Source organism: Onychostoma macrolepis, chromosome 21, assembly GCF_012432095.1.
Source record: "Onychostoma macrolepis isolate SWU-2019 chromosome 21, ASM1243209v1, whole genome shotgun sequence".
NCBI classification, from domain to species: domain Eukaryota; kingdom Metazoa; phylum Chordata; class Actinopteri; order Cypriniformes; family Cyprinidae; genus Onychostoma; species Onychostoma macrolepis.
Window position 1 is genome coordinate 29356735 of NC_081175.1, and position 72089 is coordinate 29428823.

A 72089-nucleotide genomic window follows, 5' to 3' on the forward strand; every position below is an offset into this window, starting at 1 on the left:
TCTGATCATATTTTCTTTCCAGGCACATTTTATAAATTCCAAACCACATCAATCATAGTAACTACTATTACTTTTGTAGCTCCTAAAACTTTCTGCCAGATTCTGGAAGATAATTTCTTCAAACAGTGGCACAAGAGGATGTGATGCTGGTCCTTCAAGAGTCACTCTCAGCTTATCTGTCTATAAAGCCTATAAAATATTAGTCATTGTGTATTTTACTGCTCTTCAGCATGTTGTTCTTATTAAGAGAAGATAATTTTTATTTCAAATTTCTTTATTAGATTTTATGCATGGAATACCAACTCAACATATTACAAAATTAATTTTATACAATTATCCTTCCATGGTATTACTGATACTACCCCACTAAACATTCCCCTCCCTCAACAACCTAGAACTTCCCAGAGGGAGAAAAAACAAAACACAACAACAACAACAAAAAAACATGAATAAAAATCGTATGTTTATATATTAATGCTCAGCTTAGGTATCAAGACAGTTAGCCAGCAGATAATCTAAAAACGGGCGCCACACTTTGTCAAAGGTCTTTAAAGAACCAGTGAGTGACAGTCTTATTTTTTTCCAATTTAATACAAGTAAACACTTCTTTTAGCCATGTATCAAAGGAAGGGGGTGAGACGTGCTTCCACTTTAAAAGAATGAGACGTCTTGCTAGTAAAGTAGTAAAGGCTAAAGCTTTTTGGACCGTTACTGAAAGGTTAACATCTACTGCCAACCCAAAAATGAAGAGAAGATAATTTTTTAGGATTCTTTACCCAAGCAAAGTCTCTGAGAACCTGACACCTTGCTCTTCTGGAGACTCCAGGAAGGTTGCAGTTCTGGAAAATGGTGACGCTGGAGACTAAATGTTTCCTGATGGTTTCACACCTAATTCTTCACATTAATTCTTAATTATTTTGCAGTTAACATGCGTCTCTTCTTTTTTTTTCTGACCATGCTGACCCAATGAGCATTTTGCTGTCCATGGTCATGTCTTAACTTTGCAATTTCTGAATTACTTTACTTTTTAATATTTCTCATGGGGATTTTTATTTTTTTTTTACTTTTCAGTCTGAGTTAAATCTCTCTCTCTCTCTCTTTTTTTTTTTTTTTGTTGTTGGCTCATTTCATTTGTAAAAGAAAATCTGCCTAATAATTCTGCACACCTGAATATGAGTTTTTCACTTCTAGCCTTCATGGACAATTATATCTCAATTTTAAATGATTACATACAAAATTAATAGTATAAGATTGATGTGGTTTGGAATTGGTAAAATGTGCTTGGGAAAAAAAAAATATGATCAGAATATCAACGTGCCCAATAATTATGCATGCACTGTATTATAGTGAAACTGAAATGTAAAGCTTGTATTGCGCACTAATTATTTAAAAATTTTGACAAATTAAAAAAAAAAAAATTGTGTAGAAACCATTGTCACTCAGAAATTGCTAGTAAACTTCACTTAGAATGAAACACTAAGAAACACACTGAATTGGACTGAAATAGTACTTCCTTGTAAATTATTTTATACTGTTCACTTAATTCTAAATTGAATTTCTATATTTTTTAAACAGATAATAAAAAAGCAGAATTTACAAGAAAGTAATGAATGGGAGAACACAAACTACAGATTAATTAAACATATGCAGAAGAGCAAAAGAAAAAAATGGCGAATAGAATGTTATGTTCTAAAGAGCTAAAGATGCTGAGTCCAGGCTTTCCTGTAGCTCAAATAGTAGAGCATGGCGCTAGCAACGCCAAGATCATGGGTTCGATTCCCAGGGAAAGCAAGAGCTGATAAAATGTAAAAACTGTAACTTGAATGCAATGTAAGTCGCTTTGGATAAAAGCGTCTGCTAAATGCATAAATGTAAATGTAAATGTAAATGTAGTTAGACACAACAGCATTAACAGCAGCAAACCAAACTGTGAGTATTTATGATGTTTAAGATGAAACACGGTTATATTTCATCATCAACAGTGTTTCATCTTCTCTGCTGTAAAATTGATTCTACAATGCAACTTTTCTTTCATTGTATATGATTTACAATTACAGTTGTACACATACATTTTCTTACTTTTTATTTTGTCTTGAACTACATCTGTAATGAGAAATGTGATCTGAAATATCTATTATGATCCCCTTATTTTATTAAAATATCTCACATGCTTTCATGATGTTTACATTCAAAGTAACACTGATTCGTGAATCAGTTCATTAATTCACAGAGAATCAAACTCATGCCATGATCTGTTTGAGCTGCACATTAATGCTAAAGTCAGATGTTTGTGTTTTTCTTTCCCAGTCTCTGAAGAGTATCAGAAGAATCACATACAAGGTGAGAGATTTACACAATGTACAGAAACCAAACACAGTTACAGTGTGTAGAACGTATGCACAAATCTGATGTTATGTTCATCTTTATGTGTGTTATACTATTTCTGAGAATGTGTTTCTCTATTTTAGGAAGCAGCGGTACCGTTTCTCTAACCAACAGAATATTCTCCATCACGTTAGGCCGTTGATTAAATAATGTTATATTTTATTTTTTAGCCTTAGTATTTATTATAATAATTTAAGGTCATGTAATATCAACAAATGTGAATGCCATGGTTAAGTCAGACACTGTTGCAGTATTACAATACTATATAAATGTAAAATCCATTTATACACATTCATCTTATACTTTCAGTTTATAAGATGAATGAGAATAAATAGATACTACATTTATAAAGTACATGATTTCATCACTACAGTTCTGAATGAATCTGATCTAAATGTGACTTTTACAGTAATCATTGATGTAATCAGTGTTTTGCTGTATGTTACTGTATATTTATAATAATATTTGTAGAATATTAATTTAACTGTATTTTAAATACATTTTACTGTAACAAATCTGAAAACTCCAAGAGAAAATAAACCTGATCCAAACTTCTTGTAAATAATAATAAATATGAATACTAATAAACTGCTTGTTGTGTTAATTTTCTGGATGGATTTTATCCTTATTAATAAAGATGAATGTGTTGTTGCAGGAATCTGTCATGACTCATGACATGAACCTCCCAAAAGCAACACAACTGCAGTTCTGTAAATATGTTCTATAGTAGGTTTCTAAATTCATGTATTGCATGACAACATTGACAAATCAACACCACAAATCAAAACACAAAACACATTTTAGAGAATATATATAGAGAGATTTTTCCCAATCCTGCTCCATAAGCCAGCATCCTGCAGAGTTAAACTCAAACAACCCTAATTTTTTCAAGTCTTTAGAATTATCAGAAATCATGCATGTGATGTGCAGAAGAGGTGCAGAAATGCATGACGTCAATCCATTATCAGCAGAATTGTATACCACTGAACTACAGCACAGCCTTTTCATGTCTTACATTCTTGAATTCACAAAGTTTTAACAAAGAAATTATGAAATTCAAAAGGTCATTGGACACATCTAAAGCTAGTGCTTAAAATTAGAAAATTTCTTCAAACACAAATAAATGAACATGATATTTATTTTGTTTGCTTGCACTGGAACAATTCCTTTCGATTCATAACTTATCACACCATACTGCTTTAACATGTTTTCACGTAACACAATTAACTGGAAGCTGTTCTGAAAGGTCAAAATATTTAATCAGAATTTCACAGAAATGTGCACCCTATTCACATGAACTAAGTCCAGAAGTCGTTCCTATAAAAAAATATTCATAACCTGTTTTGAAAACTGTACTGGTAATTTACCATAAACATTTACAAGGAACAATTTTAAATTTTAAAATACTTGACTGTTCATCTTTTCACTGTATTTGATGAACTGTGAGGCATTCATGGTAAAAACTCTTAAACATCTGCTAGCACAGTAAAGTCCTCTAAGATACTGTATGTGTTTAAAAAAAAAAATCTCCTCTTTGACCAGCATTCATCCCAGTCACCGCCTGTTCTTCATCAGTGGCCTAAAAAGAGAAAACATTTGAAAAAAGAAAACATTTAATTCAAATCTCTCCATTTTCAGATAGAGGTGCATCCACATCATGTAATATTGTTTAAATATATTGCATTCAGAAAGCTACTTCTTTACTGAAACATTAAAACAGACATGACATTCACATACCTCACAAATTTCCATATATGTGGAGGGCTGCTCTTTAAAGGGTAAGTTCACCAAAAAAATGAAAATGGTCATAATTTATTCTCCCCCATGTTGTTCCAAACCCATACAAACTCTGCTCATTTTTGGAACACAAATAAATATTTAATATTCTCTTAATTTTTGTCTTCCATTGCAAGTCTGTATAAATACTGGCTTGGATTACTTCTACAATAACTCTGTATTTTTGAAGCTTGAAAATACTGATTATCTAGACTCTCAATGGATTAACAAAAAAATTATGAGAGAAAATTAAAAATAGCTTCATTTGTGTTCTAAAGATAGACAAAAGTCTTATAGGTTTGGAATGACATGAGGGCAAGTAAATTATTTTTTGTGTGAACTATTCCTTTAAGAAAGGAAGACCAAGAATGATGACTCTGCAAATCAGACAACTCCAATGTTAGTTTGAGTTCTGCAATGAAAAACACAGACATCAATGGTTTACATAAAATATGAACACGTAATCATACTGTTGTTGAATCAAAATGTGAAGTAAACAGGCAGGAGACAACAGAAAAAAAATATATCTAACATATCTAAAAATAACTCACATCTATCTCAAAAGAATGATGCTCTTCTGTGCAGTGTTGGGAAGTAACTAGTTACATGTAACAGACTTATGTAATCAGTTACAGTTACTGAGAAAAAAAAATGTAATTAAATTACAGTTACCTACGAAAATGTTAAAGATTACAAAGGGGGTTACATCTGATTTTTTTCACACAGATTTAATTGATTTATTTCATAAATTGGGAGTGACTGATCTAAAATATCAAACACTAATGTTTCAGGAGTTTATAACATGGTTATCTGACAACTCTTATTTTCCTATATGGGTTTATGCATATGCATTTTTTAAGATGAACTTTTTTTTTTTTTTTTTCCAAGGCACAGTGCTTTGGGTGTACAGCAATATATAAAGCACTACATAGATGCCTCGTTCATTCATTCATTCACTGTTAGATGCCAGTGTTTCCTATCATAGCTATAAAACTATTTCATGTTATGATTTTAAATCTGTATTTAACCTTGAATGATATTAAAGTAAGTCTGATTGTGTGGTGGCTGTGCTTCAAAGGGGACATCGGATGACCATTTTCCACAAGTTGGTGTGATTCTTTAGGGTCTTCTTGAAATGATCTCAGTGGTCATGAAAAACACCCTTTTTACCTTGTCAAAAACAGCTCTGTTCACAGTGTCTCGTTTTGGTGCATAACTCTTTATATGCTAATGAGCTCTACTCACCCCAGCCCTCTCTTCTGAAGAGCAAAGGCGATTCGCAAATAATCATAAAAAATATAAAGTGTGAAACTTACTTCTGGAGGTGCAGCTGTATCACGAAAAATGGGTACTGATCCATCCTTGAGTTTTAACTTAACAAAACCTGCCTTGAATTTGTCCCTCGTTCAGAAAGCAGTCAGGAGTAAATTGATTTGTGCAGACATAAATTAATTTATGTGTATTCGGTGGTGCATTACCATTAAAATCAAAAACTAATCCATTGTGTCCCCAGTGGCTCTGATGTCGGGAGAAAATTAGGAGTCTTATTCTTTCTACATCCAACTACAAAACACCTGCATTGCTTACAAGATGTTATCGCTACAGCTGCTCGAGTACTGAGAAAGTGATGGACTTCGTACAACTGGCTGAGTGTGGAAATATGCTAATAGTCAAGTCAAGTCACCTTTATTTATATAGCGCTTTTACAATACAGATTGTGTCAAAGCACTTAACAGTATCAAATTGGAGGATAGAGTGTCAGTAATGTATAATGATAAGATTAAACACTCAATTTTCAATTTTCAGTTAAAGGCATTTCATTACTGAATTCAGAGATGTCATTGTCTAGCTCAGTTTAGTTTAAATAGTATCTGTGCAATCAAATCGGCGATAATCGCTAGAAATTAATACAGGACAGTATGTCAGCAGTCGTGGGAGGGCCAAATCAAAATGGCTTGATGATTGAGATTAAGTTTTTGGGGATAAAAAAAAAAAAAAAAAAAAAAAAGGAGTGAATGGATTTTTATCATTTTAGGGTGGTTGTGTCCACACACTGCTAAGACACATGTATATGCAAATGAATATTTTGCATCCAATGTCTCCTTTAAAATTAAAATATTATAATCTTAATTCAAGTGATGAAGAATTTCAAAAGTCTAACATTAATCAGTGTTGAGTGCTACTGTAGGTTATTTACATGTTTGAAAATGATTAACAGTTAAAAACATTAGAAATTTAGAGAAGTAATCAAATGTAATCAGTTACATTACTTTAATAAAGTAATTGAAAAGTTACAGTACTTATTACATTTTAAGTAGGGTAACTTGTAATCTGTAACCTATTAGATTTCCAAAGTAACCTTCCCAACACTGCTCCTATGTCTCTAGCTTTCAACATCTACAAAAACAAACATTCTTTTACTCTTAGTCCAAAAAAAAAAAAAATTGGTCAGATGGAATTATGATGTTTGCTTACCTTAAACCGTCTTTCCCTCTCTTCTGAAACTGCAGAGAAATCGCCTCGTCACACAAGCAGGCTGCTGTGGTTAACTCCCGCGCAGGCATGAAGACACAAGCTCAACAAGTCTGAAATATTACATGCAAAAAATTTATTTTAAAAATTATCACTTCATTAGCCTCAAAATAATTAGGCTAGTCTTTATACCATAACACCGTTTCCTTTAGGAAACTACATTAAGTTTATCCGTAAAAAAAGAAAAGATAAAGAATTAATATATAAATGTTAATAACCCTCTATTAACACCTAAAAATGTAAATATTGTAAATGTATGACGTATGTTTACTTTTGTAAACATGACATAAGACACTCACGGGCGTTATATTAAAAGTATCTCTTCCGTTCAGTAAAAGAGTAAAACAGTTAAGACTGTTTGTGAGGCGAAACCCTCGTCTGCGTATTTTTCAATATAAGCCCTTTTCGGACTATTTCCACCTTCCATGAAATCTCAAAATATTCCCGGACACAAACAATGAATGATGACTTTACATTTTGATTCTTTACTTACCATAAACATCTTTCACTCGCTTCCATCTGAAGACGCTGAGAAAATGTCGGCTTCTCGCACTGATGTCGTCCGATGTTAATGTGACGTGCACGCTCTCTTTCACATCCGCATTCCCAACCCAGCACCACTGGGTTCAAGACCAATTTTCAACCCAACGCCCTTACCCAGGCTCAACCCAGCATTTGGGTTGAAAAAACAACCAAGCGTTATTTAGAGTGTATCTCTGCTCTGATTCCCTCCCTCTGTCTTCTTTCTCACTCTCTCGATCTCCTCTTGTCTTTGTTTCTCCTCTTGTTGTTCTCTATGGTCTCTTCTAACTGATCTCCATGACCTGACATTGAGAAAAGGTTGGATAAACTCTTCTCACTATCGCTCATTAAATCCTCATGTAATCAGATGTAATCATAAAAAGACACATTGCTGACTTTCTTTCTGTTGTGATTTTCTCTTCTCTTCATCTCTATATCTCTCTGCTTTAATTTTTTCCTTTCTCACTCTCTCAATCTCCTCTTGTCTCTGTTTCTCCTCTTGTTGTTTTCTCTCCTCTTCCTCTTCTAGTCTAAATCTGTGAGCATCTTCATACATCTGATTACTGTAGTGTCCTCCTCCATTCTGCTCTATCATTGTGTCAATCTTCTGCAGGAGATCATTCACCTGCTGTCTGTTATTCATTTCTTTATTATTGAAGACATGAAATCTGCCTCCACACTGATCAACTAGATGTCTTAAATCATTATTCTCTGTAATTACTGCTTCTATGGGTTCTTCTTCTAGGTCATCTCCATGAGTGAAGAGGATGATGGAGTATTTTAACACCTCCTCACCAAACAACATCTCAATCATCTGAGGAATCTGCTGCTCAACTTCAGTGAATCGGTCATCTAATCTGAGAACAATGAGAAAAGCGTGAGGTCCAGGACTGGATAAATACACACTTCTCGCTATCTCCACCAATAACTCTTCATGTTTCATCTCTGTGTCAAAGAATCCAGGAGTATCGACTACAGACACAGATCTGCCTGAAACAGTGGCGTGTGCTTCTGAACATTCACGGGTTACTGATCTCATTCTCCTCACAGATCTGAACATCTTCTGTCCCAGTATTGTGTTTCCAGCTGCACTTTTCCCAACACCACTTTTACCCAGAAGAACAATCCATCTGGATGAGAGACTGGAGACAGGAGTGTGTTCTGGCTTCTGGCTCTTCACCACAGTCTGCTTACGTTTCGTTGCTCCATTTGCTGTAAAAAGATAAGCAAGTGATAATTTATCACAAATGCAATACAAATAATTTCTCATGAATCCTTATGTAAAATTTGTTATAATAAATGCTTACCCATTTTATTTAAATATGTCTTGAGAATGTTTGTAATCAGCGTTTTAACTTGTTTAGTAGGTCCTCTCTTCTTGTTGTTGAACACATGGTATCTCTGATCATATTTCTGAACGAGTTTTTCAGTGCTTCAGTATCATTGATGAATTCTTCTATGGTCTTGTTTTCATCCTCCAGTTTATCTCCTCTGGTGAAGAGAAGCCAGGTTTTTTCCAAGCGGTTTTGTCCCAAAAGCTTCTCAATCTTCTCCACAGTTTCTCTCTCTTCTTCAGTGAATCTGTCTGCTTTAATGACGAGGATAAAAGCATAAAGCTCTGAATTGCATTTCTGTAAAATACTCTGATATTTCAGCTGTATCTCGTGCTCCTCCAGCTCAGTGTCACAGAATCCTGGTGTGTCATAAACAGTGACTGGAAACCCAAAGACAGTCCCAGACTGAACATCAACATCTTGTGTGACGGATTTAGGACTTTTCTCTGATTTGAAAGCTGCTCGTCCCAGTATTGTGTTTCCTGCAGCACTTTTTCCTGCTCCTGTTTTCCCCAGCAGCACCAAATTCAAACCTTCAATATTTTCTGCCATCTTCAAGATGTGCTGTAAAACAAAATTAATACATGTGTAACTAACATCTCACAGATTTGATAATATATATATATATATATATATATATATATATATATTTTTTAAACCTGACACTCCAATTGGTGGACAGAGTACTAAATGGATTTTTACATTAGTTCTGTTTTTCAAATTTTGTCTTCATATTTTATTTTTTTGTTTGTTTGTTTGAGTTTACTTGTACTGTGCTTTACACAGCTGAAATTCAAGTGTATGTTGTCCATCATGGCTGTCAGAGTGAAGAAAAAGTCAACACCAAAGGAACAAAGATGAAAACATAAAATGTTTTAGCATAAATCCAGCATAACTCCACTGGATTTGTTGGAATGATTAAGTTCACTTAAGTTAACACTTTAACAACCTAACAATAACTTTAACAAATATAGCTGCAAGCAGTGATTATTGGGGTTCAAGCATTTTAAGGCCTGCTTTTAGGGTCTAGGATGTATAGCTGACAGTGTAACACATCAAAAATGGACAATAGGCTCACAGACACACACACACACACACACACAAATAGAAATGAAATGGTTAAACTATCATATTAATAATCATTAAGCCTGCTTACACACACACAGAAAAAATCATACACAGACATATATGCACACACATTTTGTTGCAGATATAAATATTTGAAATAAATGATAGGTGAAAATACTTTTCGCAAATCTTCTCTTTTTAAGAGTTTAGCTGTCATTTTCAGGTTTCTCTGTGATCATAATATGGCAAAATTGTAAAAACTGACATATCTGTATGAACAAAATGGTAAAGTTTAATTAAATGTGATTTTAAATGTTATGACAGTGATTTTATAATATCTCCATAAGAAAACCTTTGAACAGTACCGTTTTAGTGTTTAATAAGCCCATTAGTGGTCTTCCGCTGCCATCTAGTGGTTATAAATAGCAATTTCTCATACAACACAGTGTTTTTAATCTTTATAACTATTATAGTGTTATTGTTTGCCCAATCTCTCTTAAATTTTGCATGCTTGTTTAAAATGAAATTATGCATAATTTTACACAGTTTTGAGATAAGTTGTGGGCTTTTTTGTAGGAATAATAGGCTAATAGGCTTTGGGTACACTATGTAAAGAACATATTATAAAATGACCGGTTTACAGTTGTTTAAATGCAAATGCTCAACATTTTTTTTTTGATAATTATTGACCTAGAGAGTCTAGAGAATAGTACTGCACTGATTTTATTTATTTTGAGTTAAAAACTGAGGACTAGTTCACAAAAGTATATATTTTTTAAATAATCTCAATTACTTAAAGAACAGTTTGATTGACAGCAGTGATCCTAGAGACAAAGTTGTCCAGAATGAGATGATCTATCGTATGATATGAAGATATAGTGTACATTTTATTGCAATTTAAGGTAATTTACTATAGAAATTCTGTGTTTTTGAGGCCTTTTTAAATGTTATAGCGCCACCTATGGTTCAATCTCCATGAATCTCTGCATGCTTGTTAAGAGTCAATCAATCACATGTTTTCACCAAGTTTTGAGTAGTGCTGGGCGGTATGACCAAAAATTTATATCACGGTATTTTTCAAAATTATACCGGTTTCACGGTATATGACGGTATTTATTTTTTCATACATGACCGGGTGTTAACCACATTTTCTACTGATTGAGGGAGGAAAAACTGCAGTAGATTGACTTAGAATGCCCTATTTTACTGTCATGATGAGCGAATATTATAGAAAAATTCCACACTAAATAGTGACTAAACTCGACTCATTAATACATGTTAACCAGGAGTCACTCATTTATAATCGCGGCATCGTCTGATAAAATCAACATGCATCTAACGTTAAACTAAACAGTTAGAACAGACGCCGAGAGAGGTGACACTGCGCCGGGAGAGTCAGACCTCGCGCTCGCGGGGCAGCACTGGCGACATCTTCCAACTGAACCATAGCTAAGGTTTATCCAAAAAAGTCGCTAGGTTTGTCAGTTTGTATATTCTATGGAAAAAAGCTGCTAAAAGAGTCTGAAAGTTGTTAAATATAGTGGTAAAGTCGCGCTCGTGTGTGTGAGACGCGGGAGCTGGTGGCAGCGGGTGGTGGATATTGTGGATGAGTTCTTCTGTCATCACGTTCTACAGCTTCAGAACTTTCACGCTTAGTAACACATACAGCTGTGTCCTCGCCGCAATGCAACAGTGAAAAGAAACCCCTCTCAAACAGTGTTGTGTTCCGAACGTTATTTAAATAACACCGGTATTGCAGTATTTTAAAAATTCATATCATAAAAAAATAAACACCGGTATTCGGTATGAACCGGTATACCGCCCAGCACTAGTTTTGAGTTTTCGTTTAGGTTTTATAGGCTTTTGGGTATATGTAGCCTCGCCCCTTTTCTAAATGACCCCGTTACAGATAATCAAAGGACAAAAAAATAAAAATATTGATCTAGAGAGTCCACAGAATATTACTGCAGTGGTTTGATCGGGATTGAGCGAAAAAACCTAGGACTAGTTCGTAAAAGTAGGTTTTTAACATATTTGTGAACGATTTGATGCACAGCATAGTACTCCCAGAGGCAAAGTTGCTCAGAATGAGGAGATCTATCATATGATATGAAGATCATGTGTTTGTGTGAATATATGAACGTTCTACAATTTGAGGTAATTTTATACAGAAATATTGTGTTTTGGAGGCCTTTGGCCACATTGGCCACCTAAGGTCCGATCTCCATGAAACTTTGTATGCTTGTTAAGAGTCGTCTGACATGTTTTCACCAAGTTTCATGAAGTTTTTGTTTAGGGTTTATAGGCTTTTGGGTATATTTGGCCACGCCCCTTTACTAAATGACCTTGTTATAGCTAACCAAAGGACAAAATTCTAAATTTTTTTGATAATTATTGATCTAGAGCAGGGGTCCCCAACCCTGTTCCTGGAGATCTACCTTCCTGCAGAGTTCAGTTCCAACACTGATCAAACACGCCTGTCTGTAATTATCAAGTGCTCCTTCAGATCCTAATTAGTTGGTTCAGTTGTTGTGCTTGATCAGGGTTGATTTTTGCGTAAAATTGGTCCACGACTTTCGAAAGTTTTGGCGTCCCATTGTGACAGTGACTCGAAATTTAACCTTTTTTAAATATTTATTAATATTCACTGGCCAGAGAATATTTCTGCAGTGGTTTGGTTCCGATCGGGCAGAAAACCTAGGACTAGTTCGCAAAAGTAGGTTTTGGACATCATTCAAATTTGCGGAAAAACTGGACCATTTATTAATTTGTCTTTATGCAAGGATTCCAAAAATGTAGAAGTTTGAAGTTTATGACAAGCAGTTTAGGAGTTATGAGCATTTTCGTGTTTTTGATCACTGTAGCGCCCCCTATTGGCCGATTGGGCTGAGACTTTGATAGGTTCTCCCCAAATTGAACTCTCTTTTCACCAAGTTTCAAGTCTCTAGGCCTTACGGTTTGGTCTGTACGACCAGTTTTACAGCAGAATAATAATAATAATAATAATAATAATAATAATAATAAAAAAAAGAAAATCCTAACAATTACAATAGGGTTTCAGCACTGCGTGCTTGAACCCCTAATAACCTGAAACTCAGATAACAATAGGACCATGGGACAGATCTAGCACATAAGTTACAACGTCTGCTCTGAAAGAAATACGTGTGTCTGTGTATATATGTACTGTATATTAGTTAGAAGGAGAACCCACGGAAGAAGTAACTAAGGAGAATGATGATTTGAAACATCTAGTTGATCGGCATGGAAGCAGATTTCACGTCTTAAAAAAAGAAAAAAAAGAAAAACAGAAATATATTTTTTCTTTTTTAAATATACACACACAGAGGAGTAGATGAGGAAACTAGGAACACCTGAGAACAATCACGGGCTGATTAGCTGATTAACAGAAATGCTACTATCTGTTTATGAGGCAAATGTGTATTTTGTGTGTTTTATCAATTTACTGTCTGTCTTGTTTGTGGTTTACAATAAGCAGATGATCTCTACAGTGTATATATATATATATTCTGTATGAAGATCTAAGAATATTTTTGGAAAATTTCAGTCTCACTTTTGATGATCCTTACTGGGAAATATTTTTCTAATAACAGTGAAGCTATTGAATGTTTAAAATAAATCATAAAAAATCATCCAAAAGCAATTATTTTCATAATTAGTGTTGTAGTATAACCAGCAGGAGATCTGTGATGCGTGAACTGAATTTGGTGAAAGTACAGTGTGTTACAGTAAAGTTATTGACTATTATGTACAATAAATATGAAGTTATCGAAAAAAATCTTTAAAAAGATCCAAAAGCAATCATTTTAAAAATAAGTTACAGTAAAGTTATTGACTATTATGTACAATAAATATGAAGTTATCGAAAAAAATCTTTAAAAAGATCCAAAAGCAATCATTTTAAAAATAAGTGTTGTAGTATAACCAGCAGGAGAGCAGTGAAGTGTGAACTGGATTTGGTGAAAGTACAGTGTGTTACTGTGCAAAAGGACATGCTTAATTTAAATGTATTTCATTATAATAGTTTTATCGCAATCGGTTTATTCTAGTTACTGCGTCAGCTGAGTAGGCGTTGTTAGAGAGAGTTTCGCGAGTTCAGAGCAGTGTTGCCAACTTAGCAATTTTGTTGCTAAATTTAGCAACTTTTCAGACTACCCTAGCAACTTCTTCTTCCAAAAGCACCTAGCAACAAATTTAACCATTTTTTAATATTTATTTGGCAACTTTTAGCAACTTTTGGTAAGTGACTCAAACAATAAAAAGGCATGCATTTTCCATCTAAATTACATAAAGAGAGGAAATTAAAGATGCTTAGCAGTACACACGTCTTTTAACATCAAGTTAGCTGCTGTTTGCAATTGTTAAATTTAATAATCACAATAATAATTGAATAATTGTTCATATATGATACACCTTGTTACTAGCTTGTACCTACGATTGCTGATCAGTTAGTACACTGTAAGAAAAATGAAAAAAAGGTATTATATAGTAATTTTCCAGGATATTATCTGTTATCCGTTATCCATTGTAACCCTGTAACTCGAAAACACAAAATACAATGCTTAATTTAAAATGCAGGAAAAAAAAACAATAAGGAAAATTCCTATATATTAACATAGATTGTGCCCTATTTTACAGACTTTACTTAGAGTGGAGCACACTAAATAACTACTAATACACTGTTTAAAACTATAATTGTTCAGAATGTATAGTTTTAGTTTACTAGCTAATAAGAATATAAAACTTAAATTGTAATCGTTTTGTAAGTTTAATCATCATAACTGTAAGTTTATTAATTCATTGCATTATTGAACAATAATTCAATTTTGTATTTAAAAAGAATTATATTTTAATATTATATTAGCATTTATATTATTTTACGAACCAGTCTAAATTAACATATATAAAATATATTTTTTTGACTGAGATTTGATGTAGTGACATTTTTGCATAGTGGTTATGTAATGTTGAATGTTATATTTCAAGCTTTGGCAATATTGTATTTTTTACAGTCATGCCAATAAAGCAATATTGAATTGAATTGATTATGTAATGATGTCATCACGCAATGATATCACAACGTCATTTAGCAACAAATCGACCTTCCTTTAGCAACTTTCCCTGAAAATTAGTTGGCAACACTGGTTCAGAGATTAATGAGAGATCAAACGCAGCAACAGTAGAGAGAAGACGATAACTTGCAGTGGTTGTCATAAATTATCAAAATGAGGTTGATTGAAGCCTTCGAGCAGGGGATGGGACATAAGTATACAGACTGTAAACTGACTGAAGTTTTCCACGTAGATGGTCGGCTAATGCTGTGATTGCTTCGGAGTTCGTTGGGTTTTTTCCGTGTCCAACGAGTAACCAAACACATATCACGAATTATAGAAGAATTGCCAGCACATCACACATCCAGTGCATCACTACACAGACGAGGACTTATCTACGGACATCCGCTTGTTCAAGTCTCCGTGTGAAGATTACACCTACATGACAGCTTACATCCATTTAACGTAACGTTACACGTTAATCTGTCTTTCAGTTTCATATTTCTGACAATACAAAATAACATGTTCCACTGATTCTTCTTGCCCACAAAATTCACACCTTCCTGTATCATGTTTACCCATTTTATAAAGTGTACCATTTAATCTTGTGTGTCCAAATCTCATCCTTGATATTACTATTTCCTCTCTCCTGTTTTTCCCTGCACTTCTCATCTCTCCCACTTTCCTTTGAATTCTGTAAAACCATCGACCTTTTTTCTCTATATCCCATTGTTTTTGCCACCTTTCCTTCAGTCTTTTTTTAATAATACTCTTGATTTCACTCTTACTTAGATTAACAATTAAATCAATGTTGTTGTTTTTTACTGCCTCTTTTGCTTCTTTATCTGCAGTTTCATTTCCTTGGATACCAATATGTGCAGGCACCCATAAAAATACCACTGTAATACCCATCATTTGAATTCTGTATAACGTTTGTATTATTTCCATTAAAATGTCTGGTCTACTTTCCGAATGACTGTATAATAAACTAACCAATGATGCACATGAATCTGAACAAATAACTGATTTCAAGGGGCTTATCTCTTCTATCCACTGTGTTGCTAATAACAGTGCAATCATTTCTCCTGAATAAACAGATAACTCATCACTAGTCCTTTTCTTTACCGATAAGTGAAACTCAGGAACGGTAAACGCTACTCCTGTCTTATTGTCTAAACTCTTTGATGCATCTGTAGATCTGAACATAGCTGCAGTACTCATTAATATATTTCTGCACATTATATAAATTACACTCCTTACCCTTATTTTTCTGTTCTAACAATGTAAAATCTACTGTAGCATCTGAAAGTAACCACGGTTTTATTACTGGCAGCGGTACAGTTATACTAACCTGAAACTGATTAACTTTAAGTTCTGTTGCTTTCTGTATCACTGTCCATCCAAAACTTTTAATTGTCCTCCTCTCTTTTTCCCAACAGGGCTTTAAAGTAACTAGCGTTGGATGCTCTTGACTATGGCCTTGTAAATTAACCCAATAATTCACTGACAATTGTTCTCTTCTCATTTCTAATGACATTTCCCCATTTCAACCTGTAGTGCTGTAATTGGTGTAGTTTTTATAGCTCCTGTACATAATCTCAACACCTGATGCTGTATATTATCTAACTTCCTAAGAGATGTTTCTGCTGCTGATCCATACACCACGCAACCATAATTCAACACTGATCTAACCAATCCACTATACATGGCCTTTAATGCCATCCTATCTGCTCCCCATTCACTACCAACTAAGCACCTCATTGTATTAATTATTTTCTTACATTTGTTCACTATATTCTGGATATGCACCGCCCATGTAACCCTTTCATCAAACCATACCCCTAAAAGCTTAAAATGTTTCACTCTTTCCAGTTCTTGATTATATAATTTTAGTTTTAATAGTCATGCAGCCTATCTCTGCTAACATTCATATTAATAAACCTAACACAACTCTGCATTTCCTCTTATACCATCCATACCTGTCCACATACATACATCTTGCACACTCATGCCTTTATATTTCCTATATAATTCCTTATTTCCTATTCCATATTATGTTCTATGTATTAAACCTGTACTTTCTAAGTATTGAATCAATGCAGAGACAATATTATGACCTATATCCGAATTTACTATATTTTCTAATCTTTTCCCTCTACTTCTCGTAACAACTTTCTCTCTTCATCATTTTTCTACAGTTAATAATCACATTAATAAGCTAGCAGAATAGCCATAATTTCACCTGTATACACTGACATCTGATCAGTTATTATAGCCAAATAACTTTGGGATATTTACTGAAGCATCTGTGAATATAAGAATAGCCTACTATTTCCATACTTAATCTTTATATATTCTTTTGCTCTTACTACCTCCATTACCTTATCTCCGTCTTTTTCTCTCATCTCCAATAAAGTTAGATCTACACTTGGACATGGAATAATCCACAAAGGAATATGTGGATATATGACTCTTGATGTACATTTATACTCATTCATCTCACTTATCATTCCTGCAACTACCGAACCAAAACTCTTATATTTATTCAACCCTTGTTCCCAAAACATCTCTAATATCTTTTTTGTTGGGTGCACTGCGTCCTGACTCTTGAGGTTTGACCATACACGACCATCAGCTGTTGTCTTCTAATATCAAAAGGCATTTCATTTACTTCTACTTTCAGCATTGCAATTGGCGTTGATACATGCTCCACAGATTCTCAATGCTTGAATTCTATCTAGTTTTACTAAATGAGATTTTGCAGCTAACCCATATGCCATGCTTCCATAACCTAATACCGATCTTATCACATGTATATTGTTTTTAATGCCCCTCTGTCTGCTCCCCATTCCTGCCCTGCCATACACTTCATTACATTTAAAATACTTTTACATTTACTCACTGTAATGATCTTGTCTATATGTTCTTTCCATGATAATCTGGTGTCCAACCACATTCCTAGAAATTTAATTCAGTGTAATGACGTATTTACACAGGAGAGGAGACTGTCTTATAGACATTGCATGCCACTTCAGGAAATTGTTGTGAAGATGTGATTTGTTTTGCGTTCTTTTATATAGTTACACCGACGTTAGCTGAACACAGTCTTTCAGAGCTGCTTACAGCAGAATCTGAACTGTCTCCATAGTTTGAGTTTGCATGATTGATTCTGTTATTTTCCTGTTTATAACTGTGTGAAGCAGCTTTGACAAACGTAGGCTATTGCGATATACAAATAAAGATGAATATATTCATATTTATAAATGTGCATTGTCCCAAACCTAAAGATCAAAATCCATAAAATAGGCTACACCAAAACAGTGGAGCATTTACTGCAGGGCACAGGGTGACATAATAAGGATTAATCAAATTGCATGTAGCCTATAGGCCTATATATTATAATATTTCGTAGCTAAATATTAATTTATGACCCACCTGCAAACTTAAAGCACTGTTTATTTTATTTGTGTCTTTATTCTATTGTATTTATTTGTGCTATTGCTTATTTGTTCTTATTTTGTAAGAACATATCTTACCCGCGCAATAAGAATACAATCCTTATCGCAGAGCCTACTCTATCACATAATACATAATATTAACATGGATGTGATGTGGGAAATCAAAATGGTTCAGTTGTTTTTTTCACTTCGAGGGTGTAAATGTTAAGGTAAATGTTATTGTAGAATAGTAAAATCTTAAAAGTTAGTAATTCTCTTGGTTATGGATGGATAAAATATGGATAACTACCAACCTGGTCTCATAGAAATACGTACCTCTGCACACTTTTTGTGCGACACTGTTTTACGTACCTTGCTGCACGTTTCGCTGCAGTTTGAAATAGAAATGTCCACTGAGTGGCGCTAAAACACAGGTTCAATATGTGAACCCTGGCACGCTTTTATTACATAGATATTGGTACGTATTGCTGTTTTTTTATTATGTTGCTTCAGATACGTATTGTGGTGGTTCAGAATTCAAATATCTAATTGTGCGAAAATTACGCTTTATTAATCGCAACTCTGTAAATTTGTGTGAAAGTGTTCATTTATTTTGGAAACTGCAGTGATATGTACTTATTGGTACGTATTTCATGTCACGCTAAAAAGTGCACCCAGGTACGTAAATGCCATGAGACCAGGTTGATAACTACGGAGCCCTTTAAAGGACATTGTGGTGGGAAAAATTCGGGGTGAGTGGAAAAAAAATCAGGGTGGGAGGAAAAAATAATTTTCTAAACTTTTGCGTTCTCTCGCAAAGATATTTGAGTTCGGACAAACTCTTCCTGTTTACTTTACAGCTTGCAGTGGTTACAGCTCGTATGTTCACAATGGAGCGGTTCATAGAGTTTTATTTTGAACTTGGATTCAAATACAGTCAGAGCTTATTTCAAGGCATGGTTTTGGGACATAATAAAACGCTTTAATGTGGCTTAATGTTTTAAAACAGTGACATTAGGACCAAATTCGATAATAATAAATATTAATAAAGTTGTTAGGCTTATATTAATAACCTTATTAATAATATTACTATTAATAAAGGAGAATAGCCCAGAATATGAATGTAATGGCTTTGGTATTTTTAAATCACCGTTTTCATTATAGCCTACCTTAAGCGTTTTATGAGGGAGAAAAAGCTTAGGCTACCTGCAGGGCGTTGTGTTCATATTCTGGGCTATTCTGTTTAGTAATATTATTAATAAGGTTATTAATATTAGCCTAATAATTTTATAAGCTTTTATTATTATCGAATTTGGTCCTCACTGTTTTAAAACATTAAGCCACATTAAGCGTTTTATTATGTCCCAAAACCGTGCCTTGAACTAAGCACTGACTTATTAATTTATTTGAGTCCAAGTTCAAAATAAAACTCTACGAACCGCTCCATTGTGAACATACGAGCTGTAACCACTGCAAGCTGTGAAGTAAACAGGAAGAATTTGTCCGAACTCAAATGGTTTTGCGAGGGAACGCAAAACATTTGAAAAATATTTTTTCCTCCCACCCGGAATTTTTCACACCACAATGTCCTTTAAAGGGCTCCGTAGATAACTGAACATCTTCAGACAAATAATACAATATCGTAGTTTTGATGCATTTATTATAAGACATTAAGCAGTTATTGTCATATAGGCCTATTTTAGATTTCTGACTGTTATCTTATTCACTTTACTTAACAACAGGCAATAGCCAGGGCTATTTGAAGGCAAAATATAAAATCTTGCAACTTGCAAAAAAAAAAAAAACATCAACCCACAGTTTGAAAAATCTTTAGGCTAGATTCAACCTTGAGCCAGAATTCATGAACGTGCAGTGAACTAATTTTAAAAACATTCAAGACCATTTTGCCTAATGTTTTCTATTTTACTAAACAACAAACACTTACGATCGTAAGTTGTTTTTTTTTAAAACCAGCCAGCACAAACCTTAGAACTACCTTAATAAAACAACCTGCAGAGGTTAACTCATTACATCTCTAGAAACAAGCAGTCCTTGCATGTCAAGACACCACCATCATCATCTATAACCCCATCTGCAGTAACAGCATTCTAATATTGCATAACAACACTAAAACCCTGTAAATAACTATTTTCCCCCACAAACCCTGCCCCACCACAAATTTTTGATTGACTGAAGTACTGTCCCACATTAGGCTAATCAATACTGTCCAACTTTCCGAAACCATGTTACCTAAAGTGGGACACTAGGAAATTTGATTAAAATATAAAATATATAGTTTATACATACAAAGTTATACTATTTTTTTTTGTTATCAACATTTTAATTATTTTTTTTCCATACATAACATCCAAAAAGAAAAGAAAAGAAAAGGAAAAAAAAAAAAACACAACAGACACATACTCAATATCTCAAAGTCCAGTCAGAGGAAGGGAGAGAGGGAAGGACAAGAAACACATAAAAGTCACTCCTTTATACAGTCACGTATATCAAAGAGAAAGCACTGCCAAGTGTCGATGGTAGAAGGCTTGGTCCCATTGATTCGTGCTGTTGTACGTTCATAAGTCACTATTTGCATGAGGCTACGGATCCAATATATTTTCCTACACATGTGCGGTGTAAACCAGTTCTGTATTATAGCCTTCTTCGCAGCTGTAAAACCAGCAAACAACATTCTTTTTTTGCATTGAACTTATACAGAGACCAGAATCATCATTGAGAAGACACAAACTTGGGTTAACAGACCAATCCATTTGCAGTAAGGATGATAGAACCAGGTTTACATGTGTCCAAAAAGTTATACTATTTTTTGATGGACAAACATTTCATAAGCACATTAGCCCCAAAAGTATCAGGATTGTTTTTTTTTTTTTAATTAATTTATACTCATATCAAGTTTGTCAAAACTCTATCACTGACCCTTGGGTGGTCTTTATACAAGATACTTCATGCTTGATGACCGCTCCACTCTCATATATGAATGGACATTTGAGAGGTTATGTGATTTTGATCACATAACACCACAGCTTTGCTAAACCTTAGTTTCACTGGCATTAATGTTTTTATGGGGGAGTTACAAACACTAGACCTTCGGTGTCCCACATTAGGCAGTGTCCCACTTTAGAGCAATTCACCCTACATGAAACTATATTATTGACTGTTTATGTTGCTAAGTGGTTGCTAAGGGTGTTGATCAGTGATACAAAGAACCGTTGGGTGAAGCGGTCATAGCCTGCTGTATGTGAATAAAACACAGCTGCTGACCAATCAGAATCTAGGAATGGAACTAACCTTTTTATAATGAGATTTACAGTACAAATGTTTGTATATACAATATTGCTGTATTGTACAATACAGCAATTTCTGTAATAATATTGCATCATTCTATGCAATGCATATCAATCTATGATTACATCTGGAGTTTTTGTAGCTTGGTTAAGATCTCCATCATTTTTCTGTCATTTATATGAGTCAGTTCTGCCTCCTGTCTGACCTCTCTGAGTTTGGTTTCATAATATCGTTTGAACTCCATCATTTTACACACGTTCCTCAGATTTATTCTTTTTAGCTCTTGTATCTTTTCTTCTTTCTCCTGCTCTGATGCTGTTAGTGCCTCAATTGTCTGCTGTAATGTCCTCTTTTCTTCAGTAAATCTCTCTAGTTCTCTCTCTTTCTCTTGTAGTTTCTTCTCGTAGTGTCGCTTCAGCTCCTCTTCTTTAGTTTTCAGCATGAGCTCCACACCCTGGTAAGACTCACTAGTGTAAAATCCACCTCCAGTAGCAGCGATCATGTCATCTACTTTCTCCAGGAGCTCCAGAACTTGAACACGATCCTCCATGTCTTTATTATTGAACACATGATATCGTCCCCCGCAGCGCCTCAGGATTTCTTTCAGGTTCTCACCAGCTTTACTCATGTATTCTTCAATAGTGCTGGTCAGTTCATCGCCGTGCGTGAAGAGGATGATTGTGTGTTTATCTGCTGTTTCTCCAAATATGGCTCTCAATTTTTCCACGGACATCATCTCCTCTTTTGTGAATGGACCGAGCTGAATGACCAGGATGATGGCGTGAGGTCCAGGTGCCGTCATATTCACACATTTACTGATCTCCTGTTTCAGATACTCCTCAGAAACGTCTGTGTTAAACAGACCTGGAGTATCTACCAGGGTAATTTCTCTTCCAGCCACCTCTGCAGTCTCTTTCCAGCATTCTTTGGTCACAGATGAACCACTAGCGGCTCTGAAGACTCTCCTGCCCAGGATTGTGTTTCCAGAGGAGCTTTTACCTGCTCCAGTCTTTCCTACCAGCACCATCCTTCTAGTAGACACTGAAAAGTGTGAGAGAATTAAAAGCTCATTTTTAAGATAAAACAGATTAACAGATTGCTTAGTAAATTAAGTAAAAAACAAAGCAATCTGCATTTATTGTGACCATTTGTATACTGTATATACTCACTATTTGGATGCTCAAAATCAAAGCTTCCCCTTCTACCTACAGAGAGAGAGAGAGAGAGAGACAGAGATGACATCCATTTCATTTATTTTTTATGTTGCTAATTAAAATATTCAAAATATTTAGTTAAGTTTAAATATTTTGTTTAAGTTATTTAGGAAACATTTTCCTATATATGACAATATATGACACTACAATAGTCTGGTCACAGTAGTGTTTTTTTTAAAAACTACTTTTCTATTGGCCTTTACATATTACTTAACATTTCTTTCATGAGAGAAAAGCCCAGATTTTAGGTTTGTTTCAAAGCATTCACAGCACGTATTGTTGCCATTTCAAACATACTTGATACATAATATTTGCAATCGCATTGCAGCGTTCCTCTAAAATAAATTATTTATTTATTTTTAATGAAATGACAATACGACAAGGAATCAACAACGAAGAAAATGAATAATTTTGAATAAATGTAAGCTATTTTCAGATATTAACGTAAACAGCATTTCACATTCCACGTGCAAATCGAAAGTAAAACTAAAGTACAAAACCGCTAGAGGTAGGCTAATAAAAGCTACACAATTAATTCATTCAAATGTAATCTCGAATCATTCCTAATGGCAGAAAGTTACCTTTTGTCACTACTGCGGTGCTTGAGGAGGCCATGATTGAGATTTACAGCAGATCACAGCACGCGCAGGTTACGGCGAATCTCTCCTCCGCGAACACATCCGGTGTATCATAAAATCTGAGTGAGCCTGAAAACAGCGCCGATACGCAAGCTGCATAGGACCCCCGAAACACCAGGGGGCCCCCTTGCTTTCAAAGATGATTTAATTTTTGTTTCGCTTTTGAATTTGGCAAGCGGTTATGAAAACACGATCATTTTATTTTATGCGGTGCGCTGTCACGCTCTCTACGTAAAAATCAGTCAAATCATGTAACGTGAATGTCGTACAGTCTCTTGCTCGAGACTAAAGAACGAGTTGAAAGCGTATCGAGATATTGTTTCTCGAGCGCGAGAAACAATGATGTATTGCTGTTGTACATTGTTGTATACTTACTGTGTATCTGTCCTTTTATGCAATGTGGCCTAGAGTGAGGTGTCTACATTTATATATAGCTAATCATTTAGCAGACACTTTAATCCAAAGTGATTTACAAATGACAAATCCCAAACCAGACTGTCATATAAGCATAGATTACTGTGTTTAGAGTGCCATACTTTATTTTACTTATTTAACTAATATAATGAAGAGAAATAAACTGATTTGAGGGAAATATGTAGGCCAACAAACTTGTCTGAGGATGCAGTTTTGATGATGCAGGGACAACAAGACTTTACCTTAAATAAGACTGAACAAGTGATAACACAATATACAGTAAAAATATGTTATCTGCAAACATAGAGATGATTCTCTATCAAATAAAGGGAAAGCCCACAAAATAAAAATAAAAGAGGATGTAAAAAGTGTGATGAATCTGGATGTGATTAATAGTGGAGTGATGAGGTCCTCTGCTGGTGAACGAGTGGAACTGCGGAGGTGAAAGGTGCATTATTTATTTAAAGAAAAATTACATATTGCATAACCATTTTTTCTCTGCTGTCAGTGTTGCGAACTTAGCATAGGCCTACTTGTTGCTAGATTTTGCATCTTTTCGGACCACCCTAGCATCTTAAAAAAGCACCTAGCTAGCAACACATTTAGCTATGTTTACAATTTATTTGGCAACTTTTAGCAACTTTTGAAAAGTGACTCAAACTATTAAAAATACACGGATTATCCCAATAAATTACAAAAAAAAAAAAAAAAAAGAGGAAACCACTGAACAGCTGCAAGCCTAGCAGCACATGAGCCTGGAGAGAGTTGGAAAGAGGAACTAACAGTACACACAACATACGGGAATTAAGTTGCTAGTTGTAGTTGTTCAATAATAATTGTTCCTTGCACTTTGTTATTAGCTATACATATAATTGTCCATCAGGCACTGTATAAAGAAAATAGCAAAACAGAAAGGGTACTGATAATCTTCTGCCAGGATATTATCCGTTAAGTTTACAGACATTTCCTGTAACCCTGAAACATAACAAAATGCAATACAAAATTAAAAAATTAGGGTAAAACACCTGTGAATCAATACAGAAAATTCCTTCATGTTAACACAGTATACTTTGTGCACAATTTTCACATATTCTTTTTAAAAAGTGTATCATAATAACTAGACTGCTAAAACTAAAACTTGTTCTCAATGTGTAGTTTTACTAGCTAATAAGAAAATACATAAAATGTAATGAACAACAAAATCTCAGTGTGTATTCTATGCAATGACAATTTTGCATTGTTATGTAATGACGTTTTTACATAAACCTTTAGCAACTTCCTCTGAAAATTAGTTGGCAATACTGCCTGGTATCCAGACAGAAGCTGCCCTGAGATCAGATCGCTGAAATGTACACACACACACACACAAAAAAAAAAAAAAAAAAAATTGATAAAAAAGTTGTAAGTATGAACTGAATGCCTTTGATTTAGTTCAGATTTAACTTAGTTTACCTAACCTGAGAATGATAAATAATAAGGTTAAAGGTGTTAAAACTAAAGGACACACCATAAAACGATGTTTCTTAAATGGACCTTAATAATAAATAACAAACTTCCATCTTGTTTTTGCTTGAGACGCATGTGTCTGCTTTCCTTCTGCACACTTGATTTTGACCGGAAAAAGAGGAACATTGAATTTAGAAATAATCAAGTAGGATTTACTAAAGCATATGAGCAGCATTAAAATGTTCTTTGTGCTTCAAAATAGTAAATACATTAGATCTTTTATCAGAAATGTGCATGATGACAGTGATCATAATCAGGAGTAAGTGACAATAAATAATCAGCAGAGAAGAAAAGACGATAGACTTCTAAAAAAAATGGAAATGATGAAAGTGTCACAGCTCAGTCAGGCCCTTCACTCCACCAATCACAGCGATCCACCTCACCAGAGTTCTGATCACACACACCTGCACCCAATCACGTCCTCATCATCCCTCACTACAAAAGCTCCTCTCACACTCACTTCACTGTCCGATCTCGTTCATCACTACACGGACTCCGACATTGCTATCGCTCAAGGCCAAGAAAATATATCCTTCCAAGAAAAGCATTACCTTACCTGTCTGCCTTACCTTCTGTGTTCCTTCCTCCTAGTGTCTCCTCTCCTCGTAGATTGTCCGTCAGTGAAGTGAGTGGTTGTCATTGTGGATCCCCCCGTCTCACTTTCGTGTCACGCTGTGGAAAAGAACTGCATCCATTATTCCATCATCCATACCTCGATCCAGCGAAAAGATCTAATCTCATACTCACCTCTTCACCATTAGTGTGCCTCACCTGCAAATTAATAAACACATCTTTGCTGTTTCACCATCCACCTTTGTGTCCGAGTCCTTCCGTAACAGAAAGCATGGAAGTTTTCTTGATATTACGAAAGAAAAGTAGTATAAGTGTAAAAAACAGTGCATAATGCTACCGGAAACACTGATAAACACTATGTTTAGATGTACTGAAGTGTTAAATAGTATTGATTGAACCAAGTTAAAAACACTTGACACTGAATGATGTTTGAACAATGACTTAATGCCACAAATGTCAAAATCTTCAGTCACAGTTTAAAATAAATTCAGTCTGCATTCATATTTAATATTCTACCTGATACCTGCAGCTGCTGATCCAATGTCAGTATATCTGGATGCAGATGATCATTTCCAGTTTCTGAGTTCTCCAGTTGGTACACAGTGGTGAGGATGATGATGATGATTAACATGAACTGTATTGGAATGTAACAAAATATTCAACACAACTGCACATCAAACAACATCAATATAGAGTGGCGCAATATCAGTGTATGTTTCAGTTTTCTGGTTTATGTTCTTCAATTCTGTCTCAAAGATGGCAAAAAAAAAAATCCTTTCCATTTAATGGGACTCAGTTTCACTTTATAAAACAAAACATTTATAAAGTACTCAAATCAAACTTCTCTGTATCTGCTCAACAGAACACTAATGTTCACTTGCTGCTCCTCCAGGTTTCTCTTCTTGTAGATTCTCATTTTTTTTCTTTCTTGATCCCTTCTTCTTTTTAAACTCTTCTTTTTCTCAGCTCATTTAGCATCTTGTGTTTTTCTCTCTTATTGTTTGAGATAAGAACCCATTTTAAGATTGTGAACTCCTGTTCTTAAATATTGTTTAAATGTGAAACTCACTGTTCAGAGCTCCTTCATGCTTTGTCCTTTTGTTAAACATTCCTGATCATCTCAACTACAGAATGTTATGGCTAGTAGAATAGAAGGAAAGCTGAATGGACCAACATACAGCGATATTAATAAAAAGTTGGTCAGCAGAACAAACCAAATGGACTACGAGAAGATCAAGAGTAGATAATAATCATAAACAACAGAAGGACAGTAGTTTGTAATATTCATAATTTCAGCTGGTGTCAAACAGTACTTCACAATAAATCACTGTAAGATCAATGCTTATATAGTCTTTACCTGATGAGCAGGAGAATTGATTCTAGTTGTGATTATAATGAAGTGATGAGGTCCTCTGCTGGTGGACTGGTGTAATTACACGTGATAATATAATTATTTTACTTCAAAATTACACAAAACATGAAAATTAGACCATTCCCTTGCATGCTTCTTTCATAACAAAGAAAACTGTATAAGGATGCTAATGCGATGGTAGTTTTTAATTCCGCTGGTTTTCTGACAGACATCTATCAGCAACTTTACAGAGACAACAATAACAGAAAAAAAACAATCTCTCTCAGTGATATCCATGAGATTTACCACAGAATAAACGAAAGCACTTGATTAACAGTAAGATTACTATTATTTTACATACTCTGCTGTTTATATATAGTGTAGAGTCAGACAGTCATCACACACACACTGTAAAAAATGGAACGAGCTATCTACTTTAAAAAAAAAAATTATGGTAACAATATTAACGATAATATTTTTGAGTAGTTTTTAAGGCTTGATTTTTTTTTTAATGGAATTTCTTTTCTACCTGAATAAATCATATAAAATCTCCTAAATTAATTAATCTATGACATAATGTATTTAATATAATTAGTGAAATGTGTTCTATTTTTTAAATTGATTCTCAAAAATCTGTGATTTTGAGTGAGGCCTGTTTTAATTTTACTTTGAGTTATTTTATACATTTAAAAGACTGTATGCAGCCAAACAGCTCAAGTATGAAAATATTTGAGCAATACTAATACTGCACTAGCACGAGCAAAGCTACTGCTCACTGAACAAGGGTTAATGCATTATAGGAGTAGTATCCATAACCATAAGCTATAATCTTCTGCACAATGGTAACGATTGCAGTGCATAATGGAAACGTCAACGTAACAGAAACTCTTTCAAATGTCAAACATAACTGAACATTAAACATTAATAGATGTTTCCCTTCACTCAAAAACACATAAAATAGCATTTAGTTTCATAATTTACTCTCAATATCCAGCCATATGCAAAGCATGCTGGGAACTAACAGTCACCTCTAAAATAAAACTGCAAAATTGAGCTAATTCTCTTAAAATAAATAGGAAACCCTTTTTCCTTTTTGTTTAATCAGTTCCTCAATTCAAGCCTCAAAACTGCTTAAGTTTCCTTTAAGAAATTAGGAAAACACATCTCTTGGTTTTATTAGTAAAAAGTCCTCAATATTTTCTATACAACACTGAACCACAATTTCTTTAATGAAATATACACTGTAAAAAATAAGTGTATTTTTAACTGTAAAATTTTGTAAAAACGCTACTGAAAAAAACTGTTAATATGTTAACAGTGAGTTCCTGTACTATATACAGGTGAAAACTGTAAAAGATCTAACCAGACATTTCATGTAATTTTACAGTAAAATGCTGTTAATTGTACAGTTTTTAGAAGTAAAAATAACAATGTATAATTTAGTCAAAAACTGTAAACTGATATTCCCAGAATTCCCTGCGTGACACTCCACATTTGAAAGTATTTTGTTTAAATAATCATGTTTTTTAATAGTTTTTGTTATCAGTTATGTACATTTGGGCTTTATGTTACATCTTCTGTTGTTTAATGAAAGTTTATTGCATTATTTAAGTATCATGTGTGTTACCATGATGGTGTTTTGTGTTTGCATGAATGACTCTGTGCACCTTCTATATATTAGTATATACTTCTGCTTGTGGCGAAGCTACCTGATTCTTCATGTTTCTCTTTTATCACCTACATTATTATGGTGGTTGTCAGTATGTTAAAGGTACAAAACAGATTTTAATAGCAGTGTGTGTTGTTTAATTTAGTGGTTTACATTCAAATTTCCCTGTTTGTAAATTACAGTTTTGTTCTGTAAATGTGTTTACAGTTTTTTTCTGTATTTTTTACAAAATTATTCTGGCAACCACAGCCAGTGGCGGTTCTACATTGAATTACTCCCCGGGCGAGACCCCTCTGAGCGCCCATCCCCCATCCGAGAAAAAAAAAAAAGATAGTTTTTTTGGCTAAAAAATTTTGCACAAACAGTTTTACTATAACAATATAAGTGTAAGACAAGCTTATATTTCTCAATTCCACAAATCCTTTAACATGAAAAACACAATTCTGCACAAAACAGTATAAGTTATCAGAACTTAAATAAATATACTCTATATACATAATAAACACTCTGTGTTTATTTGGCACACGACAATCAACAGATTTCCCATCCCCCAACACTGTCACTCACGACCAGAAGTCAAGACTAAACCACAAAGTGAAAATAGCAGTATTCTTTAGTGATGTTATTTACACAGTGCAAATAGCTTTAGATTCTATTTATTCTATGTTAAAATAAAATAAAAACATTATTAGAGAAAAACATTACTTATTGCTAAAATAGTGGTAATTATCTGCACTTCTGCATTATAATACATTATAAAATAGTATGCAATAACTTATTGAGTGTAATTTTTTTTATTTTATTTCTAATTATTAAATGGATGCCACCTTATTGGGACAAAAGCCCTCTCTACACCTACCCTAACCCTACCCGATACTTTATGTTCAACGTTTTGATTATTTCCTTCATTTTTATAAAAAAATAAATGCTTTTCTGATGTGATTTGAAATTTAAAAAGGGAGAAAAAAAGTTCGCCAAAAGGCAGATTCGAACCCCGGTCGATCGTGTCAAAAGAAGTGTATTGCAAACTTTACCATCCGCACCACTAAATCTGACAACTAGTAACCGTCTTTTGCATATTTGACTATCCCAATCATACATTTGTGGGTGGAGTTAATGTAAATAGCCTCTGCCAGCAACATAGCTATTTGCACTTAAATAGACACTCCGATTTTTTTTTTTTTTTATATATATATATATATATATTCCCAACAATGAAACAGTTGCCCACATAAAAAAAACAGGGGGTGCTACAGCACCCTCAGCACCCCCACTTCCCGCGCCCCTGGGTGTGACTGACTTTAGCCCACTTGTCCCACTAATTTGAGAGAGGTGAACTGTCCCCCGCGGCCGCACCCCCCTCCCTTTTCCACTTCTCACACAGCTTCTGTCCTCGGTACCTTCTCAACAAGCAGGGGCGCCAATTTGCCAATTCCCCGCACAGTTATATGATAAATAATAGAAAACCGCTTAGCGGCGCAGATGATTTTTTTTTTTTCCAAGTGCTTGTGCCGCCCCCCACGTGTCATGAAAAAATGCCGCCCCGGGCGGCTGCCCCGTTCGCCCATGCCTAAAACCGCCACTGACCACAGCTGCCAGAATTATTTTGTGAAAACTACGGGAATTTTTTTTTACAGTGTACACACTATTTTTAATTATCACCTTATTTTTTTTTTAATGAAAATTACAAGACCCATGATTCATTTTTTACAGTGCACAATCCTTGACAGGATAATCAGGATCTCAATGTAAAGACTGACTGTATTAATCTGAGCGGTAGATGAATACTTACATAAACAGGTTCATGATACACTGATTTGAGTAGGCTATATTACAGATTACCGGAATGACAAATTAACCATTACATTGTGCAAAACAATTGGACAAACAACAAAACAATAATGTAATATTACAAAATTAATTTACACATTACTATTTCTTATACTATTAATGTACAACTGAAGTTTTCCCCCAATAACCACCACTGAATAAACAGTAATATATGTTTCAATATTTTTCGCTTGCTAACACATCAATACCACAGACATTTATTCAATCGTGAAAATCAGAAAACATGATCATGTTATTAGATGATTAATTGTGCTTAATTAATTGGTCACTTGCTGATTTATCACGTGACACAGACAATAAGAACCAATAATCAGCAGAAATGGCACAACATAATTTGACATTTATACTATTACCTGTTTTTTTTTTTTTTATATATATATATTTGCATTATTTGAGTTGAATATATTGTTTAATATTTTTTAAGCATTGAGGTTCTCTATGGTCTCTTCTAACTGATCTCCACGACCTGACATTGAGAAAAGGTAGATAAACTCTTCTCACTATCACTCATTAAATCCTCATGTTTCATCTGTGCATCAAATAATGCAGAAGTATCAACTACAGACACATTGCTGACTTTCTTTCAGTCTCTTCAATTCCTCTGTCAGTCTCTCCAATTCCTCTGTCCTTCTCTCCAATTCCTCTTTCGGTCTCACCTTTTCCTCTTTCGGTCTCACCTTTTCCTCTTTCGGTCTCTCCAATTCCTCTGTCAGTCTCTCCAATTCCTCTGTCAGTCTCTCCAATTCCTCTGTCAGTCTCTCCAATTCCTCTTTCGGTCTCTCCAATTCCTCTGTCAGTCTCTCCAATTCCTCTGTCCTTCTCTCCAATTCCTCTGTCCTTCTCTCCAATTCCTCTTTCGGTCTCACCTTTTCCTATTTCGGTCTCTCCAATTCCTCTGTCAGTCTCTCCAATTCCTCTGTCAGTCTCTCCAATTCCTCTGTCCTTCTCTCCAATTCCTCTTTCGGTCTCACCTTTTCCTCTTTCGGTCTCTCCAATTCCTCTGTCAGTCTCTCCAATTCCTCTGTCCTTCTCTCCAATTCCTCTTTCGGTATCACCTTTTCCTCTTTCGGTCTCTCCAATTCCTCTGTCAGTCTCTCCAATTCCTCTGTCAGTCTCTCCAATTCCTCTTTCGGTCTCACCTTTTCCTCTTTCGGTCTCTCCAATTCCTCTGTCAGTCTCTCCAATTCCTCTTTCGGTCTCACCTTTTCCTCTTTCGGTCTCACCTTTTCCTCTTTCGGTCTCTCCAATTCCTCTGTCAGTCTCTCCAATTCCTCTGTCAGTCTCTCCAATTCCTCTTTCGGTCTCACCTTTTCCTCTTCGGTCTCACCTTTTCCTCTTTCGGTCTCACCTTTTCCTCTTTCGGTCTCTCCAATTCCTCTGTCAGTCTCTCCAATTCCTCTGTCAGTCTCTCCAATTCCTCTTTCGGTCTCACCTTTTCCTCTTTCGGTCTCACCTTTTCCTCTTTCGGTCTCTCCAATTCCTCTTCGGTCTCACCTTTTCCTCTTTCGGTCTCTCCAATTCCTCTGTCAGTCTCTCCAATTCCTCTTTCGGTCTCACCTTTTCCTCTTTCGGTCTCTCCAATTCCTCTGTCAGTCTCTCCAATTCCTCTTTCGGTCTCACCTTTTCCTCTTTCGGTCTCTCCAATTCCTCTGTCAGTCTCTCCAATTCCTCTTTCGGTTTCACCTTTTCCTCTTTCGGTCTCTCCAATTCCTCTCTCCGTCTCTCCAATTCCTCTTTCGGTCTCACCTTTTCCTCTTTCGGTCTCTTCAATTCCTCTGTCCTTCTCTCCAATTCCTCTTTCGGTTTCACCTTTTCCTCTGTCCTTCTCTCCAATTCCTCTCTCCGTCTCTCCAATTCCTCTTTCGGTCTCACCTTTTCCTCTTTCGGTCTCTTCAATTCCTCTGTCCTTCTCTCCAATTCCTCTCTCCGTCTCTCCAATTCCTCTTTCGGTCTCTCCAGTTCCACTCTCCGTCTCTGCTCTTCTTCCTCTTGTCTGAATCTAAAAACATCTTCATACATCTGATTACTGTAGTGTCCTCCTCCATTCTGCTCTATCATTGTTTCAATCTTCTGTAGGAGATCATTCACCTGCTGTCTGTTATTCTCATCTCTATTGAATACCTGATATCTGCCTCCACACAGATCAACTAGACGTCTTAATCTACTGTTCTTCTCAATGAGCACCTCAATAGAATTTCCTTTCAGCTGATCTCCATGAGTGAAGAGGATGATGGAGTATTTTAACATCTCCTCACCAAACAACATCTCAATAATCTGAGGAATCTGTCTCTCCTGATCAGTGAATCTCATATTCACAGCAAATACAATGAGAAAAGCGTGAGGTCCAGGACTGGATAAATACACACTTCTCGCTATCTCCACCAATAACTCTTCATGTTTCATGTGTGTGTTAAAGAATCCAGGAGTATCAACTACAGACACAGATCTGCCTGAAACAGTGGCGTGTGCTTCTGAACATTCACGGGTTACTGAATCTGTACTCATCACAGATACAAACTCTTTCTGTCCCAGTATTGTGTTTCCAACTGCACTTTTCCCAGCACCACTTTTACCCAGAAGAACAATCCGTCTGGATGAGAGACTGGAGACAGGAGTGTGTTGATCAAAATCAGTTGGTATTTTTCTCCTCAATGGATTCTGCTTCAGTATCTCGGGTGGTTCTTCTTCTACATAGTAAAGAAACAAAAAACACTGAATACCATTTTTAACACTCACAGCAAAATATTTTGATCAAAAGGTGTCCAGAATATTTATTCAATATTGGTAAACAAGACTCACCCTGTGTCTCAAAATATGACTTAATTATTTTTGTATTCAGCGTTTGAACTTGTGCAATATCTCCTTTTGTCTTGTTGTTGAACACATGGTATCTCTGATCATATTTCTGAATGAGTTTCTTCAGTGCTTCAGTCTCATCAATGAATTCTTGCATTGTCATGTTCTCATCTTCTAGTTCATCTCCTCTGGTGAAGAGAATCCAGGTGTTTTTCAGGCGTTTTTCTCCCAAGAGCTTCTCAATCTTATCCACAGTTTTTCTCTCTTCTTCAGTGAAACTGTCAGCTTTGATGACCAGCAGAAACACACAGAGACCTGATTCACATTTCTGCAGAACCTTTTCATTTATCTGCTGAATCGCTTCTTCATTCATATCTGGGTTTAATAATCCTGGTGTGTCATGAACAGTGACTGGAATCCCACCAACAGTTCCAGATTCAGCAGCTACTTCTCGAGTGACTGAAGCATGGCTTTTCTTTGTTAAGAAAGCTTGTCGTCCCAGTATTGTGTTTCCTGATGAACTCTTCCCAGCTCCTCTTATTCCCAGCAAGACCACATTCAAACCTAGAAATAAATAACATCAACAATGTGTAACAGGAAAAAAAAATACACACGGAACAGTTTACTATGCTAACCATTTGTATTTGATATTTAAAATTAAAATCTTCAAGATCAACATTTACAATTTTACAAGGGACAAGCAAATTGCATCATACATCTTCTGAATTCGGCATAAGTGTGTTTTAGTGCAGTGATTCCCAAGCCTGTTCCTGCAGCCTCCAACCGGACACATTTTTAATATTTCCATTATTGAACTAAGCCATTTCATTTCTTGTGTCCTCCAATGAGCTGATGAATTCAATCAGGTGTGTTTTGATTTGAGAGATACAACATTTCACAGGAACAAGTGTAAATAACCATAAGTATATTTGTTGCAGAAAAAGGTCTTTTATTTTTTAAATGTTTTGTATTGAAATGGGTGTCTTCCAGTCTTCCGCTCATGCTTTTGTTTTTCTTTGGGGAAGCGCGCGCGCGCCCTGGTTAGTGCTTTTTATAACACATAGCTCATCGCAAGTATGGCAATAACTTTGACACGGAGCCGTGTTTAAACTTCACTTTTATACTTGCAGCCCCTCTGAAGAGGCAAAAGGTATGTTAAATCATTTGAGATATTAGCATTTTTTTTGTTAATATGTTCGTTTTGGCGCAAATGTAAGATTTGTGAATGTGAACAATGTTAGCTGATCAGTTACATGTTTTGTATACATTTCAGCTCTTACGTTGGTGATATGGTGAACGGATTAAGGTTCATAAAGGATTAAACATCATAAAACCATCAGTAAAAGTCTCATCCTTGTTCGGGGGGCCTGCTACAGTAAGAGCTTCGCCTCAGTGTGCTACTACAGCGAGCGGCCCGCGGATGCTAAGGGCAACGGCTGCGAGCTACAACAACACGGAAAATGGACGGCATCGACGAACCAACACGTAAGCTACAAACCGAAATCACTGAAACGAGAGCTTTATTACATCAAGGAGACACAGAGAGTATGTTAAGGCAGGAGTTAAAGGACGATATTGAACGCAAAGAAAAACAATTAGCTGAACTCCATAAAATGGAAGCTGCGACCGAGTTGTCATTACCCAGGCGTTCAGAGCGGCCTAGTGTGCTAACGGAGAAAATGCTAGCCTACCAAAAAGACGAAATGAATAAAAGGGACAAAAAACTGCTAAGTCTCTATGAACAATGGAAAGGAAACATCCAGAGAAAGCCTAAAGACTGACTTATCAGAGCACAAATTGTGTGCAATGGCCGATGATATTGAAAGGGGTTTGAATAACATGATGAAGGTGTATAGTGAAATAAGAGAGCATACTGTGCCATCCCCTGACACTAGACGCAAAATGGACTCTTGTGAAGCAGTAACTAAGGACATTATGAAAATATTTAATGAACGCATAACAGCAATAGACGGTGATTTTGAAGCAGATAGAGAAAGACGACGCCTTCATCAGCTATTGTCACACCAGTACGCCCGCTCCATCTACGGCACCGCCTCTCAGTCTAGTATCGGTAAGCAGTCTGACACTTCAAGCATCGCAGCCAAAAGGATTGATGCAGCTGCGGAGTTGGCTGCAAAGGAAGCAGAATATAAAATTGTGCAGGAGGAAATTAAACAAAAGGAAAAAATGAAAGATATAGAACATGAACTTGAGCGTTTAATGGCAGAAAAGGAAATGCAAGCTGCTCGCGCTAAACTTGAGATTTACGACAGAGAAATTAACATGGATATGGACAATCAGCAAATACAACCGATCAATATGCCTTTCTCTGTTGACCACCGATCCATTAATGAAGCACCAGCCCCCTCTAGTGGCTTACCTCTATTAATGCCTCAAAACAATGTGTCTATCCATATGTCAAATCACACGGTGAACAACCCAAACCCTCAAATGGTCACTCAAGCACCTCCCACAGACATTTCTCAGTTGGCCCAAGCAATTCAAAATAGTATAGCCATAAACCGAATCCCAATGCCAATGCCCACAGTGTTCAGCGGAGATCCGATTAACTACATTGAATGGAAGGCTTCATTCTCTTCACTTGTGGACTGCAAAGGCATCTCACCTGCTGATAAACTTCACTTGCTTAAAAGGTATGTCACAGGCCCAGCACAAAAATGTCTTGAAGGGACATTCTATCGCAGTGATGAAGAGGCATACAGGGATGCATTGCAAAAGCTTGACCAACGTTATGGACAGCCTTTTGTTGTCCAGAGAGCTTTCAGAGACAAACTGTCAAAATGGCCTAAAATAAGCTCAAAAGACGCAGAAGGATTAAGGACATTTTCAGACTTTCTAAATGCATGTCTCCAAGCCACACCATATGTAAAAGGCCTAGAGATACTAAGTGACTGTGAGGAAAATCAAAAGTTGCTGCAGAAAGTTCCTGACTGGCTGGCTGCCCGTTGGAACCGCCAGGTCACAGTTACACTTATGAACGGCAAGGATTTTCCCTCCTTTAAGGATTTTGCACAATTTGTGGCAGTCGAGGCATAAATCGCTTGCAACCCGGTCACTTCTTCATATGCTCTTCACTCATGCAGCTCACCCTACGAGAAAAGGACCACAAAGGACTTCAAACCAAACAGATCCACGCAAGTCTTTACAACGCAAACCACGGTACAAAACAATAAGGCAAGGACAAGCAACATAAAATTAAAGGTACCCTGCATGTTTTGCAAAGATGAAAAACACCATTTGTCAAAGTGCCCTAACTTCTCAGATCAGCCCTTAGAAGAGAAGCGCACATATGTTAAGGACAATAAACTGTGCTATGGATGCTTAAAGGTGGGTCATAACGCCAAAGATTGTTGCCATCGCCACACTTGTGACATTTGCCAAGGAAGGCATCCCACTTGTCTGCACAATGACAATCACAAGGCATATGAAAGGTCTCGAAGCTCCGACAACACCGCTCCAAGCACTCCAAAGGAAACCGCGGCAGTCACAGCTCTCAGCCCGTCTAAAGAGGAATTAGTTTACGCACTATTAGACACACAAAGTGACAGCACATTTGTCTGTGAAGAATTAAGCAACCACCTACGAGCAGACAATCACCCTGTAAAGTTAAAGCTAACTACCATGCTGGGTGTTCACTCTATTGTTAAGAGTCACAGAGTATCTGGACTGCGTGTGAGATGTTATGACTCAGACATTTGCATCGACCTACCCCCCTCATATACCAAAGACTTTATTCCTGTAAACTACGACAACATAACCACTAGTGACACTGCAAAACAATGCCCCACCTGACAGAAATTGCTGATAAGATACCACCTCTTCTGTGTTGTGATGTTGGACTCCTTATTGGATTTAACTGTCCCAGATCTTTAGCTCCAAGACAAGTTCTACTAGGAGAAGGGAGCCATATGCCATCCGCACAGACCTAGGGTGGAGTATCGTTGGTGGCTCCACACCAGTGCTTAATGAAACTCAGTCAAGTTTGTGTCATAGAATCACAATAAAGGAATTACCCCCCGTAACTCCCATGGACGTGATCAATGTGCTAGAGTCAGATTTTAAGGACACAAAGGCAAGCGACAAAACAGTCTCACAAGAGGATCTCATCTTTTTGGACAAGCTCAAAGAGGGAATAAGGAAAAACGAACAAGGACACTGTGAGATGCCCCTGCCATTCAGACAAAGGCCACACTTACCCAACAACAGAAAGCTTGCTGAAATCAGACTCGAACACTTAAAGCGAAAGTTTAACAAGGATGAAAAGTACAAAAGAGACTATATAACTTACATGGAAGACATTATTGAAAGGGGTGATGTCGAAGAAGTACACAATGAAGGAAAAAAAGGTGAACAATGGTACATTCCCCATCACGGGATTTATCACCCCAAAAAACCCACTAAACTTCGTGTTGTGTTCGATTGTTCAGCCAAACACAATGGTACAAGTCTAAACGATCATCTTCTCCAAGGGCCAGACCTGATTAACAATCTAACAGGCATCCTCCTACGGTTCAGACAACATCCCATTGCTCTAATGTGTGATATAGAGAAGATGTTCCACCAGTTTCATGTCCAGCGGTGCGACAGAGATTACCTGAGTTTTCTGTGGTGGAAAAACGGCAACACAGAGACACAGCCACGGGTACACAGAATGAAGGTACATCTTTTCGGTGCGACATCATCCCCAGGGTGTGCAAATTACGGACTAAAGTACTTAGCTAAAGAACACTGTCACACACACCCTGTAGGATCTGAGTTCATGGAAAAGGACTTTTATGTGGACGACGGAGTCACAAGCACAGACACAGTTGAAAAGGCAATACAGCTCGCACAAGAGGCCACAGAGATATGCAAGCAAGGAGGGCTCCGTCTACACAAATTTATCTCAAATAGCCCTGCTGTTCTACAAAGCATCCGCCGTCTGAATGTGCAGTAGAGATAAAAACAAAGGATCTAACATTCAAAGACATGCCACAAGAAAGGGCCTTAGGCATCCAATGGAACGTTGAAAGGGACTGTTTCAGATTTGACAACACTTTAAAAGACCAACCAGCAACACGTCGCGGTATCTTATCGACTGTTGCATCCATCTGATCCCCTTGGCTTCCTGGCGCCATATGTGCTCCACGGAAAAAGGATCCTGCAGGAAATGTGTCACCAAGGTATCAACTGGGACGACTCCCTGCCAGAAACACTGAGGCCAAGGTGGGAGAGCTGGCAACGTGACTTTGCCAACCTAGACAAGGTAAACATAACTCGCTGTAACTTTCCTGCTAGTTTTGGAGAGCCTAAAGAATTAGAGTTGCACCACTTTTCGGATGCGAGCACAAGTGGTTATGGACAATGCACCTATTTAAGAGCCAAAAACGTTAAAGAGGAGATTCACTGTTCATTGGTAATAGCCAAAGCCCGTGTTTCTCCTACCAAGCTGACTACAATCCCCAGACTCGAGCTAACTGCTGCTGTAGTTTCAGTCTCAGTTAGTAACATGTTGAGAGAGGAACTCTGCTACGCTCAAGTCAAAGAGTATTTCTGGACTGATTCTAAGGTAGTTTTGGGCTACGTAAACAATGAGGCACGTCGTTTCCATACTTTTGTAGCGAATAGAGTCCAAAAGATTCGCGAAAGTACAAACCCTCTGCAATGGTTTTATGTGCCATCTGAAGAGAACCCAGCCGATAGTGCATCAAGGGGTAAATCAGTCACTGAGCTTCTCTCATCCAACTGGTTCACCGGACCCTCCTTTCTCTGGGTGAGGGACCTGCCCACAACTCAAACTGTAGAGCTGGAACCATCTCTTGGAGATCCAGAAGTCAGAAAAACACAGACAATGTTAACCAAAGTTACAGAGACATTCAGCCTTGCAGAACGTTTGTCCAAGTTTTCGTCATTGTCCAAAGCAGTCAGAGCTGTAGCACGTCTCATAAGAAGGGCCAAGAAAATCAAATCAGATGCGCCGGCTACAGTGAGTGAACAAGAAAGTGCAGTACATGTCATCATTAAGGATGTACAAAACAAACATATGGAAAAGAGATAAAGCTGTTAAACAAAGGCAACCAGCTCCCACATCACAACAAACTGTTCCACTTAGACATTTTCAGAGACACGGACGGTCTCATCAAGGTTGGAGGGAGACTTTCAGCTATCAAAGACTCTTTCAAACACCCTATTGTGATGCCAAAGGAACATCATGTGACCAAACTCATAATAGCTCACTGTCATGACAAAGTAAAACACCAAGGAAAATGCTTTACCATAATGAAATCAGATCCAGTGGCTACTGGATCCCAGGGATGAGCAGAACCGTTGCTTCTTTCGTCCGTCAGTGTGTCATCTGTCGCAGACTCCGCAAAGCTCCGGAGGGTCAGAGAATGAGTGACCTACCTGCAGAACGCTTAGAACCCTCTTCTCCCTTCACATACTGCGGTATGGACTGTTTTGGCCCTTTTATAACTACAGAAGGCCGAAAACAACATAAACGGTATGGACTTTTATTCACTTGCTTTTGCTCCCGCGCCATTCACATTGAGCTATTAGAGGACTTATCCACTGACACATTCATTAATGCATTAAGGTGTTTCATTGCTATCAGAGGTTCAATTCGCCAAATCCAATGTGATCAGGGAACAAACTTTGTTGGCGCAAAGAATGAGTTTAAAACTGCCCTAAGTGAACTGGACACCCAAAGACTGAGTACCTATCTGTCCCAAAAACAGTGCGACTTTGTGTTGAATGCACCTCACTCCAGTCACGTAGGGGGAGTGTGGGAACGCCAGATAAGAACTGTCAGAAGTGTATTGAATACTACTCTGTCACTTGCACATGGTAGACTTAATGATGCTTCATTAAGGACTTTATTTTATGAAGCTATGGCCATAGTCAATAGTCGCCCACTGACTGTAGACAACCTTAACAACCCTGACAGTTTGGAACCACTGACCCCTAACCACCTGCTCCACCTGAAATCTGGCACAACACTGCCCCCACCTGGTGCCTTCCCAAAGGAGGACCTCTATGGAGCAAAAAGATGGCGTCGTGTGCAGTTTTTGACTGAGCAGTTCTGGTGCAGGTGGAGGCGTGAGTATCTGCACAACATTATTGCTAGGCAGCGCTGGCACTCACCAAAAAGGAATTTAAGAGTAGGTGATGTTGTGTTGGACATTGATGAACTGTCACCCAGAGGTGAATGGAGACTTGCCAGAGTCCTGGAGACTGTTATCGGCAAGGACGGACTTGTGAGAAGAGAAAATCTCCTTTGGAGATAAGAGACTGAATAACAAAGGTCAACGCAGTAATAAGCTTTCTATTGTGGAGCGTCCTGTGCAAAAGCTAATTCTGATATTAGAATGTTCATAAGCTAATTAAGAGAAATGGTTGTTGAAAATTATTCGTTGTTGTTATCCTGATATAACAAACTCTCATAATTTGGTGGGAGTGTAAATAACCATAAGTATATTTGTTGCAGAAAAAGGTCTTTTATTTTTTAAATGTTTTGTATTGAAATGGGTGTCTTCCAGTCTTCCGCTCATGCTTTTGTTTTCTTTGGGGAAGCCTTGGCATCTGGTTAGTGCTTTTTATAACACATAGCTCATCGCAAGTATGGCAATAACTTTGACACGGAGCCGTGTTTAAACTTCACTTTTATACTTGCAGCCCCTCTGAAGAGGCAAAAGGTATGTTAAATCATTTGAGATATTAGCATTTTTTTTGTTAATATGTTCGTTTTGGCGCAAATGTAAGATTTGTGAATGTGAACAATGTTAGCTGATCAGTTACATGTTTTGTATACATTTCAGCTCTTACGTTGGTGATATGGTGAACGGATTAAGGTTCATAAAGGATTAAACATCATAAAACCATCAGTAAAAGTCTCATCCTTGTTCGGGGGGCCTGCTACAACAAGTTTGGGAAAGTAATGTACTTTCAAGTTCATTTGTCACTTACACATCAACTACAGGTAGAAGAATCTGAAATGATTCACATGAACTAAACATATATTTACACTAAAGCAAATCTTTGCATATAGAGTTACTGTAAGTTGTTGATAGGCTTGTATTTTCTGATTATCTTTTAATTACTGGACTGTCTGAGAGACAGAATTAGAACTATTTCAACAGCACTGAAAACCATTAAATGAAATATGCTCTTGCTAAAATATATTTCACAGTATTTTAAAAATGACCTATGGAATTAATTCAACTTACCGGGTGAGTGATCTTTGAGATCACTTTGAGATCTTTGAGATGAACTTTGTTGTTTTTCTTGTTCTGTTTTCTTCTTCTCTTCTCTTTTCTGTCTTTCATCTTGTCTCTGTTTCTCCCATTGCATTCGTTCCAGTTTCATCTGCTCAAGCATTTTATTCTCTTTTTCCTCTCGGTCTTTAATTAGGCTTTTATATCGTTCTTCTCTCTCTCTGAATTCATATTCTCTTCTTTTTCTCTCTTCATTTCTCTCTTTCTCTTCTTCAAGTTTCTTCATCAGTTCTTCTCTTTCTCTGTTCAGTTTCTCCATCAGGATCTTCATCTTGTTTTCGTCTGCTTCATGTTTAGATTGAAGATCTTCTTTCTCTCTTTCCCTTCTCTCTCTCTCTTGTTTCAGTTTCTCACTAAATCCATCATACACACTCTGTTCTTTCTCTCTTCTTTTCTCATCCTCTTCTTCTCTTCTTGTCTTTTCCTCTTGTTTCTGTTTCTCCCATTCCTCTCGTTCTCTCTTCATCTCCTCACGCATCTTTTCTTCAAACTCTTCCTTCTCTTTCATTTTTCTTTTATATCGTTCTTCTCTCTCATTAAATTCATCTTCTCTTTTCTTCCTCTCATTCTCTATTCGGTTCATCAGTCTGTCAGTTACTGTTCCGTATTGGACCTGTAGTTTCTCTTTTTCTGATCTTATTTTTTCATTTTCTTGCCTCATTTGCTGAATTTCATTTGCAAAGGTCTCTTGTTCTGTTTTCATCTCTTCTTCTCTTTCTCTGACTCTGTCCATCAGGATCTTCAGCTGTTGTTCTTGTTTTTCTCTCTCCATCTGTCTGAACATCTTGCATGAGTAGTAACTCCCTCCATTTTCTATAACCATGGCGTCTATCTTCTCCAGCAGATCAGACACCCGTGTTCGGCCCCCAGTCTGATTATTATTGAACACGTGGTATCTGTTTCCACACGCATCAATCAGCTTCATCAAAGGAGATCCAGGTTTCCCCAAACACTGATCAATGGTTTTGTCCTTCAGATCATCTCCTCTGGTGAAGAGCACCATGGTGAACATTAAAGATTTCTCACCAAATGTCTCTTGGATGATTTTCACTGATGTTTCCTCGTGGATAGTGAAGCGTTGTCCTAAATTGAGCACAATGATGAACACATGTGGTCCAGGCAGAATCATGGAGATGCAGTTGCTGATTTCTCTTTGGATCTCCTCATTAGTAAGTTCAGTATCAAACAGTCCTGGAGTGTCGATCACAGTAACATGCCGGCCATTGATTTCACATGTTTCTCTCCGACTCTCTTTAGTAACTGACTCTTGAGATGTTTCTGCTGTAAAAGCGTTTCTTCCTAAGATGGTGTTTCCTGTTGCACTTTTCCCGACTCCAGTTTTTCCCAGAAGAACAATCCTCAGTTCATTTGTGTCTTCTCTTGAAACTGAAAATTTAAAAGGAGTTAAAAGCATTAAAAAAACAAAACAAGTCATACTGAAACTGAAGGAATCATAAAATGACAAGATCAGCTAGGTTGTGCCACTTTTTCACTGATTTAATGTTTTTGTATTATTATTTATATCAATTCAAATGCAAATACAAAAAAAAGGGGTTTTGCAGTTTCCTTTGCAGCTGGTGTAGCTTAATAAGCTTTGGAACAACTTCCCCCATGTCTGTAGTAAGATGATGCATGAGATCAGACAGACATTATATACAGGGCCATGCACAGACATTTTGAGGAGCAGTGGCCCAAGCCAAGAAAAAAGGGCACCAATCATGTAGAAAGACTGGAAGGGGACTCAGAGCACACTCAGAGCAAATGCCTGTTGAGTGCTGCTGGGGTGTGAGAAATCCCGCAGTGGAACTAGAGCATCAAAATGATTGCATAATGCTTTATCATGGACTACTCCCCTCCACTCTGCCCTTATACAGTACTCTGCCTTGTTAGAAGGGGACCTCAGCCTGTGATGGCATATATATATATATATATATATATATATATATATATATATATCAGATTATAATATTAAAACTGCATCACTGCTCCAGAGTATTGAGTTAGTTCTGTGACTGGCCAAAATGATCAGTTTGACTGTTTTATGCATTTCTTGTTTTTGTACAACTGGAACGTTTGAGTTTTGAATTATAATTTTTTTTAATGTTTTAACTTTAGAACATTGAATGTTGCACTTCTGAATGTCTCCTTTAACTGATTAAAATCACAAATGTATAAATACTACTACAGAATAAAGTTCCACTGTAATATTTACATTTAAAAGTTCTCATTTTTGCCATTATCCTAGCTCCTCACTTTAAGACTAAAAAAAAAAGTTTTTCTGCTCATTACCTTTTGGCAGTAAATGTGCCTCTAGTAAATTAACTTTCTTCTTCATCTGGTCATATTTCATAAATTTTTTCATCTGCGCCTCCAGAAATGTCTCTGTGGAGTAAAAGCCTCCTCTGTTTTCTTCCAGCATCTGCTCAATGTTCTCCATCAATGTGGACACTTGTGTTTTGGGACCAAAGAAATGATGCCATCCTCCAAAACTCTGAATGACAGACTGTGTTTCTTCATTGAGTTCTGCTGTCTGATGCTCTGAATTCTGCATTATGAGGATCATGATGTGTTTGTTGATTCTTGAGCTGAATATCCTCTGGATCTCCTGCATTTCTGCTTTGTCTTCATTATTAAGAGATCCGTCAGGAATAATGAGGAGGAAAGCATGAACTCCTGGATGACAGAGAGACACAAAGCGGAGAGTCTGGCGCATCACTTCCTCCTCCGAGAGACGAATCAGAGCTGGAAGCTCCAGCAGATTGATCAGACGTCCATGAAGCTCCACATCTCTCCTCACACACTCTGATCTTCTGTCTGTCTGCTGCAGGATCAGCTCTGATATGGAGGATTTCAATGTGCCGTCACTCCCACACACAACCACATTCAGCTTCACACCCTCTGAAACTGTGGAAAATGAATAAAGCAGGTTAAACGTTACATTTTTAACATTAATGCTATTTCAATTACAAGTTTCAGGCTATTTTCATCTATGTCTGACTCTTATTTCTAAACCTAATTCAAAGAATGAGACAATATAATAGTCATCACATTTGCTTATAATATTATTTTACAAATGGAATATATTAGATACACAGAACAAAGAATAACCAAAACAAATAAATGAAGTTAGATCAGTTCAGATCTGTTAATTAAGTCAAGTTGTCAGGGTTGGTTGAGGAGAGCAGCCAGGAAGCAGGATTCAGATGCAGCAGTAGCTTATGTTTTATTAACAAGATAACTACACTCAAGAAACCCAAGAAAGAACTCAGGGCCATGGGAGCTGGTAGAAGAGGTAGACAAGGCAGATCTGGGAAGGTAGTTTGCCCTGACGAAGCTGTAGGAACGACCACCCACAGTAGAGCTCCAGGCGGTGCCAACCAGGGCAGAGCCATATGGAAGGTGAGCAAGGCAGAGTCATGGAAGCTGGAGAAGCAGCTGAAGTCAGAGGGATGGAGGGACACGGCGACGCTGCAGGATCAGAGGGCCGAGGAGGTGCCAGGGGATACAAGGACAGAGGCAAAACTGGGGGTTGGGAAGACCAAGATGAAGGACCCTGGTGAAGCCACTGGGATGACCAGCCACCGTGGAGCTGAGGAAGCAAGGAGCCACAGTGGAGCCGATGGATCAACAGTCCAAGGAAGACTGTGGTGAAGCTGGGTCCCCTTACGAAAAAGACATTTATTCAAGTGTGCTATTAGTATACTTCTTTTAAACTACAAAAAGGAAAGTATACTTTGTCTACTTTTTATGTACTTCTCAGAAACATACTTAAAATTACATTTAAGCATACGTGACTTATACTACTTATACTATAAAGTCTAAATTTATTTGAGCTATACTTGTGCTCTTAGAATGTTTTCATTGTCATATGGTAGGGGGCTCTATTCCACATCTTCTGTACAGAATTTCCAAAACAAGTGAAGAAGAAACAACAGACGCTTCCAAACGTAATCTAACATGATCATCAGACATAAAACAGCATCAAAACTGTGTAACGTTATGGAATAAAATGTCGACCCATAAAGAGGTAATAATGACTGTCAAGCTTTAGGGTGTTGATCGACTCCATCTACGTTTTGATTATAATTCTGAATACAATTCATAGTCTTTTTTCAGCATTTGTTTGAAATGTTATTTATTTATTCATTTTTTATTTATGAAAATGACCCACATTCAAGTGTTTACAAAAAAGAATGCATCAAGCTAGAATAAAATGTTTTTTTTTTGTTTACAAGCAGATACCCTGTTAGGACGATAGGTTAGGACGATTCTAAGGGCCTGACGATGGAGGGGAGCCCCCCGAGAGGGAATCGCGATTTCTACCGAGGGGGGCCCGAGTGGATATGCTGTCCAGGGGGCCCAGAAACCATAGCGGCACCCCTGCTGAAATTGGGCCAACTTAGTCCCAAGGAGTTTTGAAATAGTACACTTACAAGTATACTACTACTAAGTATACTAAGATGGACTAAAAAATAAACTCCCAAAACTAAGAATGCCATGACCTTTAAGGCCGTTCCACACTAAGCGTGAAAAAGCTAAACAAACTTTTCACGTGATGACGCGTTAGAATAAGACAACAGCTTCCTATGGATGCTTCCACATAGACCATAAACATTCACGCACCGAAAATGCGAATGTTTTTTTCGAACCAGTCCGTTTCGCAAAGCGAAAACACGGGCCATCCAATAAGATTTGAGCATTACATCACATGGCCAGAGCAACTGCTGTTACCCAAAAGGACGATGCGGTGGCGTTAACAGCTCAGAAGACTGTATTGAGCACGAGTATAAAAACACCGAAGTAGACTTTCAGAGTCAGAGTGCGTTTACTCTCTAGATCTTCCGTATTAAAAAAAATAAAGTGAAACATTTTTCTACACATAAAATATGAAAGCAAATAGACATATGATTATGACGATATATTTTCTGTATGTGTTTTGTATACAGCTCATGGTATCCTTTAACAATAAAAGATGTTTGTGACAAATTTTAAGCAGTGTAGCGTTATTAAACATACAAAGAGTGCATGTCTGCCTATTATAGAATCAAAGTCAACTATAGATCACGATTTGAAGTTATTACAAGCACTCGATGATGGTTTAAAGTGGGTTTTAAGCAAATACATTAATAATTAAATACATTTTCAAGTGTAGATTGATACTAATTGTGCCTCTTTTATATTTTAGGATGTATTCTTGTAAGCATTATAGACTGTTTATGTTTCTCGTATAGAACCAAACTTTATTTAATTTAATGCTGTATACTGAGCAGTAGACGATGTTGAATCCATATATGAGATACATATCTGAAGAAAAATGCATTGTTGGTCAGCGCCACCTAGCGTGCAGGAGTGAATAAGCAGAAGGCGATCTATCATTTTGCACTCGGTGTGAATGCACTGTTCGTCCGCAGTTCGCCCTGCTTTTTCACATCACGCTCAGTGTGAAGTCATGCCTTTATGCATGACAACAAAAAAATATACATTTTGCTATTTTCCTATTGGATCATTTTATTATAGCTAGTGTTGCTTCATGCTATTTTTTTTATCTTTAATATTGTCATAATCTAGTGGTAAAATCATGTTATTTTTACAACAAAGCAGCACACGGATCAAATTTGGTGCTTTAAAATGTTTCAATGAATTTGAGGATGTGAAGAGCTCAGAGTAGAAATAGATTTGTCATCTTGTAATGACTTTGAGTCTTTTTTTTTTATATACCAATTCAAACATTTCCTTTTGCAGAGCTAAAATACTTTAATAGGCTTTAGCACAACATACCTGTAAAGATGAGTGAGTTCAGCCAGACATCACAATGTGTATAAGACTATATTATTCCATCACATTGTCATATTAATTAATTCTAAATGAAAAAAAATGTATGTTGGTTTCTCTGTTTATCTGTAAAATTATATAATTACAGCAAACCTTTCAGCTGCACAGCTCCACGGTATTGTAGTAATTCTGTTATTGGCCAAAATGATCAGTTTCAGTATTCTATATCTACATTTCCTGTCAAAACTGAAGCTTGATCTTTGACCTTGTTTTTGTACAATCGGAGTATTTGAGTTTTGAATGTTGCACTTCTGACACATTTTTGTTATTTTTCTGGCTCCACAGTTTTAGACTCAAACTGATTTTTGGTGATTACCTGCCAGTAAATTGATCAGATTTGGTGCTTGATAGTGTTTCAATGAATTAGAGTTTGTGAAGAACTCAGAGTAGAATTTGATTTGCATTCAATCAATATTAGTTATAAATGAAATTAAACTCACATCTTTCCGTGTCCTGTTGCTTCATTGTGGAATCCTGTGAGGCTTCATATTGAGCACAAACCAGGTGACGTCCATCATTCATTTGCACAATGTCCTCAAACGCCTGCAGAAGATCATCAGGAGAGCTGTTTCTCTGAAGACTGAAGTGTCTGTCGGAGCATTTCTGAATGATTTTCTGTAGGATGTCACTAGTTTCTGTGGGCTCTTGTGTGCTGAGCACCATGGTGTGATGATAAACGCGCTCAGAGAAAGAGTCCAGCACCTTCTCCACACGCTCCTGATCTTCTGCTGAACACTGATCATGTTTGAGAAGCAGAACGATCACATGAGGTCCTGGATCAGACAGAAACACACACTCTCTCACTGTCTGTGTGATCTGATGATCTGAGATGTTCGTCTGGAGCAGCTGTGGACTGCTGATGATGATCACGTGTCTGTTCTTCAGTCTTCCTCTGACTCTCTCCACAACATCTGGAGGAGCTTCACTGTCAAATGCTGCTCGTCCTAATATGAAGTTTCCCACTCGGCTGTTTTCTGACACGCTTTTCCCCAGCAGGACAATCCTCAGATGAGTCCTATCACTCACTGAAAAACAAGAGATGTGTATCTTACTGTATGTGACCAAGATCTTTAGTTTTAATGCATCAACATCACAACAGAAGTAGAAACATTTGGAGGGAGTAAAATGGCCCATAATTATCACATGTTCTTCATCAAGATTAATCAATGTTCATCTTTGTAAAGACTTACTGGAGGGTGGGTGTATCTCTTTGCTCTGACATCTCTTTTGAGCAGAACCACGAACAACAGCTGCAAAACATCAAATTAAAAACATGTGAAAATAGATGGGATTTAGAGGAGATTGAGGTATAACTAGAGTAAACATAGTACATTACATTTATATTTATGCATTCAGAACATGCTTTTATCCACAGTGACAACATAGTCAACAGGAACAAGGATGTTCACAAACAGTTTAGTAGCTCAAACCAAGCAAAAGGGTAAATAATAAAGTGTAACTAAATCATCTTTATTAACCCGCAAGACAAGTCATCCACATTAACAGTAGCAGCTGTTTATTTACATGTGCTTTAGTTATTAACTACATCAGGTAACTTGTTTTGGTAAAGGTGGCTTTAATTTTAAATATTTTTTTGTAAATGCAATGAATTCCATTTAAAACAGTTTTTCACAATTAATAGGACACTTTAGAATATTATAAATCATATAGCTTGCTGCTGATATTAAAAAACCTCATGAACATAAACATGAATAGTCGCCATCAGAAACATGACGTGACGATGAATGTTTAAGCCTGTGTAGTTTCATCAGTCAGTGAAAAATGCTTTTTACTTCTAAATATATTAAGTACAATGTAATATGGACACTTTTTACTTAAAGTAAAATTTTGGTTATAACTTTTTTAGTGGAGTGAATCTTATTAAAGACAAATCATGACTATCGATCATCTTAAAAAAGATAAATTTCACGTGTACTAACTGAACCTCAATTAAACTTATTTTCTTTTAAAGCCCTTGTTTTAAAAAGATGTCTGACTGATATGACTGATGTTCATATTAATATCACTAATAGATCATAAACTCTCACCTCTGCTTTTTCTGCTGGACATGATGATATTCTGTTCTTTCTGCAGTCATCAGTTGATCAGCATCTTCTCCGACTCCTCACATCTATCTCCTCAGACTCCTGTCGCTAATTACACTGATTTTACAAAACACAGCAATGAGATCATGTTACCACGATATGTGCACATGATTGATTTTAAAACGCTAATATTTAAGACGCGGTTGTTTTCTCAATCACTCATACAAATAAATCAATATGCTGATAAAACCTGAATGGTCGATTTGTGCTTCTGTGTATCTGTGCATTCATGTACACTGATATTCCCAAAGATATGTATAATGTAACTAATATCATATTTGATCACAAAAAGGAGCAGTTTTAAGCAATTTAGGCAACATGTACAATTCAAAATAATCGATTTGTACAACGATTATAATGCTTTACCTTTACACGCAATAAAAGCTGATTGTTCCACTTGCACTTAAACTAGAAGAAAATGTTTTTTTTTTTTTTTTTATGATTCTCAAGAAGATTTACAAGACATTTACAAGATGATAGTCACACGGGTATGTTTTGAAATGACAAAATGATTCCTTAGTATCCTTACGTGAAAGTGAAACCAACGATTTCTGCAGCCCAAACAGTTAATTACACTCTTAATTACATTAAAATCATCACTTTATTTTTGTACATCGTATTTACAAATCCAATTTTCCACAAAGAGTGACTCTAAAGTAAAAGTGATACCTGCATGTCGAGGTTCGTCATTACTATCGTGCAAGCAGGAATAAATAACCCTGTGGGCGGAGTTTGTGGTCGTTGCGCTTTACACAAACGGAAAGTAAAGACACCGTACACTCATACACTCAATTAGATAATATTTCGATATTTTTTTCTTTACAAATGATTTCTGATAAATTTCCAACCATTCTAATTCATTTATCAGCTCTGTTGCTTCAATATTCTCTTTCTTGGTCGTTTAATTTGCTTGCCTACACATTTTTACAAATTAACACTTCAAATTAAAATGCTTTTTATTGTGTGTGCCAGGAATAAAGTATATTTTCCATTAAACAAATCAGTCTGCCGTACAAGTTGATCCAAGTTGTCACGTGATGGTTTCTTAAAGGAATAAACGCAAAAAGAGATCATTAGCCACAATTCGCTTTTTTTTTTTTGTAAGGTAAACTATTATTAATTTTAAGCCAGCTATGCTTAAAAAGGCATTAAGCATAAAACTTTTGCTCAAAAGTGTGCAAGTGGCAGCTGGTTCAAATATCAGATAACCCCACTGACCAGTGACACAGAGCTATGAATGATTGCCAGTATATGATCTGAAACAATCATGTTAATAAGGGTTAGAAACACTGCCATTCTTTCAATGTACTGTACATTCACACTCCAAAACAGTGAGCTGGATGGAATGGTAAAATACAGGAGAATCCCAGGAAAAACAGGAAGGTTGACAGGTATGTGTGTATTTGTAGATCTTTAACTCTGCTGTGATTCTGATGATCACCTGTAGAGGGAGACACATCACTATGTTACAGGGGTCAAAGGTCAATCCTGCACTTTATCTGACTGCATAGAGAGGAATATGGAGTATATTTGTCACAATTAGCTGCTACTGCGAAGGAGCAAGGAAACAGGGAATGACTTCAAGATTATTATGCTATTTGTAGTAAAACTACAGTAACAACAAATTTAACATAGTTTCATTATAGTAACTATAGTTTAATTTTTGTAGCTAAACTATGGCAATACAAACTATGACGTCACTCTGTATGCAGATCGGCTGTTAGCATGAAACTGGTTCCTCGACAAAAAGCCAATAGGATTTTTCCATAGATTTTTGGATTATATAGAATAAGCTCTGTGTTCAATCATAGTTCATGAAATTTACACGCTTTGTCCATCAAGATAATCTTCACAAAATAATATAACTTTGACAAATTTATTTTAGTGAATAAAGTACCACATTTCAGATCTCGTTTTGATAGGGTGGATACACAAAATGTTATTTTATCCTTGCTTCTAGGAAAAGCTTCTTACATTTACATTTACATTTACATTTAGTCATTTTGCAGACGCTTTTATCCAAAGCGACTTACTTCTTGTGGCCGTAAACATTTAATTTTAACGTGGCTTTAAGCACTGATCATTAAAGTTTAACTTTCACCACGTAAAGGCGGTAAATGTGGTGTTTACATGGATTAATCGTATGAGTTTACCTTATGGTCCGAACCCAGAGTCCCTGCATCAGTAAGCGATAAACTCGAGCTTCTTCCCTCTGAAGACTTGTGTCGCATTTCGGGGCAAAGCAAAAAAAACATGGTTGAACAACAATATAAAATGCGGGAAACTATTCATTGGTTATTCTACAATTAATTGTATTATAAATCATACTACAACTGGAAAATACTAAATTGATAAACTGTTCGGTGTGATGACGTTTAATGTCTCCGACAGCGCCTGTAGTCCCATTTAGCAACTTGTTAGCAACCATCTTTTTAAAGAAACATTTTTTAAAAATCACAAGTGTGGTGTAACTGGTGTGTTTTATGTCGTAGAATAAAACGTGAAAGTATCTTGAGCTTGTGTGAACCACAGACTTTATTTAACCACAGCCTGGTTCATATTTACTATCACAGTAAAATCATGTCTCTCTAGACTTACAACTGTGCAGTGTGTAAAACAAATGTCATGAGACAAGATGATATTTTCGTACTCTGTGAGAAAAGCCTATGTGAGTTCTGACTGCAAACACAATGGAAAAATATGAGAATAGACACAGTTCAGTTTGTCATTCAGTGAAGTGTCAGTATTACAGCAGAGATTATCACATGACCATCTACATCAGAATTTAGAAGAGGTTTATTTAAATTAAAACTATAAATTGAGAGATAAATATTTGTTTTGATCAGCTTCAATATTTTAAAATATATATTTTTAAGTCTGAATACTAAATGGATGATTTATCAGAGTATTGAGATGTTACTTTAATTTAATGCTCATTTTAATATATATTTTTTTCTATAATTGTAGCAGAGGCACGCTACAATTCTGTATTAGACTGATTGAGGCGGCCAAATATGGACTGGATTCCGGTAAGAGAATCAACGATTGGAGAAGGGATTCTTCACAAAGATGCCTTTATTGAACAGGGTGTGAGTTGTCATCTGCACCTGTCATGAATCCGGGTCTACGATGCTCCGTCTCACCACCAGAGGTCACTGTCTCCCGGATTCAATTCCCCATACTCCACTCACCTCATTACTGTTTAATTTGCCCCAGCTGTGTTCCTGATTGCTGTCCCTTTTTAAGCTCCCTGTGTTTTCTGTTCTGCGCTCGTTCGTCTCACTTGTGTGCCAGGTATGCCTGTGCCTTATGTCTGCCCTGTGCCTTGTCTATGTCTTGTTTTCAGTGGTTGTGTTTATTCTGGTTTTCCCCTTCGGGTGGTTTCATTGTGTTTTGTTTTATTTTATAAGTTATAAATAAAGGAAATTCCCATTTGCCAGCATTTGAGTCTTCGTTCCTCCCAACCCGTGACAGTACGAACGAGACACTTGAAGACTCAGCGGCAATGGGAATTTTCTTGTTCCCAACTCCTGGTCGACAGAGGAACCAAGCCCCAGCCAGTGGGCGCATCCCTGCCCACAAAACAATCGCCTTCGGGCGGTACGCCGAGGACCTCTTGAGGTAGGCCAGGAGCTGGGGATTAGAGGGAGTACCCTCATCCAGCTGTTTTTAGCGGGCCTGGATGAGCCTGTCAACCGGGAGGAGTTGGGGAGCTAGATCGTGGTCCTATTGGGAGATGGTCGACCACGTCATCTACTTGAAGGAGGTGGAGCTGCGGAGGTGCCCCCTCCCAGTCTGGGCTGTTGCTCCAGAACCTCCTCGGATCGTGCCAGCCACTTCCAGAATCTCGGGGTCTTTCTTTGGGCGCCCGGGCTGAGGCAGCGTGGAGGATCCTCCGCTGATGTCGGTGAGGGGAGCGGTGGTTCCCGCTCACGATCGTCCCGAAGCGGCGGTGTCCGCTCACGATCGTCTCGAAGCGGCGGTGGCCGCTCACGATCCTCACAGGATCCCCAAAGCGGCGGTGTCCGCTCACAAAGCTCCAGGCGGCGGTAGCCATTCACGATCGTCGGCGGCGGTGCCCTCTCACGATCGTCCCGGCGGCGGTGTCCGCTCACGATCGTCGGCGGCGGTGTCCGCTCACGATCGTCTCGAAGCGGCGGTGTCCGCTCACAAAGCTCCCAAAGCGGCGGTGTCCGCTCACGATCGTCTCGAAGCGGCGGTGTCTGCTCACAAAGCTCCCAAAGCGGCGGTGTCCGCTCACGATCGTCTCGGCGGCGGTGTCTGCTCACAAAGCTCCCAGCGGCGGTGTCCGCTCACGATCGTCTCGAAGCGGCGGTGTCCGCTCACGATCGTCTCGGCGGCGGTGTCCGCCACGATCGTCTCGGCGGCGGTGTCTGCTCACAAAGCTCCCAAAGCGGCGGTGTCCGCTCACGATCGTCTCGGCGGCGGTGTCCGCTCACAAAGCTCCCAGCGGCGGTGTCCGCTCACGATCGTCTCGGCGGCGGTGTCCGCTCACGATCGTCTTGAAGCGGCGGTGTCCGCTCACAAAGCTCCCAGCGGCGGTGTCCGCTCACGATCGTCTCGGCGGTGTCCGCTCACAAAGCTCCCAAAGCGGCGGTGTCCGCTCACGATCGTCTCGGCGGCGGTGTCTGCTCACGATCGTCTTGAAGCGGCGGTGTCCGCTCACAAAGCTCCCAAAGCGGCGGTGTCCGCTCACGATCATCTCGGCGGCGGTGTCCGCTCACAAAAGCTCAGCGGCGGTGCCCGCTCACAAGGTCCCAGCGGCGGTAGCCGTTCACGATCGTCGGCGGCGGTGTCCGCACAGGGTTCAGCGGTGTCCGCACACAAGGTTCAGGCGGCGGTGTCCGCACACAGGGTTCCAGGCGGTGTCCGCACACAAGGTTCCCAGCGGCGGTGTCCGCACACAGGGTTCCCGAGGCAGCGGTGTCCGCACACAGGGTTCCAGGCGGCGGTGTCCGCACACAAGGTTCCAGGCGGTGGCTGCTCACGATCCTCACAGGATCCCAGCGGCGGTGTCCGCACAAGGTTCAGGCGGCGGTAGCCGTTCACGATCGTCGGCGGCGGTGTCCGCACACAAGGTTCCCAGCGGCGGTGTCCGCACACAGGGTTCCAGGCGGTGTCCGCACACAAGGTTCCAGCGGCGGTGTCCGCACACAGGGTTCCCGAGGCAGCGGTGTCCGCACACAGGGTTCCAGGCGGCGGTGTCCGCACACAAGGTTCCAGGCGGTGGCTGCTCACGATCCTCACAGGATCCCAGGCGGCGGTGTCCGCACAAGGTTCAGGCGGCGGTAGCCGTTCACGATCGTCGGCGGCGGTGTCCGCACACAAGGTTCCCAGCGGCGGTGTCCGCACACAGGGTTCCAGGCGGTGTCCGCACACAAGGTTCCAGCGGCGGTGTCCGCACACAGGGTTCCCGAGGCAGCGGTGTCCGCACACAGGGTTCCAGGCGGCGGTGTCCGCACACAAGGTTCCAGGCGGTGGCTGCTCACGATCCTCACAGGATCCCAGCGGCGGTGTCCGCACACAAGGTTCAGGCGGCGGTAGCCGTTCACGATCGTCCCAAAGCGGCGGTGGCAGCTCACGATCCTCACAGGATCCCCAAAGCGGCGGTGTCCGCACACAGGGTTCAGGCGGCGGTGTCCGCACACAGGGTTCAGCGGCGGTGTCCACACACAAGGTTCCCAGCGGCGGTGTCCGCACACAAGGTTCCCGAGGCGGTGTCCGCACACAGGGTTCAGCGGCGGTGTCCGCACACAGGGTTCAGCGGCGGTGTCCGCACAGGGTTCAGCGGCGGTGTCCGCACAAGGTTCAGGCGGCGGTGTCCGCACACAAGGTTCCAGGCGGTGTCCGCACACAAGGTTCAGGCGGTGTCCGCACACAAGGTTCAGCGGCGGTGTCCGCACAGGGTTCAGGCGGCGGTGTCCGCACACAACGTTCCTCTCAAGGCGGCGGTGTCCGCTCACAAAAGCTCGATTCTCCCGAGCGGCGGTGTTCACTCACGTTCCTCTCGAGGCGGCGGTGTCCGCTCACAAAGCTCCCAGCGGCGGTGTCCGCACAAGGTTCAGGCGGTGTCCGCACAGGGTTCCCGAGGCAGCGGTGTCCGCACACAAGGTTCAGCGGCGGTGTCCGCACAGGGTTCAGGCGGCGGTGTCCGCCACGATCGTCTCGGCGGCGGTGTCCGCACACAAGGTTCCCAGCGGCGGTGTCCGCACAGGGTTCAGGCGGTGTCCGCACACAAGGTTCCAGGCGGTGGCTGCTCACGATCCTCACAGGATCCCAGCGGCGGTGTCCGCTCACGATCGTCTCGGCGGCGGTGTCCGCACAAGGTTCAGGCGGTGTCCGCACAAGGTTCAGGCGGCGGTAGCCGTTCACGATCGTCCCAAAGCGGCGGTGTCCGCTCACGATCGTCTTGAAGCGGCGGTGTCTGCTCACGATCGTCTCGGCGGCGGTGTCTGCTCACAAAGCTCCCAGCGGCGGTGTCCGCTCACGATCGTCTCGGCGGCGGTGTCCGCACACAAGGTTCCCGAGGCGGTGTCCGCTCACAAAAGCTCGATTCTCCCGAGCGGCGGTGTCCGCACACAAGGTTCCCAGCGGCGGTGTCCGCTCACGATCGTCGGCGGCGGTGTCCGCTCACAAAGCTCCCAGCGGCGGTGTCCGCTCACGATCGTCTTGAAGCGGCGGTGTCTGCTCACGATCGTCTCGAAGCGGCGGTGTCCGCCACGATCGTCTCGGCGGCGGTGTCTGCTCACGATCGTCTCGGCGGCGGTGTCCGCCACGATCGTCTCGAAGCGGCGGTGTCTGCTCACGATCGTCTTGAAGCGGCGGTGTCTGCTCACGATCGTCTCGGCGGCGGTGTCTGCTCACGATCGTCGGCGGCGGTGTCTGCTCACGATCGTCTTGAAGCGGCGGTGTCTGCTCACGATCGTCTTGAAGCGGCGGTGTCTGCTCACAAAGCTCCCAAAGCGGCGGTGTCTGCTCACAAAGCTCCCAAAGCGGCGGTGTCTGCTCACGATCGTCTTGAAGCGGCGGTGTCCGCTCACAAAGCTCCCAAAGCGGCGGTGTCCGCACACAGGGTTCAGGCGGTGTCCGCTCACGATCATCTCGGCGGCGGTGTCCGCTCACGATCGTCTTGAAGCGGCGGTGTCCGCTCACAAAGCTCCCAAAGCGGCGGTGTCCGCTCACGATCATCTCGGCGGCGGTGTCTGCTCACAAAGCTCCCAGCGGCGGTGTCCGCACACAGGGTTCAGGCGGCGGTAGCCGTTCACGATCGTCCCAAAGCGGCGGTGTCCGCACACAAGGTTCAGGCGGTGTCCGCACACAGGGTTCAGCGGCGGTGTCCGCACAGGGTTCAGGCGGCGGTGTCCGCACACAACGTTCCTCTCAAGGCGGCGGTGTCCGCTCACAAAGCTCGATTCTCCCGAGCGGCGGTGTTCACTCACGTTCCTCTCGGCGGCGGCGCCCGCTCACAAGGCTCCAGGCAGCGGAGCCAGCCATTGCCTGTTTCAGGGTGGCAGCTCCGTACACACTGCTGTGGTGGCCGCTGGTTCTGCCCTGGGTCCCCATCCCGCCGGCGCTGCCTCAGTCCCCAGGTCCCCCACCAGCACATGGACCTGGCCCCCATCCCTCCCTTCCCTGCTCCGTTCCGCCTGGCCATCCCCTGGTTGGGTGCTTGGAAATGTCTGGGAGCCATTCCTTAGAGGGGGGGTCCTGTCATGAATCCGGGTCTACGATGCTCCGTCTCACCACCAGAGGTCACTGTCTCCCGGATTCAATTCCCCATACTCCACTCACCTCATTACTGTTTAATTTGCCCCAGCTGTGTTCCTGATTGCTGTCCCTTTTTAAGCTCCCTGTGTTTTCTGTTCTGCGCTCGTTCGTCTCACTTGTGTGCCAGGTATGCCTGTGCCTTATGTCTGCCCTGTGCCTTGTCTATGTCTTGTTTTCAGTGGTTGTGTTTATTCTGGTTTTTTCCCCTTCGGGGTGGTTTCATTTGTGTTTTGTTTTATTTTATAAGTTATAAATAAAGGAAATTCCCATTTGCCAGCATTTGAGTCTTCGTTCCTCCCAACCCGTGACAGCACCAGTTATGCTTTTGCTATGATATCTGTATTAATGGTCTAAAGGAACAATAAAGAAATATAATTACAATCATATTCTGAGAACCACTTATACACTGGCATGATAATCAAACATATGCAAATAAACAATGATTAGACACTGCAAATAGGCATGATATAGTTGCGCAATGATGCGTTATTAATGTAAACCCACTTGTGAAGAAGTATAATAATACTGCCGATGCTAATACTGATTAGCGCAGTTTTATCGTGGCAAATTACGGCCGCTACGGCGCTCAAACTCGCCGATGGTAACCGCAGAACGATCGCGGGACATCAATAACATACAAATGTACTTACATTAAGGCATAAACGCATTATACAGAGCATATAACAAGCGTGCAGAAATGAGTATCCACCAAACTGTCTTCCTGCGTGTCACACTATAAATCAGTCCGTGTGGTCAACAACTTTGGTTCCTAGGACAGGCTTTCGTACACAGCCGCCCCCAATTATCTGACAGGGTAATTGTAAACACCAAGAAAGTCTGTCTACAGTGTCTAAGGCTCTTCCTCAAAGTGAGGAAGTGGAATCAACCTAACAACTGGTCGAGTGTAGGATTTCTCATTAACTCTGACTCGGGCAGTGCGAATTTTCCCGTCAGGTCCAGCCAACGTCTCAGTCACTGTGCCCACAGGCCAGAGGGCACGAGGAAGTTGGGGATCAACAATGAGAACCACTTGGCCCACAGTCAGCTCTTTCCCATCCTTTCTCCACTTATGTCGATCCTGTAAACTTGGGAGGTAATCTTGGATGAAGGCAGTCCAGAAATGATCCGGCAACACCTGGCTGTGTCTCCATCTGCGTCTTCCGAGCAGGTTGGTAGAGTCGAATAAGACTTGAGGTAGGGAGGCATCACGACGGCCCATAAGCAGTAGGTTTGGAGTCACTGGGTCCACATCTGCAACATCAGAAGATACGTAGCCGAGAGGCTTGGCATTTAGAATGCCCTCCACCTCCACTTACAACGTCTGCAGCACTGGCTCTGGCACCGTTTGCTCTCGCAGAATAACACGTAGTGCAGTCTTTACAGATTTGACTTCACACTCCCAGGTTCCACGGAAATGAGGAGCATTAGGTGGAATGTAGCGGAATCTGATCTTCTGTGGAGCAAGCAGCTCTTGAAGCTTAGGTGCCATGACAGCAAAGGTGTCACGTAGTTCTCGATCTCCTCCTACGAAGTTGGTACCGTTGTCACAGAGCAATTCCATGGGCTTACCTCATCGTGCTATAAAGCGACGCAGAGAGAGCAGGAATGCATCAGCATCAAGGTGTTCCAACAGATCAAGGTGCACACATCGGGTTGTCATGCACTTATAGAGGACGCCCCATCTTTTCTCATGGCGACGACCAACTGAAAAGGGGCCGAAACAATCTACCCCTGTAGAATAGAACGGCGGTTGGTGAAGTTGCAACCTGCAGGATGGCAGATCGGCCATTTGGGGGACTTCAGGCTTGGCTCGCCTGGAACTGACAATCTTGGCATTTGCGCTGATGTTTACGGATGGCTTCCCTACCCCTAAGTATCCAATACTGGCGACGTAATTCTGCGAGCACCCTTTCAGAACCCAAATGCAGAAGTCGGCCATCCGTCTCTTTGATTAACAGCTTAGTTGTTGAATGGCCAGGATCCAACACAATCGGGTGAATGACATCCAGGTTGAGGTCACTTGCTCTACGCAATCGTCCCCCGACTCTGATGAGACCTGTGTCCTTATCATACTCTGGTGCGAGGGATGCCAAACGGCTGTTCGCTGGAATCGGCTGTCCAGTCTTCAAAGCTTGGACTTCTAGTGGGAATGAGTCCTGTTGAGCTTGAGCCAGGATAAGTTTCTCTGCTCCGACATAGTCATCAGCTTGCAGAGAAGAGTCATTGTCTGCAGCAGCCACCCCGTGTAGGGACCTGACAGTGGCCTCAACTAGCTCTAGCCATGTGTGGAATTGACTGGGGTCCAGAAGTGAATGATTGGAGACTGTGACAGTGCCGATGAATGCAGTTTTCCTCAACTCACTGATCTCTGATTCTACCTCAATGACGGGTGTAGATGGCCACTGGTCAGAAGGTCGAAGGAGGAAGTCTGGTCCTGAATTCCACTGGTGGGGATGTGCTAGCTGGGTCAGTGTCAGACCTCTTGTGATGTGGTCAGCAGGGTTGTGAGCTGAATCAATGTACCGCCATTCAGCTGTGTCTGTGAGGGCCTGGATTTCTGCTATACGTGTCCCTACAAATACCTTGTAACGACAGGACTCAGATGTTAGCCAGTTCAGTACGGTTGTTGAGTCGGACCAGAGGGTGACCGTATGGAGCTTAAGAGACAACTCAGTCTGGATTACTTTAGCTAACTGAGTGCCGGTGAGGGCTGCACTCAGTTCCAAATGAGGCATGGATAGGCATTTCCTGGGAGCCACTCTGGATCTGGCCAAAACAAAGGCGACATGGACGTGGCCTTGATCATCAGTAGTGTGCAAATAGGCCACGGAGCCGTATGCTCTTTCTGATGCATCGCAAAAGATGTGGAGCTCTCGGATGGCACTAGGGTAATCAGCTAAGGCTGGAGCATACGGTCGAGGAAATTGCAACTGAAGGACAATAGGAATCTCTCTTATCCATGTTAGCCACTTCTCTCTTAGCTGTAGAGGCGTTATCGGATCATCCCAGCCCAAATTCTGCTTCCAGAGGTCTTGGATGAGAACCTTGGCCTGGGTGTTAAACGGGATGATATACCCCAGCGGGTCATACTGGCTGGCCACAGTCTTGTACACATTTCTCATGGTGGGCTTCCAAAAGTGCTGAAAGTGCTGTGCAGGCAGTTATCAACATAGAAGGAATTCTCAACTATGTTAACCAGACTGATCTGGTCGTTCTGGTGTTCTTGGGCACTTCGTTGGAGGGTGTAGATGGCGCAACATGGGCTGCATGTAGTTCCGAACGGAAGCACCTGCCATTCATATACCTCAGGCTCCTGGTCTCTGCACATGTTCCTCCAAAGGAACCGCAACACTGGCTTGTCTTTGGGCAACAAGCGTACCTGGTGGAACATACCCTTTATGTCCCCACTCACAGCTACGGCATGTTATCGGAACCTCAGAAGCACACCTAACAATGATGGTCCCAGCATCGGACCAGGAAGTAGCTGACTGTTCAAGGACTGCCCCTTATATTGAACGGAACAGTTGAAGACGATCCTGTCTTTGCCATTATGATGTACGATATGGTGAGGAATGAACCAGGACTCTGGAGTATTGTGTGCTTCTTTTGTGGTTATCTTGGCTACATATCCAGCAGATTCCAACTTACGGATTTCAGTACAGTAGGCTTTGGCCAGTTCAGGATCTCGTGCCAGTCTGCGCTCGGTACCTCGAAGACTGGGAAGAACAGTCTCCTTGTTGGCATGGAATATGATCAGGGGCATGCGTCGGAGCAATGGTGTGGCATAACGTTGAATGCCATCTACGTTCACTCTGGTGGTGGCGTTCTGGAGCATGGCAAGAGCGTCTTTGTCTTGCTTGGACCTGGTGACCATTCTCTCATTGTATGGGAGGGTGTCGACCTGCCAGAGTTGTTCGATTTGTTGAATCAGATCATCATAGGGCGGAGCAGCAGTGATATGAAGGCACTGCTTATAACACCGTGAGGGCTGCTTGGGGCTCATGGGACCTTGAAGAGACCATCCCAGCTGTGTTCTGATGGCTATTGGACCTCCATCTGGGCCTCGGCATACAGGCTGTATTGGCGTTAAGAGGTGCGGCATGTCAGAACCAATGAGAAGTAGTGGTTTGACTCTGTCAACAGGGGGAAGAGGAAGATCTCTCAGATGACGATAAGCTCGTTGAAGCGCAGCCACTGGGTAGTTATGTTCTGCCAAACTCAAACCGGTAGCAGTAAAGGCATTGGGGATAGTGAACCTCTGCATGGGTTTAGTGACTGATGAGACCTCGAAGGAAACAGACGACCCTTCAAGTTCTGTGTGAGATTGTCGGACAGTCTGTAAATAAAGTAACTCTGGGGTACAGGTAATCTTGAGCTGCTGGACGACTGGGGAAAGCACGAGTGTTCTCTCTGACCCGTCGTCGAGAACGGCATGTGCCTCCATTGTGTGGGGTCCATTGTGGAGGAGGACCTTGACAACCTTCAGCATGACTCTGGGTGTACGGTTCGGTCTGTCCAAGAAAACCCGGGTAGATGGGAGGCTGACGGTGAGGACAGCACTGGTGGTGTCTTTGATGGAATCATGAAGAACTGTGAGATGTAGCTCTTTACAGATTCTACATGGACGTTTGAGGTTGCAAGACTCTACAGCATGGAACCGTCCACATCTCCAGCAGCGTTTGCCATCTTTAATCCAAGCTACAATCTGGGAGGTAGTCAACTTCTTGAACGCCTCGCAAGAGTTGAGGTAGTGATCCCTGTTGTCACAATGGGGACAGTATGGCTTGGGCTTGGAGCTGAACTTAGGGGCTGTCGACTCAGGAGTCTTAACTACACTCTCACGTGTCAGGAGAACTGGCCTTGGCTGTTCTCTAGGATAAGGTGCTCCTCTAGCTCTACCAGGGGCCTTCAGAGTTTCACTCTGGAACATAGCCGCAGCTCTGCTGGAGATACGTTTCGCTTGGGACTTTTTCTGGAGCCAGTCTGCGAAATCAGGAAGTGTGTAGGTCTTGTCAGTGCCTGTCTGGAGAATACCCCGACTTAGGCAGTATTCAACAAAACTGTCGCGATAGGCTGGTGGCAGTTTACTCAAGAGACGGTCCACATGCGAGCCACACAAAAGCTCATAACCATTCTGGCCCTCAAGAGTTCTCAGCATACCCACTAAGGACTGTACTGACAATGCAAATGAGTCGAAGGCGGTAGCATCACCCAACTTAAGAGGCGGGGTGTTTAGGATGGCACCCAACTCCGACTGAACGAGCTGTCTTGGCTGTCCATACTTGTCCATAATTGCCTGCAGAGCAGCAGTGTAAAGCTGGGAGTGATACATGAAGGCTTTAGCTAGCTGATGAGCACTGGAAAGTTTCAAATGGCTTAAGAGAACATGGTATTTATACTGTTCACTGATATGATTGTGATTACTCAACAAATTGTCCAATGCTAACTTAAACAAAGCAAAGTCACTCTCAGCACTACTTTCGAAAACTGGTAACGTAGGTCGTGGAATGCCATAGGCTGATGCAAACAGGAGCTCTGGACTCGGTTGAGGTGAGTAGGCAGTTGGGGGGAAAGGCACAGATGAAGCTGCTTGAATGTAACCGGGAGCTTGAAGTGTCGTCGCCGATGCTTGGTGGCTGGAGACAGGGAGCTGCCACGGACCTGGAAGGGTTGTCCCGATGTTGTTGTTGGCTGCTGTAGCCTGTAGCTAAGGGTAGGTTGTGTGGCGATTTCAATGCTGGTGCTCATGGGGTACGTAGCGGAGGTCGGGATGGTGAACACCGCTGAAGGCTGAGGTGCCACGTTCGACGTTAATGACACAGAGTGTACTGGATCGGCAGTGGGAGCAGATGGTGCAATGTCAGGGACTGGCGATGAGAATGCTTGTGGCCCTGGATGGAGTGCAGCGGGCAAGGGTGCATCTGCAGAGTAAGTAGCAGGTGAGGCCCACTGTGGCGGTCTAGGTGGCGGCTGGGACACTGCAGAGACATTAGGATCAGGCAGTTCTGTAGGACAGGGCAGCAGCGATGACGTCACGGCTGGCAACTGGAAGGGGGGCTGCTGAGGCTTGGAAGACATAAGCTGCGGTGAACAAGCCTGGCTGCGCTGTGCTGCAAGCTGTTGCGCGTTTGGCAAACCAGAGTCTGTAGGAACTGGAGTGGTCGCCCTAGAGCCTATAGAGAGCATGGAGGATACAAGCTTAGCTACTTCGAGTTCAGTCTCTGCTTGTTGAAACTTGCGCTGTCATTCTAGTTGTTTCAACAGGGCCTCCTTTGCAGCAAGCGCCTCCTCTTGCATGTGCTGGGCTTCTTTAGCTTGTGCCTGCAGTTTTTGGTGTTCCAGATCAATCAGTGAGTCCTCTTCTGCTTACTGCCGTAGACTGTCATACTGTCTCTGTTTAATCTTCTCCTCCAACATAGCAGTCTGGACGCTAGAGAGCTCTGGTGGGACATAGACGCCAGTGGAAGTAATGGAACGCCTACTCATCCTGGAGTGAGAGCTGACATCACTGAGAGATGTTTTCCTCGAGCTGCTTCGGGGCTGACTAGGACAGTGAGAGGAAGCCTTTGGAGGAGAGTCTGCAGGTTGGTAGCCAACATCGTAATCATCCAGATGGGTAGGCAGATTAGTCTTGCATCGAGGTCTGGACGTAGTCTCAGATGCGTCACTTTGTGCTTTGTCCATATTGGTTCGATCTTGCTCTCAATCCGGCTCGAAGGACCACTTTTGTAGCAGAGGCACGCTACAATTCTGTATTACACTGATTGAGGCGGCCAAATATGGACTGGATTCCGGTAAGAGAATCAACGATTGGAGAAGGGATTCTTCACAAAGATGCCTTTATTGAACAGGGTGTGAGTTGTCATCTGCACCAGTTATGCTTTTGCTATGATATCTGTATTAATGGTCTAAAGGAACAATAAAGAAATATAATTACATTCATATTCTGAGAACCACTTATGCACTGGCATGATAATCAAACATATGCAAATAAACAATGATTAGACACTGCAAATAGGCATGATATAGTTGTGCAATGATGCGTTATTAATGTAAACCCACTTGTGAAGTATAATAATACTGCCGATGCTAATACTGATTAGCGCGGTTTTCTCGCGGCAAATTACGGCCGCTACGGCGCTCAAACTCGCCGATGGTAACCGCAGAACGATCGCGGGACATCAATAACATACAAATGTACTTACATTAAGGCATAAACGCATTATACAGAGCATATAACAAGCGTGCAGAAATGAGTATCCACCAAACTGTCTTCCTGCGTGTCACACTATAAATCAGTCCGTGTGGTCAACAACTTTGGACAGGCTTTCGTACAATAATAACTATATTACTATCTGCTATTGAAAGTAAAACATTCGCACACATTAGTAAGAGCAGATCACACTATGGCCAGATGATGCTGCCTCAACACTTCAGGACTGCTTCTACACAGAAAGGAACGTGTTTAAAGAGGCAGCCACCTACACGACCACACAGACCTGCAGGAGTCATCATCTCTGTTCTGCTCAGAGATGATGCATTCAGATCAGGAGATAAAGCAGCCCTCAAAACAGCAAGAGCCAATCTGTCCCGTGGCATCAAGAAAGCAGAACTGTTATATGCAAACACAAAATAAATAAATACATATATAAATAAAAAAAAAATAAAAAGTCAATAATTACTTCACTGACAGCCAAGACACACAGAGACTGTGGCAAGCAATCTCCTGCCACATTCTATACACAACCACTTTCTATACACAACCACTTCTATTCATGATTTGCAATAAAGAACAGCACACTGCCACAAAAACTACACACATCTCCAAACGACCAGGAGCTCTGTCTCTCTGCAGCTGATGTAAGGAAGACCCCATCTAGGATTAGAGAGACTGTGTAACGCGTTATACCCAACTCTGGTCAGGACATATATGTTTTTTGTTTTTTTAAATAAAATGTATTTTTCACAGTTGTACATCTTTTTGTCATTTTATTTATTTATATCAGAATATACACATTTAAACAGTCAAATGCTTGTGTTTACCTTCACATACTTGTGTTAAATATGTTTCTGGCATTAGTTATGGGGTTTATAGCTCAGATGATGGACTCAAAATTTGTTGTTTTTAAGCGCTTTGAGATCTCCATTTAAAAGCGCTATAGAAAATAAAGTTTATTATTATTATTATTTATAAAAGATTCTGCAAGTCTCGCATAGTAGTAAAAATATATGCATAGTATTTGACAATATTTGCCTGCCATGAGTTACTGTATATACTTATGTTGCATCTGTTTGAGAATCAATATCTCTGTGAGCAAACATCTCAGAAATAAACCAAATCCAGATTTATGTGAAGGAACTAAAACATTCCCCAAATAAACAAATTAACACAATAAACAGACTCAATAGTCCTCTTTATGCAGTCAGATAAAGTGCTGGATTGACCTTTGACCCCTGTAACACAGTCACGTGTCTCCCTCTACAGGCGATCATCAGAATCACAGCAGAGTTAAAGATCTACAAATATATCTGAAAGTATTTTACAGCAACAGCAATGAAAACACACTTCATCAGCTGATATGATGTTATCTACTGGATTCATTTAATAAAGAGTTTCTGAGAAATCACTAAACACGGACAGAAAAGTTTGTGAAACACAAAGATGTAAATGTGACTCTAATGGATCAGTTCTGCTGTTTTCATCTCTTCTGAAGCTTTGAATGGTTTGATCAGAATCCAGATCTCTTTCATTTCCACTCAGTTCTGTTCATGATTCACTCCAAACCTTTGCTCAGTATTTCATCTGTGCTTTTGCTTTTGTGTATCGATGCTGTTTCTGACAGAAGAATCACTTTTATTCTCAGCTTTCTCATGTGCTTCATCTCTCATTTCACACACAACATCTCTCTGTTTCTCCAGATTTACAGCAAATCAAGAAAAGCACTTCTGTTCTTACCATGATCCATCTCCTGAGTGAAGAATATGTGTAAAAATCACATATCAGTCATAAATGCATTAAAATGAGTCTCATTTATAATGTGTTTTCCTCATTTAAAACCTACAGATATCAGTAAAATAAGGCAATTATTTCTGTACAGAAGATAGATAGACAGTGTTAGACAATTTCAATCCAAGATGAAAGTAAATTCATATAGAATGCATTCAAAAGACTCAAAAGAAGCAGCTGCTCAGAGAATATCTGATTTCAGACGCAGTCATATTGTTTGTAGAGTTTCAGATCTCAGTCTAAAGGTTAAATCTGCGACACAGAGCTGAAGATGTAAATGTGTGAAACACACCTGATTCACATCAGCAGCTCATCAATGACTTTAACAGAAACACAAGAGCTCAAGACTTTACACGAGACACACAACAGAGTCCATTACAGCAGAAGATCATCAAAGATTGATAAACTCGCTAGAAGTAAGGATGTTTTACACAAAATGCAAAATCACCATTATTAATTGTCAGTTAACTAATTGCCATTCAGTGAATTGAGCTGAAAGCATGTTACTTGTATTAAATATAATTTAAGACATTATTAATCAAACATGTATAAGTAGATGTGTTTTATATAGAATATTAACTGCTTTCATATTTGTCCACTAGATGGAGCAAATAGACTAAATAGACTAGATGGAGCAAATATACTCTACAAACAATCTTTCATTTGAAAGCCATGTTTCTAGCATCTGTAAAACTGCGTTTTTTCGTCTCAAAAGCATATCTAAATTGCGACCTATGCTCTCAATGTCAAATGCAGAAATGTTAATTCATGCGTTTACGACCTCAAGGTTAGACTATTGTAATGCTTTATTAGGTGGTTGTTCTGCACGCTTGATCAACAGACTACAGTTGGTCCAAAATGCAGCAGCTAGAGTTCTTACTAGAACCAGGAAGTATGACCATATTAGCCCGGTTCTGTCAACACTGCACTGGCTCCCTATCAAACATCGGATAGATTTTAAAATCTTGTTAATTACTTATAAAGCCCTGAATGGTTTAGCTCCTCAGTACTTGAGCGAGCTCTTATCGCATTATAGTCCTCCACGTCCGTTGCGTTCTCAAAACTCTGGCCGTTTGATAATACCTAGAATATCAAAATCAACTGCGGGCGGCAGATCCTTTTCCTATTTAGCACCCAAACTCTGGAACAATCTACCTAACACTGTTCGGGAGACAGACACACTCTGTCAGTTTAAATCTAGATTAAAGACCCATCTCTTTAGCCTGGCTTACACATAACACACTAATATGCTTCTATTATTCCAATCCGTTAAAGGATTGTTAGGCTGCATTAATTAGATCAACCGGAACCGGGAACACTCCCCATAACACACGATGTACTCGTTACATCGTAAGTAGAACGGCATCTACGCTAATATTTGTCTTTCCTATTGTGTTTCTCAGTCCGTACCCGATCAGATGGTGGATCAGCACCAAGAGATGATGTCTACAGCCCTGATCGTCAGCGGAGACCAGGACACCCAGATGATCCCCAGAGATATATCCCCAGTGAAGACCTCGATTAAAATACAATAAAACTAAAAATATAACAAAATAACTAAAAATATAATAAAATACCTAACTACATAATACTATTATTGTTAGAAATTGCAACAAAATTTAAATATAAATATAAACTTTTGAACTGCAGGTTTCGTCTGGTCAGAGGAGAACTGACCCCCCGACTGAGCCTGGTTTCTCCCAAGGTTTTTTTCTCCATTCTGTCTCGGAGGGAGTTTTGGTTCCTTGCCGCTGTCGCCTCTGGCTTGCTCAGTTGGGGACACTTAATTTCTAGCGATTATTGTTGATTTGATTGCACAGATACTATTTAAACTAAACTGAGCTAGACAATAACATCTCTGAATTCAATAACGAAATGCCTTTAACTGAAAATTGAGTGTTTAATCTTATCATTATACATTACTGACACTCTATCCTCCAATTTGATACTGTTAAGTGCTTTGACACAATCTGTATTGTTAAAAGCGCTATATAAATAAAGGTGTCTTGACTTGACTTGACTTAAAAATCAAAGGACTTTGGTTTAATATTCAAGACACTGTAAAGAGAATCAGAGATCTGAAGCAGAATCAATCTGTATCATAATGTCACACAAATCAGCATAAAGAGCCTCATCACACACATCTGATGAGTCTGAATCATATTACAGCATCAGTGTTATACAATCAGCTTCAGCAAACTGCTTTAGAGACGAGGAAAGAGATTATGACACAAACTTGATAACATTTTTAAAAAAGGTACTAGGCATGAATATGAAAGGCCATGCATGACAATTAAGACAGTTTTAACATGTATAGTTAAAGTAACACACTATTGACTTTATTAATGTACAAGTTCTGGTGAAATAAGCAATATAAGACACACCAAACATATAATGATAAACAGAGAAATAATAGTGAAACAGGCCTAGAAATAAAAGCAGAAAGCATCAGTAGAATCTCTTAAATCACAGCAGATTGTTAGTAATTCACATTATTGTTGTTGTGCTGCAGCAGGGGTTAATGCACTTTCTGAAATCAAGGCGCTCCTTTATTTAGGTTTCACCGGGAACCTGAAAACAATCACTATAGCTTTTTACACATAAGTGTACAGCACACATTTAAACTAAACATGACAGCAATAATATTTCTTTCAAGAATATATTTCACCAGTTTATAGTTGTACACAGAAAATATTGTCCAAACGGCCCTCAGTGAATCTGGGTGCTATCGGGACCTCCAGGATCGGTTCTGGAGGAATATCAGCATCTTCAGGGTCTTCTCCATTCACCTGCAGGACCAGCGGAAGGACATCAACGCGACCGTACTTTGGTTTCCATCCCAGCTGAATACACACTAATAGAAATAGTCAAAATGATGTAAAACAGCGGACATATATTTGTGGGCCTCAGAGCTTCTAATCTGGTGATCTGTGTAAACTCTACACTCGCTGGGTTCTCGATCACACTGACATCTCCGATCTGATCGCCAGCGTACTTTATTATCTGACCGTTCCTCACACAGAAATCATGCTCTCGGTCTGTTCTTTGAGGAAACAGTGACGGCAGACCTGGCAAAACCTGAAGAAAAATAAGAGCTCTGCAATTTTTATGGTTCAAAAATTATTAGCATAAACATGAGTGCAACTGTCCTCTGTGTGACAAATTTAACTTAACTTTCCTGTAAGTGGTTCTGTGGGCTTCCATTGACTCGAAAGTAGAAGTATAACCCTATAGGGCAAGTAATACTTTTTCAAATAATTAACTACAATATAACTGTATTATGTTGCACCTTAAAAAACACCACCCACCACTTGAGTTTCCTCTTGAGGCTCAGTGAAGAGGCGTCTGTAGTTAATGATCTCAGAGCAGCGTTGATATTCCCCAGTTCAGCTGAGCACGATGAAACTTTTGTTTCTAATTATGTTCTAAAGAGCTTTTTATTATTAATTCTGGACATAAATCTCTTGTTTGCATTATAATGAAACTAAACTTATACATTTTATCTCCATTTGTTCAACAGATGATAAAATATAAGACAAATTAAATTATGTCAGAAGATCTGTGGAGCATCACAAACTACAAGAGAACTGAACATCAGGACGAGAGAAAAAGAGAACAGAGGACGAGCGACGATCTGATAAACCAGGAGAGAAACAGACACTGAGACGAGTCAGACAGAGCAGCATTAATAGACTGAGTATTTATGATTTTAAAGATGAAACATATTTGATCACATAATACAGTTTCATCTTTTCTGGTGTCTGAATGTAAAATCAACACTAAACTTTACTGTCTCTTCACTGTATGATTGACTGATTGATGAATTAAACTTTACTCAGCAATTTCCTGTTACAATTCAGGCTCGGACACGGAGGTAAGTGGTGAAACAGGAGTGACTTTTATTGAAGAGGTGGAGCACTGGAGTGTGAATAGTTGACAGAGAGGTGAGCAGATGATCTTGAAGTGTGTTACTCAATAATAGGTGAGAAATGATGACAGTGTTCTTTTCCCCACAGCGTTTTTGGATGACGAGACGAGGGGATCCGTGGAAACACACACTCTGGCGATCAGCGCTCTAGGAGGAGAGGACAACACAAGGAGGTAGAACACAGGAGGTAAGGACACAAGGTAAGTAGTAAACTTTGGAAGGATATAGCTCTTGGTAGTTTTTCCAGCGATGAGAGAGTCCACGTTGTCATGAACAAGATAGGACAGTGTGGTGTGGTTGGTGAGGATCTTTATAGTGGGTGTTGATGAGGCTGTGATCAGGTGCAGGTGCGTGTGGTTAGTACTCTGGTGAGGTGGAACGCTGTGATTGGTGGATTGTAGGGCCTGACTGATCCGTGACATTTCCTTTGACTTCTCATAAAAACACAAAACTTACACACATACACAATCAAGAAAAAAAAAAAAAATCAATCATACAAGACGGTTACACTTTTAATATTCTATCTTCCACTGGTAAAAGAGTATTAATAATCTAATATCTTCTTCCAGATGAAAGCTTTACAAATCCAGAGTAAAGTGAGTTTGGAATCAGATTTAATCCTCGCTGAATTTCTGTTGTCAGCACAAATGGTTTGTCGAGCTGTGTTTGCTGGTGTCCTATTATTGTTTTTTTCCACCCTTCTCACAATCCTGTGCAATTTATTCTTATTCATCACTTTCCATACCAAGCTGTAGCATTAAACATTAAACTCTCTACATGGCTTTTATACACCATTTCTCTGTGTGTGTGTGTGTGTGTGTGTGTATGCATGTGTGCGTTCAAGAGTGTGTGCGCTCGCGCTTGCACACACACTTGGAAATCCCAGGAGATCATTATGACAGATCATTAATCTCTGAACAATAATGCCTCAGTCACTTTATGAAAGTCGCAAACTACATGTCTTTCCCATTCTGATGCTTTTACAACTTTTGATTTTAAAAATGTATTAGTAAATGTTCCTAATTCATTTCCTAATATTAATAAATGATGCAGAAGTAACTTCATTACCAATTTATGTTAACTAACGTAGTAACAAATTAGACTTTATTGGAAAGTGTTGAGAAGATGTAGAAACTTTCCACGAGCAAAACATTCAGTTGTGTGAAAATAATACAGTAACACTTTAGATTAAGGTTCCCTTACAAAGCCTTTATGTGTTCATAATAACTAATAGCTCATTTATAAATGCATTATAAAACATGAATAAGCAGTTATAACGGCATGAATAAAAAGGGTGTCTTTAACACAATACCTGCCAAATAGAGAGCCATTTAACTTTAACTTACATGTTATACTTAATAAATATATTTATGCATACTTATTTCACTCAAAACCAGAGCCTTTTTTTTTTTTTTTTTTGATGCAGCAAAAATTTACTGTTTTAGTAAGAGTGGTAGTGCAGTGAGTACGGAAAAATAAGACTGACACATTTGAATCTAGGTCAGACTCATGCAGGGCTAGAGTTATGAAAGTCGTGGTATTGAGGGAGAGAGTGCTGGACATTCACTCCCCCCACCTACAAACCCTGCCGGCCCGAGACTCTAACCATTAGGCCACGACTTCGGTAACACTTTACGGTAAGGGTACATGAATTACTATGAATTCATGCATAAATTAATATGTGAATCATGCATGTATTAATATCTCATGAATTA

At 39.6% G+C, this 72089-nt stretch overlaps 2 protein-coding genes and 1 pseudogene across 3 annotated transcripts; all 3 read right to left on the reverse strand.

Annotated features, from left to right (window-relative positions):
* Nucleotides 1–3539: 3539 nt before the first annotated feature.
* LOC131528404 (GTPase IMAP family member 9-like) lies at nucleotides 3540–9101 on the reverse strand (annotated as a pseudogene).
* Nucleotides 9102–19782: 10681 nt separating this feature from the next.
* On the reverse strand, nucleotides 19783–23348 carry LOC131528955 (GTPase IMAP family member 7-like). Its single transcript, XM_058758435.1, has 3 exons — nucleotides 23225–23348; nucleotides 22599–22634; nucleotides 19783–22470 (listed from the first exon to the last, which is right to left on the reverse strand). Exons 1-3 carry the CDS (start codon nucleotides 23256–23258, stop codon nucleotides 21551–21553), a joined length of 990 nt encoding a protein of 329 aa, XP_058614418.1. The 5' UTR covers nucleotides 23259–23348; the 3' UTR covers nucleotides 19783–21550.
* Nucleotides 23349–31933: 8585 nt separating this feature from the next.
* LOC131528954 (putative autophagy-related protein 11) lies at nucleotides 31934–50535 on the reverse strand. Of its 2 annotated transcripts, none has more exons than XM_058758433.1 (9): nucleotides 50321–50535; nucleotides 49595–49708; nucleotides 48737–48796; nucleotides 47987–48571; nucleotides 44004–44618; nucleotides 41667–43100; nucleotides 33445–34005; nucleotides 32140–33332; nucleotides 31934–32077 (listed from the first exon to the last, which is right to left on the reverse strand). In XM_058758433.1, exons 2-9 carry the CDS (start codon nucleotides 49614–49616, stop codon nucleotides 31949–31951), a joined length of 4599 nt encoding a protein of 1532 aa, XP_058614416.1. In that variant the 5' UTR covers nucleotides 49617–49708; nucleotides 50321–50535; the 3' UTR covers nucleotides 31934–31948. The 2 variants fall into 2 exon arrangements, with proteins under 2 accessions (XP_058614416.1, XP_058614417.1); XM_058758434.1 differs by lacking the exon at nucleotides 50321–50535 and adding an exon at nucleotides 50181–50199.
* Between the last annotated feature and the right edge of the window lie 21554 nt (nucleotides 50536–72089).

Coding starts and splice junctions, on each gene's coding strand:
- LOC131528954 (XM_058758433.1), bottom strand. CDS start 49,616: ATGTCCAGCAGAAAAAGCAGAG. Junction 48,572..48,736: donor AGAGATACACCCACCCTCCA/GTAAGTCTTTAC, acceptor CTTGTTTTTCAG/TGAGTGATAGGACTCATCTG. Junction 33,333..33,444: donor GTCATATTTTGAGACACAGG/GTGAGTCTTGTT, acceptor TTTACTATGTAG/AAGAAGAACCACCCGAGATA.
- LOC131528955 (XM_058758435.1), bottom strand. CDS start 23,258: ATGGCCTCCTCAAGCACCGCAGTAGTGACAAAAG. Junction 22,635..23,224: donor CACCGCAGTAGTGACAAAAG/GTAACTTTCTGC, acceptor CTCTCTCTGTAG/GTAGAAGGGGAAGCTTTGAT. Junction 22,471..22,598: donor TGATTTTGAGCATCCAAATA/GTGAGTATATAC, acceptor CACACTTTTCAG/TGTCTACTAGAAGGATGGTG.